Source organism: Aquarana catesbeiana, linkage group LG04 (assembly GCF_042186555.1).
Source record: "Aquarana catesbeiana isolate 2022-GZ linkage group LG04, ASM4218655v1, whole genome shotgun sequence".
Classification (NCBI taxonomy): domain Eukaryota; kingdom Metazoa; phylum Chordata; class Amphibia; order Anura; family Ranidae; genus Aquarana; species Aquarana catesbeiana.
The window spans coordinates 428,227,639-428,296,977 of NC_133327.1; the positions used below are offsets into that span (position 1 = coordinate 428,227,639).

The following is a 69,339-nucleotide window of genomic DNA, read 5'->3' on the forward strand; positions in this document are numbered from 1 at the left end:
CTTATTTTGTTTTCTTTAATAAACGGGCCTTAGACCTGCATAAGTTACTTATGCAGGGGTGGCTTTTGGTGTTAAAAACAAAAACCAAATAATAAAAAAGGTAGTTTATATACAGTAAATGTATGCTTGCACATATATATTTGTTATGATTTAAAGGAGAAGTGGAGGCTTACAAAAAAAACCACACATACTCACATTCCTGCTGCAGCATTGGTCTGATGCTGCAGCTGTCCCCCCCAGCTCTAAACTTGGCAATCACATGATCACTGATGCTGAGCCAGCTGATAATCAGGCATCTAGCTGGATCCCAACATTATAATCAATATCCTTCCAGAATAACCAAGAGCAGAGTTGCGCTTAACATTTAACATGACATACTAATCATAAGAATGTCAATAAAATAATGATGCAATAAAAAGTCCCTATTCCAGGAAAAAGTCATAAAAAAGAAAAAAATATGACGTGCTGAAGTCATCGCGACACACAAGGTAGCGCTGGTGTTCTGATTCTAATACCGGCCGGTATATTACTCTTTTATGGGGATGTTCTCCTTTTTAAAATAAGTGTATTACTCTTCATAAAAAAGCATTGGATCTTATGTGAAGCATCCTCCTTTTTTCTGAGTGGGACATCCGCGCACACCCGCAAGTGAGGACCAGAGAGAAAGTGATTGCTGGATCCTGGTGTGCCGAGCGGATTTGCAGCTTAAAGGCCCTGGCAGGGTTATCAGTCACAGGCATTTTGACCTTTTTACAGGTCGAATTGATCCGGTAAGCAGGCATTTCTCTCTGGGGATGGTCACATGCAGTGCGGATAACATATTGAATATTTGGAAAGCTTCTATGAACTGTGATTGGGAATTCAGGAGTGTGACATCTTTTCACTACCTCAAGCTACCTAACATAAGACTGTGTAATATTGCATATATATATATATATATATATATATTATATTTATTATATATTTTTTTCTTTTTTATGACTTTTTCCTGGAAGAAGGACTTTTTTATTGCATCAATATTTTATTGACATTTTTATGATTAGTATGTCATGTTAAATGTTAAGCGCTACTCTGCTCTTGGTTATACTGATTTTTGTGATATCGCAAGAGTTGCTGCTTTTTCTGAATTTTTCTGAATTATCATTTACAGTGTTCAGAATAAGCGCAGTTGTTCTCCCCTTATACAATATCCTTCCAGAGCCTGGAGCAGTTATGTGATGTCAGCCGACAGTGCAGTGAGCGTCAGATGATTCTGGGTCACAGGACAGCACAAGTAAGTGCACTCCAGTGACCCATATCAGAAGTTTAGCCAAAGCTTTGGCCCTTCTTTTCTTTTAAGTCCTTTTTTATTTGATGTAAATTCAGCTTGCAGGATAGTTCTATATTTTATCATTTATCCCTAATGTATTACTAAAATGTACTTTGCTGCCATTAGTGCAATACAGTGTATGATCTGATGATTTTCTGTGTATTAAGTAGCATGGCTTTGCTTTTAGTCTTCTAGTCTCTTCTCTTTTATCACCAAGATGCATATTGTCAGTACTATGTATCTTTGGATACATGTAATGTCTGTCCCAGGTGTCAGTGGTGAAGTTATTGTATACACTAGGTGTCGGTGGAGTCTGTGATCTAACTTAAGCAGTCCATAGATAATTTGATTTTCTCTCCTTCCACCCATGGAAAATCATTCAACCTCCTTATCAACATAGTCAGCATTGTTGAGGGAATGCCTCCTGCAGTGTGTTCTGCAGCAGGTGGGGTGCAGGAAGCCTTCCTAGCCAGTGGAACACAATGGTTACTGCTAGTGGCTATAGCCACCGGCTGTGATCAGCTTAAGGTTCAATCCGAACACAAGTTCAGATCAAACCTTGGCTGCTTAAGCTTCATATAAACTCCCAAACAATTATCTATTCAGTGGGAGTCAAACACTATTTGTAATACGAATTAAATAAAAGAAGAATACTGCGCATGTGTAAAAACATGTGTAAAAACATAAACATAAATAATGTCATTCATCACCATTACAGTGTAAATTGTCCAACAGCACCACAAAAGTAAGATATAATCACAATAAACAACATGTAGAAAAAAATGATGCGCTTAACATAAATCTCTGGGTTTTTAAATCCAACTGCAGAAAACACAAATCCATAAGTAGTTGAATCCAAAAAAAAAGTTCCACCTCGTGCATGCAACGTCACCGCAGGCAATATAGACTCCTTATTGGAGTGTTTGGGAGAATGGGTAGACTGGCACCTACAGCCTTTAGTACACAGATTGTCTGGCTACATTAGAGATACGAGCACAATCCTATCCCATATTACATCTGTCAAATGGACAGCTACCTATGTGTGGGCTACACTGGTGGATGTGAGGGCACTTTATTCGTTGATCCCCCACAGTGCTGGATTGCAGACCATCCAATATCTTCAATGCTATAGCTCCTATTCTCAGGAGCTACAGGAGTTCATTTTGTTATGCATTGAGCTCTTATTAAAGCTCGTTATATCGATGACCTAGTGATGGTGTGGGATGGTGACACTGAAGGATTGCATGAATTTTGGAAATGCCTTAATGACAATCAGTTAAATTAGCATTTTTCAATTGAGCATGATCCTTTCAGTATCAACTTTTTAGAGATCACCCTAAAGGGCGATCCAACTACAGGTGATGTTTCAACATGCACCTATAGGAAACCATGCTCTGGTAACATTACACTTTTGGCAGCCAGTTGTCATCCATCCCACACCTTCAATGCCATCCCTTATGGGGAGTTTATTCAAGCCAAACTAAACTGTTCAACAAACTCAGTCTTTGAGCTGGAATGCAAGGTCATTCATCAGCGCTTATTGGACCGAGGTTATAACAAATCTGTTATACACCAAGGACTGGAAAGGGTTTTTTTATATAATTGTATTTTCATTAAATTATAAAAGAAAATATACAATCTTGTTGCACATTATACATTACACTAGTAATGACAGTGCAATGTTAACAAACAAATTGAAATAAAAAGAAAGGGAAGGTAATTGCAAACAAATGATGTCCATGAATACAGGGCACAGGGGTGGACTGTATCACTTCTTAACAGTATATAAAACAGGTAACTCGTAGATGTATATTAAAATTCAAAAGCAGTCACGAAAACATAGGACTTCTATGAAGGGTATAGCATGAGCATTAGAGAGACCAATAAGGGATCAGTCGGTATATATAGAGAGAAAGAGAAGGAAGGAGGGTATATAAACAAGAATAGTATGAAATTAATGCGACTTAGGGTGTGTTGCTTGGCAGAGGTGTCCCAAAATCCGATAGATCCCAATGTTCCCAAGTTTTACTAAATTGAAAGATGGAATCGTGCACGGAGGCCGTTAAAAACTCCATCCTTCAAATTTCAGCCACCAGACGTAAGAATCTGGACCACGGAAGAGGAGCGTTGTGTTTGGAAGGGGAAGGCCCAACAAACAATTCAAGGGATCCAATGGGAGGGACACATCTACCACCTTCTGTATCAGTAAACTCACATCACGCCAAAAGGGTTGTATCAGAGAACACTGCCAAAAAATGTGGAATAAAGAACCCGTGTCGGTCCCGCAGCGCCAACAGCATGGCGAGACCGAGGGGTCAAATTTATGAATTACATCTGGAGATCTATACCAGAACATAAGAATCTTAATGGATGTCTCCCTCTGAGTTACACATTTAGAAGACTAAAAAATAGAGGACCAAATCCTATCCCACATTTGTACCGTAATAGGTCGACTCAGTAAGTGGGACCATCTTAGAGGATAAGATAGATGTATGAAGTTAAGTGTAATTGGTGTGGACCCTGGGCACATAGGTATTCAAAAGTGGTAGGTATATCAAGGGTTAAAGTTGAGGATTGACTGGAAAGGGTTTTGATAATGGACAGAGACGAATTACTGTCAGATATGCCTAAAACCAAGAGAGAGTATAAAAACAGAATAAACCTTACAACTCTAGAAATAGAAGAACGGGCAAACCTATTACGTTTGTAACTACATTTTCCCAAGAATATAATCAAATAGTAAGAATAATAAAAAGAGAATCTGCCAATATTGTATACAGATAAAGATTTAAATGGGATATTGCAAGTAGGTTGCCATTTTTCAAGCCGACATGCGCCCACATTAGGGACTGCACTATCACCTAGTCTTTTCTCATCTAAACAATGCCAACTCACCTGGCTCTCCTATCCTGGAAGTTACCCTTGTAATACAAAAACCCGTAGGTACTGTAGTTTGTGTCTTTTGGGCAAAAAGTTTGTTGCCACAGATGAGGAGTTTATTATACAGCAATACATCAACTGTGGCAAACTATATAATTTACATGATCACCTGTATTTCATGCAGCCTTCAATATGTAGGTTGTACCACACGTCCTCTGAGAGCCCGTATAGGGGAACATTACTGTGACACAAACAATCCGAATGCTAGAAATATTTTAAATGCAACACATCACTTTACAGAATGTCATCAGGGCGATCTTTCCTCATTTCACTTCAGAGGAATAGAACGGTTATCTCACTCGCCCAGAGGAGGTAATAGGGAGAGAAGGCTACTGGGGAGAGAAGCATGGTGGATTTTTAAATTAAAAACTAGATTGCCTCAGAAACCTGAGGTGGGAACTGGACTTGCACTTACGTTAAGAATGCCTCTCCCCAGAGCCTCCTCTTTTTTCTTTCTTTTTTCTCTTTCCCTCCTCTGGGGTCTTTTTTCACATACCTGGATTATTATCATTATCCTTTTTTGTTTAATGTTTTTGAATTTTATGGTGTGTTTCCTTATGCATATGTGTATACGTGTATGAATGTATGCACATGTGTGTACGTGTGTGTGCATACTAGTGCATAGTATCACCACAAAGTGTGTAAAAATTGGTGGCATACACATGGATCACCCTATATGTATTGCAGCTGATTCTTTTTTGGATAATTGCCTGCGGTCAATCAAGACAATTAATGGGTGGAGCCTGTGATCTTTAGAGCTCCTATTTATTTCAAAGTTTTATGTCTGTAATGTGGTTATGACTAAGGCCTTATAAGCTGAAACATGTCAACTGACTTAATCTGTGTTTGTTCACTGTGGCTATTTAATAAAATGAAGAAATTTTAAGAGCAACAACCGGAGTGTGGATCATTTTTTTTCAACATAGACTTCTACCAGAGAGCCTGGACCCTTTATTATGAAGGTTCAAACAGGCTTGATGTAACAAACTTTGCAGGGGTCATCAGCTGGGGATGTGTCCTCAGATCAAACAGGGCATAAGCAGGATATTCAAACCAAGCTCCATCCACCCCACGATCAGATTGATCATAAAAGAGACGCCAGATAGTGTAAAATCCCAAAAGGTTTGTTTAATATAAAGTATTGCACTTACATTAGTACAGGTAAAACCAGCATTGCGTACAATATAGGCGGCTGCCTTAAGATATCCAGGCAACTGTGCAAACAAACGCGATAGCAGGAAACCTGACTGGTTTCATCAAAAAAGGACTTTTAATAAGGAGATTTAATAACCTAATATGAGATTTAGGTTTAGCAGCATATATACACTATATGTAATAGGTTATATTAATGGACACTTGGCACAATGATGTGTTTTCGTAACGCAATGTAATGGTATATTTATATAACAGTGGATTCATTATACGCAAAGACATATTTTTGGCTTTTTTGTTTTTACATTGCACGGCACTGTTTTTTTTAAATTATTTGATCTATGTGTAGATGACAGCAGTTATAGTGTCAGCAGCAATGCTTTATACACACTATAGTTCTCTGTATAGTTTTAATATTTGCACTGGAGTAATTTTGTTGATAATTATTCCCCTCTTATATTTGCCATTGCAATTGAGACCTTGGCTATGACTCTTCAAGATGATCTAAGTATTAAAGGGGTGCAGTGTGGACCTCTGGTGCACAAATGTGCTCTATTTGCGGATAATTTATTATTGTGTGTAACTTCTACCTTGATGACTCCGCCTAATATTCTTTGTATATTGCATCGGTTTTGTGAAATTTCTGGCCTTTAGGTGAATGCAAACAACTCCATGGCAATGAATGTTAACCTACCCCCAGCTTTACTCAAGTGTCTAAAAGCACACTTCTCTTTTCAATGGCAAGATACCTCACTTCCATAATTGGGGGTGTCCCTTCCTTCAACTATATCACAGCTCTAGTGACTTAATTACCCACCCTTGTTCAAGCACTTGGAAGCGGATCTTATAAAATGGTTCCTATTTGATCTGTCCTGTTTAGGCTGATTACATACGGTTAAAATGACAATTCTGACTAAGGTATTATATCTCTCTCTTTTCTTCTCTCTCTCTTCCTATAGTGATAAGTCTCTCTTATTTACTTTACTTCTAATTGACTTTAAGTATATCTGGAGACAGTGGGGACATAGATTTGGATCTTTTATGCCTCTTGGTCCTTGGGTGGGCTGGGTACTCCAAACTTATGACTCTATTACCAGGCAGCGCAGTTGGCACAATTATTGGTGGTTTACTCTACACAGGAAAAAACAGACTGGGTGCAGATGGAAAAACAAGCTTTCTGCCCATTAACTATTGACTGTGTGATGTGGCAACACCCTAAAGCCCATTCAGTGGTTATGGCCTCAACATTGTCACATTCTTTAGCATTGTGGGATAAACTATGGACTTGTGACAGTTTAATATCACAGTTTAACTCCTGGCCCACATATTTAATAATCCCATATTCCCTCTAGGTACTTATGCTAGGGCTTTTAAATGATGGCTGGATAAGGACATACATAGGATCAGACACTACTTTACCCCTTCTAGACCCTTCACTTTGGCCTACTGTATATGTAAGTTTGACTTGCCAAGCTCTAAATTTTTCTGGTTCTGACAAATTTTTCACTTTTTAAAATCCGGTCCGGTGGGGCTAGCAACTCCTTCCCTTACCTCATATGAACAATGGTGTAATAAGAATGGGGCAAAGAGGAGGTATCTCACAAATTTATAGTCTGTTGCTTACCCTAGAAAAATGGTCCTACATGGTGGACTGGGATAGGGATCTCTCCAGTGATACGACTTTAGAGGAGTGGCACTCCTGTTTTTGTGCCTCTTTTGAGGTATTGTAAAGTTTTCCCTTGAGGCGAGTTTGAAAGTTCTTACCTGGTGGCATCTTGTCTTGGTCTGCCTTGCTAAGATGTTTGTGGAGGCATTCCCCTTGTGTTTTCCAAAATAATGAAACAAAATTTAGACTGAAATTTGAGTTTGAATAAGTTTGAATAAGTTTTAAATCAAATTCAAATCGCCTTTGATTGTTTTTGAATCAAATTTAATCAAATTTGAATTCCAAAGAGAATAAAATAGAAAAGAATAGCATAGAAGAGAATAGAACATAAAAGAATAGATTATAATAGAGTATAACAGCACTGAATAGAAAAGAAAAAAAAAATAATAGAAAATAAAGGAATAGAAAAGAATATAGTAAATAGAACAGAATAGAAAAGAATATAGTAAATAGAACAAAATAGAATAGAAAATAAAAGAACAGAATAAAGTAGAATAGAAAATAAAGGAATAGAATAAAAAAATAGAATAGCAAAAAGAATAGAATATAATAAAATAGAAAGACTAAAATCATCTTCTGAAATTCAAATTTCAAACAGGAACAAAAATGGTTGAAAAAGGAGGGGGGGGGGGGACCCAATCGGACCTCTCCAATTCGGTCCTACCTCTTTCTAGAATTTCTTAAGACTATTGCGGTACCAAAGGGATATAGACCAATTTAAAAAGTATTTTAGTTTATTAAAGATATTAAAATAATCCGTATAAGGATACACAGATAAATAAACACAAACAAATAATGTTTACAGCAATATTGACTCAAAAAATGGTAGTGCCTATACAGGTGAATAAAGACAGGTTGTTTAGTACTTTCTGGACGTGACCTCAACAGTTTTGCGGTCAAGCTGATTCTTCGGGAGGCGTCTAGTACATATTCTACAAGATGACAAGAGAATCAATCAACAACAATATAGTGAGTTATCTGTAGAATTTGTAAACAGGTGTAAACATCATTGACATTGGAGAAAGTAATTTATGTAATTACACTCACCACCTTTGGCCCACAAGGGGCTGGAACGACACTGAGACGCCCACTAGGGGTGTTCCCCCGGGGGCGGGCAAGGGGGGCACTTAGGTATTACTATTGGGAAAAATAATAATTGGGAATGGATAAGTAATTGTACATAAAAAGCCAAATGGTGAAACAGGGGCCACCCAGGTGTGTGGGGAGAAGGAGAGAAGAAGAAAAACGAGGAAGGGAAGTGGAGGAAAACAAAAGGTGGGGGGAAGGGGGGAAGGGGATGCCAAGGGAAATAGGGGAGGGAGGGGGGAGAAGGGGGGGGGGGAAGGGATAAAGAGAATGAAAAAGGTAACAAGATAACAAGAAGGGAGGCACGAAGAGAGGAAAGAAAAGGGGAATAAAGGGAGGGGGGAAAAACGGGGGGAGGAGAAAGAGGGAAGGACAGGGGGGAGGGGGGGAAGAGAAGGTGAAAAAAAGGGAGGGAGGGGGGAGGGAAAAGAGGGGAGGGGGGGAGATGGAGGGGAGGGGGGAAAAGGAAGGGGGAGGAGGGGAAAGGGGGGAAGGGAGGAAGGGGGAAAAAAGGGGGGGGGAGGTAAAAGGGGGGGGCAGATAAGTGATAGGGCAGGGAAAGAGGAAGGATGGGAAATAGAGGAAAAGACGGAAAGACAACCCCACCACCATGTTGAGGACTATACTATTGTTAGTATAAAGCATACAGGGAGGGTCAAAAAACGATTTACCCACCGTTGCTGTAATGTAAAAATGTGAACCAATTGAGGGCTAACCACATCCAGACTTGGTGGTAGAAAGACAGCGACCGCTTAGTTCAGGTACTTGTGCCGTGACAAAGGGCCTTAAGGGGTAAGTAAGTAATGTAGTGTTAGTATAATACTGCTGAAGATATGCCTTCAGCAGTAGGTGCACACATTCACTCCATAGATAAAAGAGGAGGGAGGAGTTTGCAGGGGATAGGAACCAATATTAAAATGGTGTGGTCCCTTTAGGTAATAAATTGACTTACCGGCTTGTAAAGAGTTTGTTGTGTCTCCTGGATGTGTGCCTGTGAGGCAGACGGAGGCGTCTGCCACCTTTACGTGCCTCCTACCCGGAAGTTCTGCGGCGCTCAACCAATCAGCTGCCGCCGTTTCCGGGTCCGTCTCCCCTTACTGCGCATGCGCGAGGAAGGACCAGCGCAGGCGCGTAGCTCCGTCGTTAGTGACGCTGATGGCGTCACTCAGGAAAAACAAAGGAAGGGCTGATGAGAGCCCCGCCCCTTGCCGGGGAGACGCAAGCCCGCCGTAGGGGGAGAGTGAACTCCTCACGTCATTATAAAAACAAAGGAAGGCGAGTACAAATGCAAGAGTAAACAATAGTGGTATGTACAACTTTGTAGATGACTGACAAAGATGCACACGGGAGTCTGTGTACTCACCGAAAAATTTGTGCAGTCATTATGTCAGACCAAGAGAAAGAAACCATTTAGTCGGCTTAATGGAATTGCCACTTATATGCCAGAATAAATGCTGATGGTATGCCAAGCTATGTGCATAATCACAAGGAGAAATAAGAAACAAATTGACATAATATACAACTTTCATTCACAAATGGTCAGGGGTAGTTGCCCGGCCACTGCAATTTACAAGAAATGGAGGTAAACTATATACAAAGTGATATCCGCATTTCAGCACCAAAAATACAAATAATACAAATACACAGGGGCAATAAAGGAAAGGGAGCTGTGGCAGAGACCGGCGGGAACATCTCAGAGTAATTATTCAAGGAAATATTTGTAGGTGTGTGCCTCATTAATACCCGGTGGGGTCAAGGCATTAAGTCACTCGATCCAAAGCGACTCTCGTTTCAGAATTTGACAGTCCCAGTCACCCCCTCTGGGGTCCTCTGGGACAACTTCTAATACAGAAAATCTAATGTAATCCGGATTAAAGCGATGGTGGATGCCAATATGGCGGCCCACCGTGGTAAGTTTGCCATTAGTAGAGGCATATAAGTGGTCCCCCAGTCTCTGCCGCAGCTCCCTGATAGTTTTACCTACATAGAAAGCGCTGCATGCGCAAGTCATGAGGTAAATAACACCTCGTGTACCGCAATGAGCTGAATGCCTGGGAAAAAACACCTCCCCAATAGGAAGTGTAATTTGTTGTCCTTTTTGAATCCAGGGGCAATGTGGACAATTGCCACATTTAAAGGTTGTTGTTGATTGATTCTCTTGTCATCTTGTAGAATATGTACTAGACGCCTCCCGAAGAAGCGGCTTGACCGCGAAACTGTTGAGGTCACGTCCAGAAAGTACTAAAGAACCTGTCTTTATTCACCTGTATAGGCACTACCATTTTTTGAGTCAACATTGCTGTAAACAATAATTGTTTGTGTTTATTCATCTGTGTATCCTTGTACGGATTATTTTAATATCTTTAATAAACTAAAATACTTTTTAAATTGGTCTATATCCCTTTGGTACCACAATAGTCCTAAGAAATTCTAGAAAGAGGTAGGACCGAATTGGAGAGGTCCTATTGGGTTTTCCCTCCCCCCCCTCCTTTTTCCAACCATTTTTGTTCCATATTGATTAAGGATGATGGTATCTACTAACTATTTAATACCCTAATAATTCTACTGGGTGGCATCCTTTTGCAAATTTCAAACAGAATAAATTTGACTTCAAAAAGAATAGAAAAGAATAAAAAGAATAGAATAGAAAAAAAAAAGAAAATATCAGAATCAAAAAAGAATAGAATAGAATAGAAAAAAAACAATAGAATATAATAGAATAAAAAATAAACAATATAACCTTCTTCCGAAATTTGAATTTAAAAAAAAAATAAATTCAAATTTGAATAGAAAAGAATAAAATAGAAAATAAAAGAATAGAAAATAGTTTTTAAATTATTTCCCAAAATTTGAATAGATACATTTGAATTTGAATAGCATAGAAAAATTGAGATTAGATCAGAATAGAAAATAGAATAAAATAGAATAGAGTGAAAAAGAATATAGTAGAATAGAAAGAAAGAATAGAGTAGAATAGAATGAATATAACCATCTTCCTAAATTCGAATAGAATAGAATATAAAATAAAAGAATAGACTATATAGACAGGAGGATAATTTGGTGGGATTTTATGGGTGCCAGGCAAATAGTTACTCATGCAACAAAATAAATAAAATTATTACAGTTTATTAGACATAGAACAAGTTTAAAAGTTGTATTAGTTACACATTAAGTCACATAGACATCAGTACACATCAAATTAGATGAAAAAAAGGGGTCACTCAGCAATGGTATCCCGACATGTTTCCCCGCTAGGGCTTCCTCAGGGGATGTTTGGTGAGAGACAAGGGTAGATGTGTCACTGCATAAAACAGAATACAATTAAGGACCATATAAAGTCAAAATGCAACTGAAATATGCCATTGGCCAGTGACCGGAAGCAGATGGAGGAGAGAGTCTGTGAGGAGTGAGAGCGTGTGATCACCTCGCTCCATGTACGCTCCATGTATGCGGTGCCCCGGGAGTAATGTACCTTGGTAGGAACGGATTCCTTTATGTTTACTGCCTGCCTCTTCTTCCCTCGCTGCCCCCCCTGAACGTCTGCCGGAGAGAGAGTGTCAAGATATCGGATGCCACCGGAACCACCGAGGGTGTTCGGGTCTGCGTAAACACAGTGTAATCACAGGGTAATCTCGCGAGAACACGAAAGGGAGGAGGGTCGGTTGCTGTAGGAACCAAGCCTAGGTGTCAGCAGTGGAGGCTTTCGTGTGTGTGCTCCGTGCACTGTGAAATCCGAGCAGAGGGACGGAGGTAATCAGAACTATCCTGAGGTGAAGCAGGGGTACACTCCGGACTTTTGAGCGCTGATAAAGGGGAAAAGAACAAATCTGCTTAGACCAACGGAACGGAGGTACTGTTTTCTACATTTTTTTTTTCCTTTACCTTTTTTCTTTACTGTAAATAGAAGCGGATGGGAGCCTGACCAAGGGATTAGAACCCTTTAAAGACTGTGAATTTATGAGGAAACCTGAGAAGTGGTTCCTTTTCAGTGTGAGTGTAATCACTGATGCTACTGACTTGTCACGAATAACAGTGTTAAACGGTGGGTATACTGAATGAGAAGCACTTAATACCTGATGGGCTAAGGAAAGTGGTCAATCGCCCTGTGTTTTTTTTCTGTGTTTTTTTTTTTTTTTGTTTTTTTTCTGCCTCTTAATAAATTTTCCTTGTTACCTCTTTGCTGCATTAACAGTTGATAATAACTGGAAAAGTACTATGTCAGTAAGGAAGAAATGGGATGAGCATGCCAGCCAGGAGTATGTGGGAACCCAATCATTGCGCTCGGCTAAAGACAAGGAGAAAGATAAGGAAAAGGGGGCGCAGTCCGCAGTGGCAGGGGTAACGGCAGCAGCAGTCGCAGCAACCGCCAAGTTGGAGAGAATGGTCCATGCAGCGGACCATACACCAAATAAAGGGAGGCAGCAGGCTCAAATTAAATCAGCAGTGGACAGAAGGAGCCAGGGCCATCAGAATATACCCACAAGTGCCACTGGAACAAAGAACATTACTAGTAAAGGTACAGGAGTGGCCGGAAAAGAACCAGAAGCTTCTGCCAATCTGACACCCTCAGCAGAGGGAGAACCGTCTCTGAAAGATATCCTTTTGGCAATTAACTCATGTAAACAGTCTCTAGGTGAACTGGGTGATCAAATGAAGGATATTAAAGAGGCGCTAATCCTGGTGCGGCACGACCTCAAGAAAACAGCTGAAAGAGTAACAGAAGCAGAAAAGAGAATAAGTCAGATAGAAGACGACTTGCATCCTATGAAACAAGAAGCTAAAGTTTGGAAAGAGAAGATAATCAAGCTTACGGAAAAGTTTGATGAAATGGAAAACAGACTCCGTAGGGACAATGTGAGGGTGCTGGGGCTACCCGAGGGGAGTGAAGGTTCAGATCCGATGTTTTTTTTGGAAAGATGGCTGATTGAAACCTTTGGAAGAGAGACGTTTTCACAGCAGTTCTCAATCGAAAGAGCTCATAGAGTCCCGTTTAGACCCCCCCTCAAGGAAGTTCCCCAAGATCGATGCTACTAAAATTCTTGAATTATAAAGATAAAGTAAGGCTCCTTCAGAGGGCCAGAGATTTGGGGAATATCTCCTATAATGGTGCTAGGATATCACTGTATCCCGATTTACTCTCCTGACCTACAGAAGCGTAGAGCTGAGTTTGTAGGAGTTAAACGCAGCCTTCAGAAATTTAATATTAAGTATGCCCTCCTTCTATCCTGCCAGGCTTCAGATAAACACACTCAGAGGAAGTCAGTTTTTTGACTCTCCTGCTGGTGCGTTAGCATGGATAGAGGAGAAGAGAGATCAACTGCCAATGAAATAACGGGGAATCTGTTGAAGATGATACACAAGCGGTGGGGCACAAATGTAGAATAACAATAATGACATTGATTTTGTGGAGTGGGGTGGGGATTTTACATGGGTAAATGGATTCAGGTTTAGAATGGGGGAGGTTAAAACTAAGTTTATACTTGGACGCAGGGAGGGAGGGGTGGGGAGCGGGGAGGGGAAACAGGGGGAAGGGAGGATTGAGTTTGGTTAAGGTATGGAGGTGTATGACGGTCATTAAAAAAGCCCTTAGGGGTAACCTAGAGTGGTGTGGGGTGGGGGGAGGGAGGTCATTGAGGGTGGGTTTTTGGGTGGATGGGGGTTGGGGTGGGAGGGGGAGGGTAAGGGGTATATATATTGTACACTGGAATACACATTGGGCACTGGTAAAACTAAATACACATAGTACACTGGAAGATAGGATAATATATAGGATAACACATTGGGCACTAAAAAGAAACACAGAATATGAATGTTTACAGCGTGAAAATATGGGTTTGTTTTGCAATCATGGGGAAGGTAATTTTTGACACAGAGGGCAAGAGTAAGAAATATACTATTGGGTTAATATTTATAGAATCCCTATGGCTAAATGGGTATTTCTCCTTGACATTATTAGGTTTGAACTCTTGTTGCTACTTTTTGTTTCTTTTTGAGGGATGTTACCTAAAAAACCAATGGTATTGAATATTGGATCATGGAATGTTTGTGGGTTGGGTACCCCTGCCAAAAGAGCAGCTGTATTTGATATGTTGGATATTTTTAAAATAAGAATTGCCTGTCTGCAGGAGACACACTTGACTCAAGACACTAAATCTCAAGTAAGGAACAAGAGATTTCAGTGCCAATTTCACTCCGTGCACACTACCTATTCTAGGGGGGTGTCAGTGTTAATTGGGAGAGGGGTGGCTTTCACCTGCAGACAGTGCAGAATAGATGTGGAGGGCCGGTATATCTTCTTGCACTGTGTAATAGAAAATCAGGAATATGTACTAGCAAACATTTATATCCCCCCTGCCTTCAAATTGGATGTTATGTACTGCCTATTGGAGTTTATAATAGACAAGACTAGCATACCAATTATTGCAGTCGGGGACTTCAATGTGGTCATAAATAAAAAAATAGATAGGCTCCCTCCAGGTAATCAGGGACAGGGGTTACAGGGAAATCGTATGAGTCCTTTCCTTCAGGAAGCTGGACTATTGGATTTATGGAGAATACGGAACCCGGTGACATTACAATTCTCATGCTACTCGGGCTCTTATTCTACACTTTCAAGAATAGATCTTGTACTGGGAAATGAGCTAGGGTCTCAAATAATTAAAGATATAATTTATCAACCCAGGGGAGTATCCGACCACTCGTTGCTGATGGTCTGGATAAGTATAAATAATAAGTTTCGTAGAGTGTGAAAGATGAACCCAGTATGGTTTGGAATAATAGAGGATCAGAATGGGATAATAGCTAAGCTAAATGAGTTCATAAGCTTTAATGCAGATACCACAACAAGAGGGATAATGTGGGATGCATTGAAGGCTTATCTGAGGGGATTATTAATCCAACAAGTCTCTAGAATTAAAAAATCTTCTTTGAACTGGGAGGATAAGACTAGGAAAGAGTTAATAACAGCAGAAAGGGAGTACGTGAAGGAGCCAACCCCAGAAAAACAAAGTATATGGGAAAATAAGCAACAAATATACAAGGACGTAATGATTAGGAAATCTGAAAATAAGAGACTATTTCAGAACCAAATTGTATATGGGGAGGGTGAAAGAGTCGGGAAGATGCTGGCCCATTTGGTCAGGTCTGGCTCCTCCCCTTCCATGATACCTGCTATTAGGACAAGGAGGGGTGAGATCTCTTCTCAGGTGGGGGAGATTACAGATACATTTAAGAACTTTTATGAAGAACTGTATACATCCCGGGGAACCATGGGAGGAGAGGAGCTAGATAATTTTTTGGGGAACATTGGGATGCCCTCCCTTACAGAGCTTGATAATGAGGAATTGGAGGCCCCGTTAACTCTGGAGGAAATTAAACTAGCGGTAACAGAATTGAAAAATCAGAAATCCCCTGGTCCTGATGGTCTCCCCGCTGAGACTTATAAAAACTATGGGACGGTATTAGTGCCGGAACTTCTTAGAGTGTTTGAGTGGGCAAAGAAAGAGGGGAAGCTTCCCGTATCAATGACCGAAGCCATGATTATAGTTTTACATAAGGAAGGGAAAGATCCTCTAGAGCCTGGGTCTTACAGGCCTATCTCTCTGCTATGCTCGGATGTAAAGATCCTAGCAAAGGTTCTGGCTGCTAGACTAAAGAAAATAATTCATAAATTGGTTCATCCTGACCAAACGGGATTTATACCCCATAGATCAACTAGCAAGAATATTAGAAGGCTGTTTTTGAACCTGCAGATTCCAACTGAAAATGTAGGCTCAAGGGCGGTGATGATGCTAGATGTTGTAAAAGCGCTCCACAGTCTTGAATTGGGGTATATATGGCGTGTACTGAAGGAGTTTGGATTTGGTCCCTCTTATATTAATTGGGTTAAAATTCTCTATAACAACCCCAGTGCAAAGGTCAGGGTTAATAATGTCTCTTCGGAGGGGTTCCGACTTGGAAGAGGCTCAAGGCAGGGGTGTCCCGTGTCACCTTTGATCTTTGCGCTGGCAATGGAACCAGTAGCCATTGCAGTAAGGCAGGATAGAACTATGGAAGGGTTTCGGAGAAGGGATAGAGAATGTTCACATATGTTCACATATAGTTTCATTACATTCACTCTTCACATTTACTTTGCACGTTGTCTGAATATTTTTATCAATATATTTTCTCTTTTTTTAATGAGAAATATTTTTTACACATTTTTTCCTTTCACTTAATAGTAACCCCTTTTTTTGATACTTATCACCTTTCATATATACACGTTATAGAAGTACATTCATTATTATATACACGTTTATTGATAGGATTCACTATATATATATATATATATATACACACATATATATTTTTTGCCTACACATGTACATATACACATCTTTTTTCACATTCTTTGTCATCTATTTACATGTCACGGTTTTGAAAACATTTCTCAATCAGTTAACACACCAAATAGCCAGCAGATGCCGAGACCTCATTAAATTGGCTTCCAGCTGAGACTCAATGACCATCTAATTGGTCAATCATGTGATACCCCATTGAGCTATATAAGAGTTTGTCTTTTTAATATTTGTTAGCTATGAGTAAGCACTCAGTCCTGAGTGTGAAACGCGTCAGCTTACCTGTACTTTCTGCATGACAGTCTTGTTGTTTTGATGATCCCATTTTTTCAATAAAGTGAAGTTTTTTTGACTACATCCAGTGTGCGGCATCCAAATCTTCTCCTCCATTCAAGCCTGCTTTGCCTAGCATTCAGCCAGCACCTGGAGCTCTTCTGCTCTGAAACTTCTACTTACACCTGGGTCAGTGTCAGCCTGAGCGGTGGAAACACTTTCTTTGCTTGTCTGCATCAAGGGATAGAGAAGAGCGGATTGTGCTGTATGCGGATGATGTTCTTATATTTTTAGGAGATACGGAGAGATCACTTAGACAGGGGATAGACATCTTCTCAAGATTCGGAGCACTCTCTGGTCTCACTATAAACTGGGAGAAATCAGCATTGTTGCCATAAGACCCAATTAGGAAGAGCTCCTGTTTGGAAAAAATCCAAATAGAAATTGTAGAGATAACAAAATACTTAGGCATATATATAACTAAAGACCCCAATGACTTTATAAAAAACAATCTAACCCCTCTGCTATCCAAATTTAAGAATAAGATCGATATATGGAGAGGACTCCCTCTATCAGTTGCTGGAAGATGTAAGTTGATTAAAATGCTGTGGTTACCTCAGCTATTATATATAATGTACAACTCGCCAATAAGGATTCATAGGAAATGGTTTAAAAAAATAGATACATTTTTAAGAGCTCTAATATGGAAAGGTAGACAATCTAGGATAAGCTTACAAACCTTACAATTATCAACTTTAGAGGGGGGCCTGGCAGTACCGCACCCGCGGGGTTACTTTTTAGCAGCCCAACTACAACATTTGATATCAGATACTGACCCTGAAGGAGAAAATAATGGGGGACTGATGATTATAGGGGCACCACATAAGACACTAGTGGAGGTTTTGGAGGCGAACTCATTCGTCTACAGACTCCCTACGGTTAAGCTAATAATAAAAATTTGGAAAACCATAAAGGATCTGAGGGGAATGGGGGGTATGGTTAAAGGTGTCCCGTTATGGGACAATAAGAACTTACAAGAGTTAAGGCCAATGGGGAAAATTAAGATATGGGAAACAAAGGGCATAGTTAGCTTGGACCAACTATATAATGGCAGATCCCTTAAAACGTTTGCCTCACTAAAAGAGGAATTTGAGATACCTAACTACTCACATTACAACTATTTACAAATTAGACATGCTTTAAAAGCTCAGTTTGGGGAACAAGGTCTGCTGTGGAATAGTTCTCCCATTTTTGAAAGAATAAATAGTTCTGGAGGATCCAACGGATCCATAGCGGAACTTTATCCATATATATGTAGCAACATCATTATGGGTTCAGGGAAGCTCAAGTGTAGAAGTGGGAAAGGGACCTGGGTAGAATATCGGATGGACAATGGAAGAGGATACTGGCAGGACGGAACCAAGCTACGGTTTCGCCGGCCCAGAAGATGTCATATTTAATGCTCTTACGTAGAACCTACTATACTCCTAAAAAACTGTTTGAATGGGGGCGGAGGGGGGACGCCAAATGCCCTAGATGCCAGAATATCGGGGACCTGATGCATATGATCTGGAAATGTCCAAAATTATTCCGTTATTGGACTGAAATATTAGATACCATAAATAAGATCTTTAAGCTGACTCTTAGAATGGACCCCAAACTATGTATCTTGGGAGTGGGGGAGAGTTTGGGGAATATTAAAACTAAAACAGTGCTAAGGTGCCTTTTCCAGGCGAGAAAATTAATAGCACAGAGATGGCAGGCAGAGAAACCCCCTTCAAAAGTTGACTGGTTTAAAACAGTAACTGAAACAGTATGGAAAGAAAGGGTAGTATATGCAAGGAGAGGAAACTTAAAGGAATTTGAAAAAATCTGGAAGCCTTGGTTAGAGGAACTGGGTTACCTTACGTAAGATGTGTGTAGGAAATAGATAAGGTAATGAAGGTACGGTATTAAGTGTATTTATGAAGGTATATTAGTAAATAGCGATTAAGATAGGGGGGAGGGTGAATATGGGATATAGGGGTGGGTGGGAAGGGTTAAAGGGGGAAAATTAGACAGTAACATTTTTTTTTTTTCTTTTTTTTTTGCTAATAGATATATAAAATGTTTTGTATATGATGTATTTAAGAATTTTTGTAATGAGAATCTATTTTATATGTTCTGGAGATTTGAATAAAGATTATTTAAATTAAAAAAAAAAAAAAAGAAATATGCCATTGGTCATCCATAACCAAAAGTTCATCTGCCACCAAATGAGTGATTACCTGCAATTAGTGTTGAGCTGAACTAGGAAAACAGACACTGCGCTGTATATGGAAAAATTGGCCGAGAGAAGCCCAGGGATGAGCCCATGGGACCAATCTCTGCCCAGTGGAGAAATTAATATAAGTGTAATGACCAAAATTTGGGGATGAATTTTGGTGATCGGGGGGTGAGGGGAGGGAAAAGGAGAAAAGGAGAGGGAAGAAATGGGGGGGAAGGAGGAGAGGGGGTGAGGGAAAAAATGGGGAAAAGGAGGAATGGGTAAGAGTGGGGGGAAGGGAAAAAAGTGATAGGTCATTTACTAGGCTTCAACGGCTAGTAGAGAAAAAAAAGTACGTTTTTTTTGGCATAAAAAATATTTTGAAAAATATTTGGAACACAATATCACACCTTGGGGGTTACGCATCCAAATCTTTCCCAACCTCAAAAAAATTGATGACAATCTAAAACTTTTGTGGGAATCCAACCTACAGACTTGTTCTTCCCGAATGATCTCCATTCTCTGCTCTCAGTATGAACATGAAATCTCTCTGCTTGATTAGTAAATACAGAAATGGGTTACCGAACACACTTTGATAGCCTCATCCCCTGTCTTTGCTCAAAAAGAAAAAGAGGCCAAAGAAACAATTGAAAAATATACTGCTGATATTATCAAAGGCAAAGAATCTAAATTTTTGAGGGATCAATTGGCACATGAGGGAGGTTATGCCTACAAATGGAACTCTAATGTACAATCAAGACACTTCCCTAGGGAAAGAACTTATGCACCTCCCAATGGAGACAATATAATTCCCAATATCTCTTCTACATCTTCAATCTCCTCTAGCCAGTCTACATTCTACCGTGATCTATCCGAGAATAGACTAACCAAAAAGAGAAAAAGCAATCCTGATACCCAATCTTTGGAAACCCTCGAACTTACTTTTGGAACAACACAGAATCGCAGACCTCCTGGCCCTCCAAGGAGTACACAATCACAATCGTCACAGCCTTCCCTATCTAACACTGCGTCCGGCACTTTTGCACCGGTTCTAAATATGGACCCGACTTTAGCTCTATCCGCATGCGCGTCACCAGATACTTACAATAAGGTAGGCACTTTGAACACTATGTTCCCCACTATGAACCCTTCACACTCGGATGCTAAGTTGGCCCCCATTTATTTAGGGAAGGCACAGGAGATGGGCCTTTGCCCATCCCCAGATGCCCTACCTCAACAGATGGAAGAACAACTCAATTTGAAATAATTGACCTGTCTTCACACCGGCTGTCCGAGGTGGAGAGTCAGGTCCTCCAATTGGGGCTGACCTTCTGTCCAGACTCCGATGCGGACAGGTTTACAATCATTAAAGACATTAATTTATTTGCACGTAGACTTATGTTTAAAACTCTTTATGATAGACCTACTCAATTATATGAACGTCTTGGCTCTAGCGGCCCAGACCCGGGCACTTACACCCTACAGGAACTTCGTGCACTCAATGATCTCATGGAGCTATAGGAGGAGGGTTGCAGCGAGGCAGACACCGTATCTGAGGATTCTTCCTCGGATGGTCTGGGGGCTGCAGCCTTCCCCCCTCCCTGCTCTTTCAAGTTAAAGTCATGCAATTTTCCATTATTAAACAATAATCCCAATATTTGGGCTTTTGTACAACAGACCACACAGGAAATTGAAAAGATCCAACGGCATGAAACTAAACCCCACAACCTTTCATTGCAACAAAAACGTGCACTAACCTCTTTTCAAAGTAATTCATCAATAATAATAAAACCAGCCGATAAGGGTGGAAATTTGGTAATAATGGATATCAAGTTTTATGAAGCTATGTGCTTAGAGATTTTGTAAAATAAAGATTGGTATATATACCAATTAACAAAACTGTGATTGACCACTATAATAATGAATATTACAGTATCATCACAAAAGCCCACCGTCGAGGTATTATTGATGTGAACACTTGGAATTTTCTCTATGTTAAAAAAACAAAAATTCTATGCCCTCCGAAAACTCATAAATCTTTAACTTCTCCACCAGGCAGACCCATTGTGTCTGGTTGGGAGTGCCTAACTGAAAATGCCAGCAGCCTTATTGACCAGTATCTCAACCCACATGTTATGTCACTCACTTCATATATCAAGGACACAATGGATCTGCTCAAAAATATTGAAGAGCGACCCTTCCCCGAATACATGGTTGGTGACTATTGATATCAAAAGCTTATACAATACCATCCCGCACAACAAAGGTTTAGCAGTAACTGAAGGTCAATTAAAGGGAAGAGGCAAATTGGCCTATGACTACAACAAATTTGTGGTTGAACTTTTGAGATTCATTCTCACACAGAATGTTTTTGTTTTTGGACTCTCCCACCACCTCCAGGTGCAGGGGGTTGTGATGGGGACACGATGTGCCCCATTGTATGCCAACCTGTACCTGGGGGGTGGGAGAAGGAACTTTTTGCCAGATGCCGCCTGGCATCAATACATTGATGATATATTGATGTTTTGGCCTGGTACTAGGGATGAATTGGATCTGTTTATGACCACTATAGAAAACAACCAATATAATCTCAAGTTCACTATGAACTGTGATCTTATCAAAGTCAACTTCCTAGACCTTGAAATTTTCGTGAACAGCGATGGCTCTCTAGGCACCTCTCTTTTTCGGAAACCGTCAGCAGCAAACACCATCTTGCACGCAGCTAGTTAAAAAGAAGTATACCATACAGCCAATACCTTCATATACGAAGGAATTGCTCTAATAATGAAGATTTCTGTAGGGAATCATGTGATCTATATTCCAGATTGTGTAACAGAGTATATAGTCACAGCTGCTTAAAAAAGCCTTTAATAAAACTCAAAAGCAAAATAGAAACTCTCTAATCTATTCGAACAGAAACAAGGAAGCTAATGAATGTATTAGAATCATCACCCCTTATTGTAAGCAGCATCAACAAATTTGCACAATTTTCAAAAAATTCTGGGCTTTGCTCTCAGCAGATCCTGTGATTAATAAGTACATCAAACCACATCCAGTCATCACCTATAAAAGAGCTAAGTCTATTAAAGATCGTGTAGTACATAGTCATCACAATGTAGCACCCACCACAGCCCCTGACACAACAGGGACTTTTACCTGTGGTGGCTGCAATGTTTGCTGTTTTGTTAGCAATAGCAGCAACATACTTCTCCCAAATGGTCAAATTCATTCTATTAGACACAAGGTGACGTGCCAAACCCCTGGTGTGGTCTACATCATGCAATGCCAGTGTGGATGTTACTACATTGGCAAAACGAAACGCCCCTTCTTTAAGAGAATTCATGAACATGTAGGCCCTATTGCAAAAAGAAAAATGGTAACAGCTGTAAGCACACATGTGGACCTATACCATAATTTTAATTCCCAAATGATCTCTTTCTCTGCCCTTGACCAACTACCTCTTAACGCCAGAGGAGGTAGTGTGGACCATGCCTTATTACAGCTGGAGACCAGATGGATACATGGCCTTAGGGCCATGATATACCCTGGTCTCAATGAAACTGTTAGCTTCAAACCTTTCCTGTAACCTCACTGTTTATGAATTCCTTACAGTTGGATCACCTGACCCTGACCCCCTCTGCCTCATTTTCTTCCCTTTCTTTCTTCCCTACCTTCTTCCCTCTTTCCCCCATCCCCCCATATTTTTTTTTCCCCCTTCCCGGTTACTCCAAAATCCTATCCCTCTTTTTCCGTTTGGTTCCTTATGTATTTTATTTACAAATTATGATTATGTATTGTTTATATGTGAAGGTATAGATTATATGTATTATATGATGTATTCATTATCTTTATCATACTCTGTACTCATGAATTTTGTCTATATACAAGTTTGGACATTTAAGTGTGTACTTTATATACTCTGTGCAAATAATGCCTATTGATTACCTACCGTTGTCCATCTGCCCCCAATCTCAATTCTAGCTCTCAGTTGCTCTGTCTTTTTAATTTTATTATTATTTATTTTAATTTAAATTATTTTTTTTTTCATATTTATCTATATTTATTTTATATTTATTTTTCATTCATTCCTTTATCTTCATATTTATTTTTATTTATTTATATATGTTCATTACATATTCATTTTTCAATTTCCTCTTTCTAACTGGATGTCGAGTGCTACGCTGCACACATCTTCTCTACTTCATCCTTATTTTGTCCCAACTTATCACTCTCCCGGTCGGACAATTGACCTCCAATTCATATTCACCTACACTTTCCAATCACCCTTTTTGTCACCTCCTTCCCCTTTGTTTTGTTGTCCTCCTTGCCCATTTCATCCCATCCCACCTTGCCGCTGCTGCCCTACGAGCGGACATAGAGATTAGATGCGCAACCACTAATTGTGGCATGTCATCTGCTCAAGCACCTCCTCCATGTTCACTCACGGGCCACGGGGCTTTATGGGTAGTGTAGTTTTCTACCCTTGGTTTCACCCAGTTCTATGCGCCGCTCTCCTCCCTGCCTCATTGGATGTGGGCTAACACGTGCACGACACGGGTATACATGTAACATAGTTTGTAAGGTTGAATAAAGATACCAGTCCATCCAGTTCAACCTGAGTGAGTGTGCATGTCTACAATTGTCCCTAACCCTGTGCATCGCACATCAGTCCCTACCCTCAATCCAAGGTCCCCATTCATATACTAGGGCCATTTTTGAACAGAAGCCATTTAACCTACCAGCATGTCTTTGGAGTGTGGGAGGAAACCGGAGCACCTGGAGGAAACCTACGCAGGCACAGAGAGAACATGCAAACTCCAGGCAGGTAGTGTCGTGGTTGGGATTCGAACCAGCAACCCTTTTTACTGCTAGGTGAGAGTGCTAACCACTACACCACTGTGCCGCCCTTTCCCTCCCTTTCTTCCCTCTCCTTTTCTCCTTTTCCCTCCCCTCACTCCCCGATCACCACAATTCATCCCCATGTCTGTGTTCCAATTTTTGGTCATTACACTTATATTCCTTTCTCCACTGGGCAGAGATTGGTCCCATGGCCTCATCCCTGGGCTTCTCTTGGACAATTTTTCCATATACAGCGCAGTGTCCGTTTTCCTAGTTTGGCTCAACACTAATTGCAGGTAATCACTCATTGGGTGGCAGATGAACTTTTTAGTTATGGATGACCAATGGCATATTTCTGTTGCATTTTGTCTTTATAGGGTCCTTAATTGTATTCTGTTTTATGCAGTGACACATCTACCCTTGTCTCTCACCAAACATCCCCTGAGGAAGCTCTAGTGAGAGAAACATGTCGGGATACCATTGCTGATGTGTACTGATGTCTATGTAACTTAATGTGTAGCCAATAAAACTTTTAAACTTGTTCTATGTCTAATAAACTGTGATAATTTTATTTATTTTGTTGTATGAGTAACTCTATTTGCCTGGCACCCATAAAATCCCACCAAATTATCCTCCTGTCAGAGCCATCTTTAAGGCAGGGCAAAAGGGGCAGCTGCCCTGGGCCCTGTCATTGATGTGGGGCCCAAAGCAGCTGTCTCACACTTGCCCAATATCCCAGTTTAAATTCCCTTTTGAGGTTTTAGTCCTGTGCTGTGTCCTGATATCTCAGTATGAAGTTCTGTTTACTATTGCTGTCCAGCTCTGCCCTATTGTTGTGTACAGATGACTAACCTGCAGACCCTATGTTTACATGTAAATACCGGAATTCATATGTAAATAGTGGTGGACCAGCAGCATTGATATAATAAAGGCGGTATTCATATGTATATCATGCCCCCCTAAAGTCAAATCCACCATCACCTATACTGAATGCTGCTCACTGGGGAGATAAAGGGGCATGCTTGAAAGTCCTGCCTACAACTGTGGTCATTCAGCCTACCATCAGCCTGTTCTGCAAAGGTAAGCAAATTAGTGAAATGGAGGGTTGTGTGGGGTATGCAGAGGTAGGCAGAGAAGGAATTACAGTTTGGGGTGCACAGGTGAGCAAGGAGGGTATGTATGGAGGTAAGGAAGGTGGGTGCAAAGATGAACAGAGGAGGTAGGTAGAGTTAAATGGGGGGAGGGGGATTGGAGTGGAGAGGATGGGTGGAGGTTTGGGGTGTAGAGGTTAGCAGGGGTTTTAGGGTGCAAAGGTGTACCGACAGGGTGGATAAAGATGTAGGTCATGTGTAGGGCAGCCCATTCATTTCAATGGGCTGCTCTATGCACTACAAATGCAGAAGAAAGTCCCTAGCGCGTTTTCAAAATCACACAAAAACAATTAATGGCACTGCTGTGTATCTGCTAAAGGGCAGCACATTTCTGTGGTGTCAGGAAAGCGATTTTGCATGTGTTACCAACACACAAATGTGAACGCAGGCTAAATGTCTCAGTTACATTGGTGGTCAGTATCAATTGTCTCATTACATTGGTGCTTGGTGTAGAATCTTTTCATTCACACTAGTGGCCAGTATAAAGGTCCCCCTTCATTGGTGGTCAGTGTAAATCCCTCCTTACATTGGTGGTTACTGTGAATGCTCCTATTACATTAGTAGTCAGTGTAAACCCCTATTACATTAGTGGTCAGTGTAAACCCCTATTACATTAGTGGTCAGTGTAAACCCCTATTACATTAGTGGTCAGTGTAAACCCCTATTACATTGGTGGCCAGTGTTGAAACTCCTCTTTATATTGGTAATCAGTAAAAAAAAAAAAAAAAATCAGCATTGCCATTGATCACACCCTCCCCTCTCCCCAGCGCTGCCACTGATCACAAGAGTTCTAGGATCCCTATGAGTTTTCTGTCTATTAATGAGTCCCCTCACCTCCCCAGTCCATGGTGTGCAGAGTGAGGAGATGTGCTGTAACCTCTAGCAACCAATCAGTAAGCAGAAATCATATGCTGTAACCTCTAGCAACTAATCAGTGAGCCGTGATGTGTGCTGTAACCTCTAGCAACCAGTCAGTGAGCGGTAATGATACACTGTAACCTTTGGCAACCATTCGCTGCCTGATATGATCCAGTAAACTGATTTTTAGTCTAGCTGCTATTTATTTTATGTCTCAGAGCAGGTGAAGAGTGAAACTGCATGGAGGGGGGCCCCAAGAAAATTTTTGCCCAGGGTCCAATCAATATTAAAGATGGCCCTGCCTCCTGTCTATATATACTATTCAGGGATGGTGGTGCCCTCTTGTTGACATGGTCACCTATCCATTTCAACCAGCAAAAGAATAGAATATAAAAGAATAGAATGACATAGAAAAAAACTATAGAATATCATAGAATAGAAAGAACAATAAAACCATTTTCTGAAATTCAAATTTCGAATAGAATAAATTTGAATTTGAATATAAGAGAAAAGAATAGAATATAATAGAAAAGAATAGACTATAAAATAAAAGAATAGAAAAGAATAGAATCGAGTGGAATAGAATGAAATAGAAAGACTATAACCATCTTCCAAAATTCTAATTTTGAATAGAATATATTTGATTTTGAATGGAATTTGAATGGACTCTGATTGGAATTAGAATTGAATTCAAATCGATTTGAATTTGAATAAACAAAACTGGTTCCGGTAACAAATTAAAAAAAGAATAACTAAACAAATTTATGTAAATAACAAATTGAAACAAAACGTTTTTTTTTTTTTATTCTGCACATGTCTAACCAACAGCCTCAGTATGCTTTATTGAATGAGGCTATTCCTGCTTTTTTTGGTAGTGAATGGATTTAGCCTCCTTTATCTTCTTGGTTGCTAAATGCGCTATTGTGGGAGCTTGGAGGAAATCATCTGTGTCCTTTACCCATATCAAACACAAAATCTTGTGGATTATGATACATGAGAAGCTTGCAAATGTACTGAATGATAGGACTAAGCATTTCGAAAAAATATGGTCCCCATGGGCTTTGTGTATACATATGCCACTGGAAGATTAACTGGTGCTTTTTTCTATTCTATAACCATATTGCATAACCAGGGCCGTTGATAGGGCAGCACAGCAAGCCCTTCTGTAGGGGGCCCGAGCTCTGTGACTTCAGAAGAGGGGCCCGGGCACCTGCAGGGCAGGAGAGCTAGCTGTACTGCCTTGTGACACCTGTGGATCACCTTGCAGCACTGGCAGCTTTCTCCCTCCGGCAGCTCTGCAGGGGGATTGATTCTACATACTGGCAAAGTGTCCCGATTTGAATCAGAGGGAGACAGCTGCAGAGTCTCTGCCTGTGCCTTTCTTGGGTCCTGAAACTCCCCCTCTGACACTCGGCAGTGTTATCTCTGGTCAGCGTGATGAATGAGCAGGAAGTTTGCTCCACCTCCTCACTGAGTCCTGACCTCTGATCCACCTCCCTCCAGATCATGCTTTCTCTCACTGTGCTCTGTGTCCACGGTGAACTCCAGTGTTTGAATGGAGCAGTGCTTCTGCTGAAAGTGGTGAGTGGGGGTGGGGGGGTTGTTGCTGGAGTGAGGGGACAGTAATTTCAGGATTTTGGAGAGACGTAAATATGGAGCCAGTCTAGAACTGCAGATAGCTGCCACTACAGTGCTGAGCTAGGAACCAGTGGACACATCTCTCTGTCCAGCTGACAGACATCTCTGCCCAGACATTTCTATATACCACCCCTAAGGCCCCCTTTATACTTCACGTGGGGAATACACATTCCTGCACACGTTTTTTTTTCTTTTTTTGCTTGTTTTTCACATATAGGGGAGCCCATTCACGTGAATGGGCTGCCATATGTGTAACAAACACATCATCGAGGCTCTAGAACAGGGATCCTCAAACTACGGCCCTCCAGCTGTTGCGGAACTACACATCCCATGAGGCATTGTAAAACTCTGACATTCACAGACATGACTAGGCATGATGGAATTGTAGTTCCTGAACAACTGGAGGGCCACTGAAGACCCCTGCTCTAGAACCTTTTAAAGCATGCAGATTTGCCACATGACACAATGCAGGTCTGCTTATTGCATTTGGGGTGCCATCAACAATTAATGGCACCACAAGCGCTATAAGAATTTGCAGTGCATTTCCAAAATGCACTGAAAAATGCCCACTACCTTTGCACTTTGTCCCACATTCAGGAAACATCAAATGTGAATACGACCTTATGCCTAGTATACACTGCTAGTTTTTTTCGTTCAACCCGAAGGCTGAACGAAAAAGCCTGACACCTCAGGTTGGAGCCGCTGTACTACCAATCCGATGTTAGTACAGCAATCTCCCCTGCTGTTCTATTGTGTTCTGACAAAGGGGATGGGCATTGGCTGAGAGCACTGATTGGGTTGACAGACCTTTTTTGGTCATGCCCCTTCAACAGAAGCCAGCTGTCATAGAGTCAGACAGGGCTGTATACATGCCATTGCTTTACTTCAGAGCTGCAGTATTTTTAGAGCAGGCTGCAGAGTTTGACAGGCAGCACCACCTGTCAAACTTCTCATTGAGTTTAATGGGGCTGCTCTGCACCTTGAAGCCAAATAATTCTTTTACAGTTGCAATGTGGTCTCACAATGTAAAATTGCCATTCAGCAATTTAAAAAAGTAAAAAAAAAAAACAGGTGTCATGAGGTGGCAGTAGCGTGGCTCTAATTTCTGCCATGGCTGCAAAGCATTTTCATTTTTGCATTATAGGTATAGAGAACCCTAGGTCTCTTCTTCTTCTCTCCTCTTCATTGGCTCTACCTTTCTTTCATTCTTCTCCTCCTTTGTCTCTTTAAAGTGATTGTCCCTCTTCGGTGCTCCTGACCCCTCCTTCCTGTTCAGTGCCCCACAGTAAGCAGCTTGCTATGCGGGCATCTGAGCCGAGTCACAACTCCCTGTGTCCATTCAGACACAGAGCCCTGACCTGCCCCTGCCCCTCTCGCCCCTGATTGGCTAGCTGACTTTGATTGACAGCAGCGGAAGCCAAAGGTGCTGCTGCTGTGTCTCAGCCAATCAGGAAGGAGAATCTCAGACGACTGAGACACTCGTGGACATCGCTGGACCTCAGATAAGTGTGAGGGGGGCTGCTGCACACAGAAGGCTTTTTATCTTAACGCATAGAATGCATTAAGATAAAAAACCTTCTGCCTTTACAACGCCTTTAATAATACTCCAGTGCCTACCCTTTTGGCACACCTTATCAGTGATGGGAAAGCCCAGATAGCAGATAGCTGTACTGTTTGATTATCTGTAATTTTTAAATCTGTCTGAGCCCACACGATTTTCTCCTTATTTGCTGCAGTTCTAGGCTTCTGTTGGTGTTCTATTTTTTCTATATGAAATTTCATAATAATAATATTTAACTAAAAAATGCTAATACATATCCCCCATGTAAAATCAAATGCACATTGATATAACCCACTAATAAAAATTAAAAAAAACAAAGTGCAAATATAATAGATCAAAATGAAAATAGGGTATAATGTGAACAATGTCCAATGTTTTCCGCGGCATTACACCCAGGGGTGGACTAACAACCCATGGGGCCCCCAGGCAATAGGAGTTCATGCGACCCCTTGTACCCACACTGAAATCACACTCACACAAAGCCCCGTCTATATATTGCACTGCCCACATTATCCACATTACATGCATTCATCACAGAATTTCACTATGTTCAAAATAAATGTTTAATACGTTAGGTTAAGAAAATAAAGAAAAATAAACTTACATTAAAGAAAGTTCAACAATGGTACATTTCAAAAATAAAAGTTTTAATAAATTAACACAATATAACAGATGCAACAAAAGTCTTCTCAGCTAAACACTAACCCCTGCACACTCCATGCATTACCCCCTACACACTCTATGTACTACTCCCTGCACGGCATAGATGCTAAAATGGTTAATGCAATCATAAAACTCCTACATCTTATAGGCAATAGGGCCCTATTTGGGAAAAATAGACAAAATTTTAAGACATTTCTGAGCACTTTGTGGCAGTTTCTGCAAATCTGGTAGTCCCTGCTGTTGTTCAGGCTCTTTGTGCTCTTCATGGTGTCCTCCTCCCCAGTCCCACCCATTATTTGTTGCATTTTTTTACTTTGGGGGAGTGGATGGTGTCAGTAGAGCAGTGGAGGGTGTCAGTACAGCAGTGGATGGTGTCAGTAGTTTTTTATTTGTATTATTTTATTTAGGCCAGTGGGCATTGTCAGTCATTTTTAATTTGTATTATTTTATTTATTATTAAGTTAATTTTTTTATTATCTATTAAATGTTTTTAAAATCTAAACAGACCCTTGGAGTCTCACTTTTGCAAAAAAGAAAGGGACTGAAATATTCCCCAGTCCCTTTCTCTGTAGCTTCATCTGCACTGCAGATGAATGAACAGGAGACAGAGGATCCTGAGAGGAGAAGAGGGAAGTCAGCACCACTGTGAGGAGATAAGGGGGGTGCACACAGGGGGGTCCAGAGAGCAGGGAGAATCTAAAGGCAGTCAGGCGTGATTGGGGAGGGAGGAAATTGCAAACACTGATTTTCCTATATGGCTTTCCATGAAGCAGCTGAAAGCCACAGGAGGGGCATAAAAAAAGCGGCTTTCAACTGCTTAATAGTTACATAGTTAGTAAGGTTGAATAAAGACACCAGTCCATCGAGTTCAACCTAAGTGAGTGTGGGTGCGTGTCTACAATTATCCCTATTTTTAATTGAGGTACCCATATAGCGCTGTGTCAATTTTTACGCAGTGCTCCACACATATATGACACACTCACATCGGTCCCTACCCTCAAGGAGCCCACAATCCAAGGTCCCTAACATTCATATACTAGGGCCATGTTTGGCCAGAAGCCAATTAACCTACCAGCATGTCTTGGGATTGTGGGAGGAAACCGGAGTACCCGGAGGAAACCCACGCAGGCACAGGGAGAACATGCAAACTCCAGGCAGGTAGTGTCATGGTTGGGACTGTGCTGCCCCTAATAGAGAGCCATTTAGGGAGATTGATGCTTGAAAAATCACTTTCCCCTTCCCTCCTGTGCACCAATTACCAGGAGCCTCTCATTGGGGCCCTTCACTGGCCCTGGACCCTCAGGCAGTGCCAGAGTGCCCGAGTGGTCAGTCTGTCCTTGGTTCTGCCTATTCAACAATGCTGTCCCAGAGGTCATTGGAAATAAAATGGGCCACATCCAAGTGAAAACATTATTGGGTATGAAAAAGGCAATTTTATCGTTGCTCCCTTGGTCTCTGGTACTTGCCAACTTGAAGAACATCTTGTCTTAAATCATGCTAGTTGCAAATTGGACACTAAATACAATGTAGGACTTACAGTATTAAAAAGTTTTAGACTTGGTACAGCTACCTTACTGCTGAACTTACATTTGCACAGCTTAAGGATGGTATTATGATTTCTAAATATACATCTTGGTGCAATATAGCTAAACCTCAAGGCACCCTCAGAAAATGATATGTACTTTAACCACTAGCTGCCTGCCCACTGTCATATGACGGTGGGACGAGGCAGCTCTCGTTCTGGGCGGACGTCATATGACGCAATCTCCCTCCTGAGCCACTAGGGGGCGTGCACGCACTGCATCACTGGGGACCTAATGCGTGGGCCTGGCAGCCGCGATGTCCGCTGGGCACCTGCCATTGCCCAGCAACCGAGCAGGACCATGGATCTGTGTATGCAAACACACAGATCCACGTCCTGTCAGAGGAGAAGAGACCGATGGTGTGTCCCTTGTACATAGGGACACCGATCGGTCACCTCCCCCAGTCAGTCCCCTCCCCCCCACAGGAATCACCTCCCTAGGACACACATTAACCCCTCGATCTCCCTCTAGTGTTAACCCCTTCCCTGCAAGTCACACACAGTAATCAATGCATTTTTTATAGCACGGATCGCTGTATAAATGTGAATGGTCCCAAAAATGTGTCAAAAATGTCCGATATGTCCGCTGCAATATCGCAGTCACAATAAAAATCACAGATCGCCGCCATGACTAGTAAAAAAAAAAATAATAATAAAAATGCTATAAATCTATCCCTATTTTGTAGACGCTATAACTTTTTGCGCAAACCAATCAATATACGCTTATTGCGATTTTTTTAAACCAAAAATATGTAGAAGAATATATATCGGCCTAAACTGAGGGAAAATTTTAATCTGAGGGAAAAAAAAACGCAGAGGTGATCAAATACCACCAAAAGAAAGCTCTATTTGTGGGGAAAAAATTATAAAAATTTCATTAGGGTGCAGTGTAGCATGACCGCGCAATTGTTATTCAAAGTGCGACAGCGCAGAAAGCTGAAAAATGGCTTGGGCAGGAAGGGGGTGAAACTGCCCTGTATTGAGGTGGTTAATTGTAGTAACTGTGTTATGTCATTGGGATACACTCCCTAATGTCCTATTAGGAACATACTGTATTTACCTCGCCTTTGTCACGCATGTGAAATTTAATGCAGATCCTTGAGCTGTCATTCTGCCCCAGTTCATATTAACCTTAGTTATGTATAAAGCTGTTACCCCTTTAGCTTGTTCTTATATTTGTTGTTTGACTTGAAAATTATTGTGAAAACTTGGTTTGTTTTGTAGTTCCTTGATTCATAGTATTGAGACCTTTCTACAATATCATGACTATTTCAAATGGCCATGATGTAGTATATGTAAATGTAAGTATATATACCATATGTTCTGTATTACTGCTTAACAAAATAAAAATGTATAGTATATGCTAAAAAAAATAAGCATTTATTTCAGGGATTGCTATTTGGAGGTTTTCATTTATTTGGGGTAAATGTTTTTTTAATATGTTGATAGGGCATTTATTTTAGGTTAAACTGTTTTATTTTGCAGCTGGGCTTCCCCCAAAAGATGGGCTTCTGTTTCAGGGGGTATTATTTGGCACTTTTCATTTTTAGTGGTATATTGGATTTTATTGTATGTTGATAGGAACTTTTTTTAGATCATTTTTTTTATTTTTTTATTTTTTTATTTTTGCTGAAAGGCTTCTATTTACCATTGGCATGTTTTTTGTGGATGGTATTTAGTTTTTTTATTTATTTATTTATTTTTAGCTTTTATTTTGATGTTGATAAGGCGTGGTTTTCTTGAGGTGTGCGATTGCAACATTCACTTGTTGCAGACCATCTGTCCCCCAATCTGTTTTTGTTAACAGCATGCTGCATATTTATTTGATAGAAAAAACACAAGTACAGTGTGCACCTAATCTATCAAATTATATCGGCCACATTTACATCAACCCCCTATCCCATAGTAAACATGAATGTCAGGCACACACTGGTCAGTTCTGTTATTTCTGATTAACATTGTCCTACTACTGGTCAGTTTTACACTGCTGCATCCTCTGCATAATCTTAATGCTTTCAGTAAATCCCCTGCTTGTGCTCTTTGTTGCAAATAAATTTGGGCGCAGCTTTTCTAATTAAAATTGTCATGCTGATGGCCAATTTTACTGCTGTGTCATCTGCAATCCTTTAATTTTTAATGAGTGTAATAAAAATTGGCCAGTAGCAGTACAGTTTTGTATCAACAAGAAGTGGAGCAGGCCTATTACCACATGATGGAAATATAGGTTTCACTGTTAAAATTACCTGAAGGAAACACTTGTACTATTTTGTAACACTATGCAAAGCTTTCAGGCATCCCCCTATAAGCCCTAAAAAATGAGAATGACAAATTTACTAAGGGGATCCACCCCCGCCAATCTCTCATAGACTTCAGGTAGACTGGACTCTAAGTTCAGGTTTACCTCATTTCAAATAAGTCCAATACAGGAAGATTCACTCATACATAATGGGGCGTACACACGGTCGGACTTTTCGTCTACAAAAGTCCAACGTACGCCGACGGACTAAAGCTGGCTGGTAATCCAATCGTGTGTGGGCTTCTTCGGACTTTCAGCGGACTTTTTCAGCCTCAAATCCGACGGACTTTAGATTTGAAACATGCTTCAAATCTTTACGTCGTAACTACGACGGACCCCGAAATCCGCTCGTCTGTATGCTAGTCCGACGGACAAAAAAACGACGCATGCTCATAAGCAAAAACTAAACGGAAGCACTCGGTCTAGTAAAACTAGTGTTTGTATTGTAGGTAGCACATTCCTCACGCTGCAAAATCTGTGATCGTTGAATGCAGCGCATTTAATGTCTTCTTTACGAATGCAATAAAGAACGAAGATATTTTGCTGTTCATATTCAAACAGAGTTCTCCCAAACAGATTTCTGGATTCTTTTTCTCTTTGATCTCATGAATGACATGGTATGCTTTTTCAAAACAATGTTTCCATACTAATAATACTTTTTAAACTTTTTTTTTTTTTGGTGGAGTCATCTTTTCTTGTAATTTTTATCCAGATATTTATTTTATGATTGTTGTGGAACTTTTTTTCTGTTTATCTATAAATTGTTTTGTAAAGTTACCACAGGGAACCCATTTTTATATATATTTTTTTAATTTTTTTTAATGTTTGTAAAGTTACCACAAAGAACCCTTTATAATTTTTGTTTTTATAGTGATTTGTTATTTTTTTTATATAAAGTTAACCCAAAGAACCGTTTTTGGTTATGTATCTTTTTTTTTTTAAATACTTACCACTCGAACATTATTAACATTATTTTAATCTATTTTTGGTGTGTTTTTGCAAAATCAATGAGATTGTTGTCCCTTGTTAATTTAAAACATTGTGTCTAAAATCTATGATTTAAAATAAAAAACCTAAACTCAAAAAAGATCCATTTATTTATGGTCTAAATAAAATAAAGAGGAAGTCAACGCTGGAAAAAGTATGTGTACAAGAAAATGGGGATCTTGAGGAGTCCATATAAGAGGGAGCACAATCTGGTCCAAGAATCCCAGAGATCAACAGCACCAGCAGATGATATAGATGTCCCCAGACTGTGGTACTACAACAGCCTGCGTCTTCTGTCAGACCAGACTGAACCCAAGTCATCACTTTCTTCTCTTCCCTGCAGCCTTTCCTCCACGCTGCCCTGCAGCCTTCCCTGCAGCCTTCCCTGTAGCCTTCTTTCGAGGCTGTGGCTCTGGTGTTTCAGTTGTGGCAGGAGGAGGAGGAGGAGGAGGGGGGGCTGCCTCATGTAGTTGGGTGTTTCGTGTTAGCGTGCCCTGCAGCCCCTTCTGGATTGTTTCCCCAAATAGTCGCTCACAAATGAGGCGCTGCTCCCAATCCATTTGAAGAAGCCTGCTGGCTAAGTAGCAGCCATAGGACTCTTCCGCTTCGGGGGGGCTCTTTAAAAAACGGGTGGCCTCTTGCATGAGGCGCAGGGATGCCTCCTGTGTGACCGTCCCCTTCCTGGCCCTTTTTTTGGGAAGGTGGAGGGGAGGCACTTGGGATTCGGTCAGGCTCCTACTGGGCCCAGCCACCTCACTTGGCCCAGCCACCTCACTTGGCCCAGCCACCTCACTGGGAGCAGCCACCTCCTGCCTGACACTGGGCCCAGCCTCCTCCAGGATGATGGTGAATCCGGCCTCCTCCAGGCTGTCCATGGGCCCGGTCTCCTCCTGCCTGCCACTTTCCCCACATTCCTCCTGGATGGACTCATCCTGTGTATAAAAAAAGGACAATAGTTTTAGTATATTTTTTTGGGTTCATCAATGACACACAGTTTGCTTCTCTTGACTAGCAAATTCAATGTGAATACATCTCTTTAATAAAAGAGTCTAATCAGACACCCTAATTATTTCAAGCAGGTGCCAAAAATATTTAGCCACTACTGTCAATTTATATGTATACACAATTTTGAGGGCAAAATTATTTTAGACAATTATAACATCCAGTTAACATCATTAATATTAGTACAGTAAATATTTGTTAAAATAATTTACCTGACTCCAGATGGTCATATCCGGTTCATCCAGGATGGAAGACCCAGCTTGCTCCTCATCAGCCTCTGCTGGGGTGGAGGGAAGGGTGGAGGGAAGGGTTGAAAGTGATGCCCTGGCTTCAGTCTGGTCATCAAGAAAACGGAGTTGATTGTAGTACCACAGCCTGGGTACATAAACATCATCTGCTGATGCTCCTGATCTCATTGATTCCTGGATCTTCTTATGTTCCCTCTTATACATGTTCCTCAAGACCCCAATTTTCTTGAGCAATGTCTCCATTGTTGCTTCCGGGATGGTCGCCTGGACAAAGGACAGAAGTCTCTCCAGCGTTGACTTCCTCACATGCTTTGCATAATACTGTGGGTGTTTCACCTCCCACAAATTCCTCATCTCTCTATATTTAGAAATAAAAGCAGTAAGGAACTCTGGATCCTTAAATAGGGGATTCATAATGTCTGTATAAAAGATAAAGTCACAAGACAAAAAACATTTTTATTGGGTTTCTGCTAAACCCTCATCATCTTATCCCTATGTAGGCCTCATCAATCTGTCAAGCCATATAGGCCGCTTGCTACAAAGTCTTGACCAAAAGTATAAATTTTAAATTACCTTCGTTTAGTAGCGTCCCGGTCCACTATCACCTACGCACAGAACGTACGTACGACACAATACGTAACAGTGCTTTATACACTGCACATGCGTAATACTACGCCTATTTGGCCCGCCCCTGACGTTCTTTTTGTTTACGCATATAACCCGCCCTTGACTCTACGCACAGAACGTACGTACGACACGTGCACAAGGCCCCTCTTTATACACTACGCATGTGTGAAACTTCGCCTGCGTCGCCCGCCCCTGACGTTCGATTTTAACTCATGTTCTCCGCCCCTTAATTCTACGCACAGAACGTACGTACGACACGTGCACAAGGCCCCTCTTTATACACTACGCATGTGTGAAACTCCGCCTGCGTCGCCCGCCCCTGACGTTCGATTTTAACTCATGTTCTCCGCCCTTTAATTCTACGCACAGAACGTACGTACGACACGTGCGCAAGGCCCCTCTTTATACACTACGCATGTGTGAAACTCCGCCTGCGTCGCCCGCCCCTGACGTTCGATTTTAACTCATGTTCTCCGCCCCTTAATTCTACGCACAGAACGTACGTACGACGCGTGCGCAAGGCCCCTCTTTATACACTACGCATGTGTGAAACTCCGCCTGCGTCGCCCGCCCCTGACGTTCGATTTTAACTCATGTTCTCCGCCCATTTTTAGTTACGGCGCATAGTGGGGTGAATAATGGCGGAGACACATGACATGTTTACTACCTCAGGTAGCGAAAAAAGCCCGGAGGCCGGAACGTCAAGATCTGTGAGGCCTAGATTTAAGGCCTCCAATATGTCCTTTGAAGAGATGGTGGAGATGGTGGCCATTCTTCAAAAAAAGGACTATGATGGGAAGTATGGGCCGTACGCCCCGCCAAATTTGCGCAAGGCCAAAATAATGGCGAAGGTGGTGGACACTTTACAGGCTTATTTTGGGGTACAGCGCTCCAAGGATCAAATTAGAAAAAGATGGTCTGACCTGAAACTCAGGGAGCCGGATCAGTTCAGACGGATCCGTAAAGTGCTGCAAAAAAGTAAGTACCTGTGTTTTCATCTTGTGTTGATTACCTCGTATACCGCTCCATGTGCTTTTCATTCCTATCATTCCTATACGATTGTTTGCATCGTTTGAAACGATCTTTTAATAAACATCGTTACATATCTATATATAATATATACATATATATCTCTCTCTCTATATATATACACATATATATATATATATATATATATATATATATATACACACATAGACATATACATATATATATATATATATATATACACACATATACATATATATACACATATATATATATATATATATATATATATATACACACACACACACACATATATATATATATATATATATATATATATATATATATATATATATGTATGTATGTGTATATATATATATATATATATATACATACATATGTATGTATGTATATATGTATGTATATAGATATATAGGTAGATATATAGATAGATATAGAATTTTTTTCTTTTTTTTAAATTAAATTAATATCTATTTTTAGATTTAGATTTTGTTTGAGATTGAAGATTTATATTTAGTTATAGATATATAGAGAGAGAGAGATCCAAAGATTTTTTGATATATTTTGATATTGATATCTAGATATCGAGATATCTATCCATCTTGATATGTCTTTAGAAATTAAAATCTTGAAGTCTACTAGGAACTCTACACAAACAGACAATTTGTACACCACTTCACTACAAATGTTTGAAGATTAGTATGTACTAAAATATCTGTGTGCCAAGTATATTAATTTTTTGCTTCACATAGGGGAAAAATCACTCAGCCAACAAGAGGAACCCAGTCCCCCCCAGCAAAAGAACATACTTGGGAAATCAGCCCAAGCCCCACTGAGGATGTGGAGGAAGGAGAGGTGGGCGACATGGGCACCCCACCAGGTGAGTGTCTGACACACCAGCTTACGGTAATCTATGCATGGCTGCCTTTTATTTTATGTAATTTTTCTACTCTATTTTAGGTGATCTGGTTGTGCTTGAGTCAAGCAACAGCGCCACCCCCGAGGATGTTCATGAAGTATGCGACATGGGCACCCCACCAGGTCAGTGTCTGAGACACCAGCTTTATGGTAAGGTAAACTATGTGTGCATATTTCTAAACATATTTTTTTTTTCATTCCACTTTAGGTCCAAGTGACTATTTTACCACAGACAGTGCCCAACGGCTAATTGCTCAAATAATGGCCTGGAATGGGCAGATCGATCAAATGCGGAATCGGCTGGATCGTATGCAGCAGGAAATGAAGGACATGATTGATGTTTTGGGTCGAATCTAAATGCCCTTTTTTAAACCCCAAAACATCGATCATGTCCTTCATTTCCTGGTTTGCTGACCCCATTCTGGGCCTTCTCTTTATTATTTTCAGTTAAATTATATGCCTGTTTAACAACGTTTAAAAATGGAGGCCTATTTTTCAAAAAAAACAAAAAAAAAATAAAAAAAAGGATTTGAAAAAAGACAAAAAAAAAAAAAAAAGGACTTTAAAAAACACCAAAAAAAAAAAAGGATTTGAAAAAAGACAAAAAAAAAAAAAAGGATTTTAAAAAAACACCAAAAAAAAAAAAAAAAAAAAAGGATTTGAAAAAAGACAAAAAAAAAAAAAAAAGATTTTAAAAAACACCAAAAAAAAAAAAAAGGATTTGAAAAAAGACCAAAAAAAAAAGGATTTTAAAAAACACCAAAAAAAAAAAAAGGATTTGAAAAAAGACAAAAAAAAAAAAAGGCCTGCTTGCTAAAATCAAAATGCCCAACAAATTTTATTTTTGATTATCTAAAAATATTTAACTCTAATTATATTATTCTAAATTTATTTAATATATCTTTATATTTTTGGCTAGGAACATTTTATACTAAATGCATAACTCAATGGATACCAAAGATTAAAAACATCTGCTTAGAATTAAATAAATGTGTGGTTTGTTATTTCAATGCTCAGTATCAGTTTGTTTATAAATTTCAAAAAAGTGGTTTACAGTGGCAATGGAGCTTATTTAGAAATTTACAAGGAAAATACAGTTGGCACTACAACTGCTCGACCATAACCTAGGAGAAAGCCCAAAAGAAAGGCAAGCAATAAATATAATTCAAGATTTCATCAAGATTGTTTTTATTTTAAATATTTAGATATCCTGGCCCATTGCAATGGCCCCCCTACCCATAAAATAATTAACATATTGCTGTCTAACTTGACGGGCACTTTGGGGGGCCAAGCCAGTATGGACAGTATCCAGGCCCGTAAGATTCTCAACGATAAGTCCGGCCTCAGGCCCAACTGGCACCATATAATTTTGAGAATGTTTGTGCAAAAAGTTGTGCAGGATGCAGCACGATAAAATGATAAAATTAAGTTTGTATTCCGCCAAATTAATGGAGGTTTGAAACAGGCGGAACCGGCTGGCCAGAATCCCAAACGCATTCTCAACCACTCTTCTAGCTCTGGCCAGCCGGAAATTAAAAACCCTCCTCTCCGGGGTGAGGGTTCTTTGGGGGAATGGCCTCATGAGGTGCTTGCTCAGAGCGAAGGCTTCATCGGCAATGAAGACAAAGGGGAGTCCTTCCACGTTATCCGCATCAGGTGGCAATCCCAGGCCACCACTCTGGAGACGCTGGCAGAACTCCATCTGGGCAAATACTCCTCCATCCGACATCCGGCCATTCTTCCCCACGTCCACATATAGAAATTCATAGTGTGCCGACACCACCGCCATTAAAACTATACTGTGGAACCCCTTATAATTAAAATAGTATGACCCCGAATGGGGTGGTGGCACAATGTGGACATGTTTCCCATCTATAGCCCCTCCACAATTGGGAAAGTCCCAACGGGTGGCAAAATGGGATGCCACAGTCTGCCATTCCTGTGGCGTTGAAGGAAACTGGGGAATCAAACAAGAAAACAAAAATCAGTAATTTTGAATCGAACATGGCAAGAAAATTATACAACTAAAAACATTATTCCACAGCATCAGTATAACATTAAATAATGTATATCTTCTGGAAGAAATAATATTGAAAGGCACACTTATCAGATTGCTCACCCCCTCTGATGGAACATTGATTATATTTTAGGGGGTGGTGAAATTACCAAAAAATATTAATTTTAGGACACACAGGGATTTATGGACTAAAAAGGCTACAAGACTGCAGTTGTCCCACTCTGCAAGTGCAGTTGCTCCCCAGCTTAAAGTAAATGAGGTAAGGTAAAAAGGCTTTCATGTTGCAAGGAGTACACAACCACATGCAAGGGCAATTAATGAAAACACTTTGTGGCTTGTATATGATTTGATGATGGAAATCAGCAGAGCTTCTGCTCATTTACTAAAGCACTGGAGCAAATGCACTTGTAGAGTGCACATGCATTTTGCAAAGTGCAACATATATTTGCTTTTTAAAAATCAACACCACAGAAGACTCTAGCAAATTATTAGGGGGGGGGGTTTGAAATCAAGCTAATTATAAGCACACTATTTGGATAGAGTTTAGGGGAAACAAAATACAATGCAGCTGACTACATTCAAACTGAGTAGACTAGGTGAATATGTGACCAGCATTGTATGCTGGAGAGGTTATTGAAGGCAAATATACATGCATGACAACAAAGAACATGAAACAAATCAAGCATGTGTGAGAAGAAAAAGGGGACATTCACACTATATTACAATGATGGTAAGTAGTGTTTGAGCTAAGAAATACATTACATTATCAAAGAATAAATAAAAGAACATGTGATGCTAATAAAAGAAAAAATTCTTACCTTAATATAGTCCTTCTGCAGGACCTGGATGATGGCAGAACAGGTCTCTGGGATAATGATCCCCAGAGCCTGGGGGGAGATGCCTGTCGAGAACTTGAGGTCCTGCAGGCTTCTCCCCGTCGCCAAGTACCGCAACGTGGCAACTAGCCTCTGCTCCGGAGTGATGGCTTGCCTCATGCAGGTATCCTGCCTGCTGATATAGGGGGTCAGCAAAGCCACCAAACGGTCAAAAACGGGGTCCGTCATCCGGAGAAAGTTCCTGAAATCCTCAGGATTATTCTCACGGATCTCACGGAGCAATGGCATGTGACAGAACTGGTCACGCTGGAGCAACCAATTCTTGGTCCATGAACTCCTCCTCGCCCTGTTCATGGACTGGTCTTGGTCTGAAGAATAAACTACAGCACCAAACACATACAATGCACGAGCTCGATGACGAGTACGTACAGGTAACATGGCTATAAAACGGTCGGCTGGTCAGAACGCACTTAACAGAACGCACTGAAGAACAGCAAGGCCTGTGAAGAACAACCTGAAAATCAGGAACGAGCGGCCAATAAAACAAAGATTTCTCAATGCCAACTGACATAACGCACTGAAAAGCAGGTACAAACCTCACAAGCACAGACTGAACAACAGTTAAAACGAACTGAAAAATACGAGTCTCACAAGCGCGAATCGTCTCTCACCAAACTTCTACTAACACGAGATAAACACGAGATTAGCAGAAGGAGCCCAAAGGGTGTCGTACGGGCTATTGAACTTCCGTTTTATAGTCTCGCCGGACTTGATGTACGTCACCGCGTACTAGGCTGTCAAACTTTTGTGTGGTCGTGTGTAGGCAAGTCCGTTCGTTAGAAAGTCTGCCGCAAGTCCGCCGAAAGTCCGCAGGAAGTCTGTCGGACCGGCTGTCGGACTTTTGTAGATGAAAAGTCCGACCGTGTGTACGCGGCATAACAGTTGACAGTACAGACACAGATTTCTACAAGTGGTATCTTATTAACAACTATTACATTTATACTATACCCCATTGGGCTAAACTTCTCTACATATTGCATACTGCTTAGTATCTGAAATATAAAAACAGTATCTTCAATTAGCTCTTAAAGAATGTACAATAAATTATAACTTTTGTTAAACTGAAAGGTCTATTTCACTGTAATGTTATGCATTTTCGATAACCTAGAGATCTGTCAGAGGGCGATGGACAAATCACCATACTTTGGTGTACGGTTCCGTGTACATTGATTTGGTGCCAGGTTTTACCTCCTGTCTGAGCTGCTCGGGTTCCTGCCAATCCACCCTGAACCTCGGTATTTTTAAGCATTTGCACCTGTGAGTTAGTGTTTGAGCAATATATCTCAACGCTGAAGCTGGACCTCCCTGTCCCCTTTGGCATTTGCTGTTCCTTCAGTAGAGTTGTATTCTGTGTGAAGTTTGGTCTTGTCGCTGTTCTCAGTGATTTCTTTCTTGCTGCGCACATATTCCCTTAGGTGTCTGTCTGTGTATCCCTTCATTTTCTGTTGTTGTAGGTGCTCTCCACAGAATTGTTAATTCATTTTGCCTCCTTCCCCTCATTCCTGCTTGCTGTGTCCATCTCTCTGTGCTTTTGCCCAGCTTCCCCTGCTCTCATGCGCTTCATGTTTATTCCCTGCTTCCTCCCCCTAGTATCTCTTCTTAGCTTGCTGCCATAGTCTTTCCTTGGTACCTTTTATCTAGTGTGTACCCTGAGTCTTTCCAGTGTGCTATTTGCTAGCACTGTGTCTGCACGGGTGTGTTGGAGAACTGCAACCTGGGGGATGCCTCGCAGCACAACATCCACAACTCCATTGGATCTGGTGAATAACAGACAGCTCCTTAGATCCTGCAACTCTGACACACCTCTGTTTGTGTGTCACACTGCTTCTGCAACTTCTAGAACCAGTGCCCTGGCACACACCTTAAGTCATTCCTACCGCCCCACTAGACACAAAGTTTTACAGTCTCAGGTGTTCCAATCCTTAGATTGTGACACATACAAACTTGACAGTGATTCCCTGTGACTTCTGAAGTTACTGTAGGCAATTTATATAAAATGTTCCACTCTTGCTGCTAAAGAAAAGACTGACCAGAAGTTGATAAATCCTTTTTGGCTCTGAAGCAACACCTCAATCACATTGAATACATTATGGTTTACCAAGAAAATTATTGCACAGGGAGATGCCTCACATGTGAGTGTGGGAGTAGTGCTTTTTCAAGCACGAATTAATGAAGCATACCCAGTATTGTAGTAGGAAATTCAATAATCATTCGCTGAGAAAGTAGGTATTGCCAATACATGGTAAATGAGCAATGGCCTCTAAGATATTATCTTTTTAAATTTATCACAGATCATGCTGCTCTGTAATGGATGAGAACGCAGAGCAAATAAAAGGAGCATTTGATACTTAAACACACAAGATTACAGATTTATGATGATGTGTAGGTAAGGTGCCCAATGAATTGAAAAGTAGTTGATAGAATATCCACACTGGATAACAGTCTACTTATAAGGTTTGAGATTTAGGAATGCTTCACTAGGAATTTCTTGAACAGTGTATGCTCCTACTAATAATCATACTAATAATATTAAAGTCCAATTGAAGTTTACATTAAAATGTTATTTTGAAAATTGAGGTTGCAAGCAAAATGATAATAATGTCTTACAATTTCTTTTTTTGTAAAGCACCCTAAGCTCTGGCATAAAATCGAGTGCTTTGCTGTAGGCTGTAGAAAAGAATTACTGCTCTCTGTGTGTAAACAGCAGTCCTTTGCCAGTGGTCTGACTCACCCTCTGCTTAGTCAGACCTGAAGCTCTGAAAACATCAGGGGGGGTTATAATTACAGTATTAAAACAGATAATTTATTCATGTAAAAAATGAAAACATATTTGATAGTATTTATAGGTTATTTTTATCTATTTGTCAGTCTATGGTAAAAAACAACAACTGCAAAAAAAAAAAAAAAACACATAAAAATTTTGTTTTTTTTTTAGGAAAGCAAAAAGGTCACGTCAATGTCATTTGGTCATGAAAGGGTTAACCTGCACTTATTTTTTAAACTCACCTATTATTCATCACGTTTTCAAACAAAGCAAAAAGCAATGTGCAAGGTTTTGTAGGCCTAAACTACCAATCAGAACTTGTTTTTCTTTGAGCTGGCTTCAGCACAAAGAAACCTATTTGTTTTTTATTTGCACCTTGCACTTCACTTTTGTATTTTAATATTCATTAACAGACAATAAAATATTATTTTTAGAGGAATCATTTTGCAGTGTAAGAAAATGTATCAGCTAAATAAAATAGAAGGTTTCTTTTTAAGAGTTGTTAGCAATCTCCAACAAATAATTTTATGTAAACTGAGAAAAGTTAATAGCATGCCCTAGCCTGGAACCCACTGGTTGATAAGGAGGAGATGTGATGATTATTGAAGCTAAAGAAGTACATAATTAGATGGCTGGCAATTAAAGCCGGTCTTTGTATTTTAAAAGCTTCCCCTACGGCACCAATAGTTACTTTATAAGACAGTTAAAAAGTTATTCTCTTCAGCTTACTGCACCACGTCCCTATATACCTCTCTAATTTAACTAAACAGACAATTGTTTTCTATGTGAAAAAAAATAAAGAATAAAAAACATTGTATATTATACTGTATGTTGCTTGTTATAGTAACAGCTTAGTTGTATACAAATCTGAGTTATACATATATGCTAAATAACAATAAATGTAACATTAGAGTAAAAACATTTATCATATAAATATGCAGCTATCCTTACTTTATAATGTATATAAATAATTATGAATACTTTATTTTTTCATCTGTGTTATCGCTGTCTATACTCAGCATAAACCACAGGCATTTCAGTTACATATTAATGTCCATACATACTTTGTCAGATTGTGTTTCCATGGTAACTATTAAGCTGAATATATGAATGGCTATGTGAATGTGTAAAAAGTTACAAATCACTTTATTGTGATGGATATCATTGGCATATAGCAATGTTTCCCTAGGGACACAAGTAGGATATGTTTTCAAACTAAGTTAGACACTTAAAAATTAGCCTTGCTCTAATTTCGATTAAACTAATTATATGTAAATGTCTTCATGAATATGCATTTGAAGAAAATAGCTTCATTGATCTAAAACTGTGCCACCTGCAATAAGAATGACTAGAAGAAAACAAACACTCCAGAACTTTTCGATGACAGTACAGCTCAAAAATCAACTTGGTAATTGCTCAATGCATATTAGCTCATTATGCCTTTGTCTTACAATTTTGTTTTTTGGGGGTTTACAGCCACATTAAATGCATTCATTCTATATACACCATATGACTCCTCCAAAAATTATCTTGTTTTATGAAAATATTTTTTTAAACCTGCATTGCTGCACTGCAAATATATCATTTATTCAGTGCCAAATTTTAAAAACATATTTAAAAAATGTCCAAGCCAAAATGACTTCTCAACCCAGTATTTTGAACCATTTACTCACACCTTCAACTCAATACCATTTTGTTCCTGGAACAATTAGGACTCAAGATAAGCATAACTGTGCTCAATATATTCCTATTTTCATTTTAAATGCATCCAATGTATTCCCCAAAAAAGGGCTGAGGCACAACATCTAAAGAGCTGCTCTGTATTCACCAGTGCACCCTGCAAGGGGTAAAGAACTCGGCTGTAGAATAGCTTCCAGGTTGCTGTCCACAAATACACCTGAACTGACAACAGCTAATAGCTTGTAGAAATGGAAAAAAAGTACAGAAGTGGGAGGTAAGATTGTGGCAGACAGAGGACAGAAATCATAGTTACAGTAATCTGAGTAAAAATAACCTGGAACTGGTACTCAGGACAGGAGCAAGCACAGCTGCACTTTGCAACATAAACCAGCAGAGGATGCATGGGAGTGTCTAAGCATGAGAAAGACAGGTGGAACTGTCCAAACTATGGCCCTCCAGTTGTTCAGGATCTACAATTCCCATCATGCCTAGTAATGTCTGTGAATTTCAGAGTTTTACAATGCTTCATGGGAAGTGTAGTTCTGCAACAGCTGGAGGGCCGTAGTTTGGACACCCCTGTGCTAAACTGAAAGAAGTTAAATTTTTTCATGTGAGATAGAAATCCTATGGAAAGGGTAAGAAACAACAATAGGCATTGATGATAAACAGGTTGGTTATGGAGAAGTACAACTTTAACAGGGATAGCTGCAGAAACCAGCACAGGTTAGGTCCAAAGAAACTGACCTGTATTAGAAAGAGAGAAAGGAGTAGGTAAAGGGGCAAAAAATAGGCCAACATCCCACAACAGTGTCAAGAGCAAAAAATAAGATGAAAAACCCTAACAGGACTTTTGAGGCCCAATGAACAAATTGTACCATAGTTATTATGAATATAAACATGGTATTGAACAAAATATGTAAAATCACAAATGTAAACTTTATTGAAACATAAACATAAAACATGGCTGGTGTAATGGTTATTACATTTACAACATACAAAGCAACATACATATGACCAATGTTCTACATGATCCTGGTGGTTGTCATGATACATATCCCAAGACCAAACATGAACAGAATCACCCGACGTGTTTCAGAAAAATATTCTTTCTTTCTTCAGAGGTATATATTGGTAGAACAGAGTCACTTCTACAAATAAGCAAATAAAAGGTATAAATGCACTATTGCTATAGCAGATAAACATCACAGTTTAGTTAGCTAACTAGTATTCATTACACTCACATGTTGTTTAAAATGCACTCTTTTTGCAGCAGCCGATAAGTTAAAAACAAACAGTGGTGTCCATTCCTGACTCTCAAGGAGATCAAACAAGGACCACCAAGGAGACATGCCAGAGATGGGATACCCAAGTTACTCCATAAGAGAAAATCTAGGGCAAAAAATATATATAATGAATTCCAATAATATATACATTTCACAAAAAATAGCTAAATATAAGCATTAGTATAATTAGCCATAAGGGAATGAATGTAGAGTTTAAAGCTGTCCTGGTTGCTAACGACATTGAAACTCCTCGTCAGGCATCAATAATCCAATAATTGTCATTATGTATGTATATATATATATATATATATATATATATATATATATATATATATATATATATATATATATATATATATATATATATATAAAAATATATGCATATCTACTAATGACAAAATCTTCAAGATTTATCCATAAGTGTTTCTCATTCCTGTAACATTTGTTGTTTGAAAACTGCCGCATGCAAATTCCTGATTAAGCTAATCATTGTGCTAAAGACAATAGGACATTTTCTTATTCTAGGAGTGATTTTACATAGAATTGCAGAAATAAAAACACAGTTTAAACATTTATTCTCTAGAGGATGTGCACTGAGAGACCTGCTCCACAACTAGTGCAAATTCTCATGAGAAACAAATAGGTCAACATTTTTCTTGCCTGTTAAGGTCTACCGAGTGGAAAAAAAATCACATAGTCTGACAGGACTTCGGGAATTAAATTTCGTAAGTAAAAAACTCTTGTATGATGCTGATTTTAGTGTGTGGTAGATTTTTTTTGTGTTTGTATCCAGTTGAACTATGTTTTTTATTATATATTTCATTGATGGCTACAACAAGAGGAGAGGATACATGTTAGAAAATATAAAGTAGCTATTTATCCAAGCAGCAAAGTAGACACAAATTTTACCATCCCAGTATGATGGCCATTCCTTTTTATGTCATGAAGTGAAAGTCTGGAAAAATGTCAGTCCTTCATCTGTATGTCAGTATTTTATTCTGGTTCAGCAGAAAGCCTAATGTCGTGTACACACGATCTGACTTTCCGCCAACAAAACCGTGGATTTTTGTTCGAAGGTTGTTGGCTCAAACTTGCCTTGCATACACAAGGTCACACAAATGTTGGCCAACAAGTTCGAACGTGAGAACGCGGTGACGTACAACACGTACGACGAGCATATAAAAAGGAAGTTCAATAGCCAGTGCTCCACCCTTTGGGCTCCTTCTGCTAATCTCGTTTATCTCGTGTTAGTAGAAGTTTGGTGAGAGACAATTTGGGCTTTTCAGCCTCGTACTTTTCAGTTTGTTTCTGCTTTTCAGTTTGTGTTTGTGGATTCGTATCTGTTCTTCAGTCCGTGTTGTCAGTTCGTTCCTGTTTTTCAGTGCGTTCTATTTATAGTTCGCTTCTGTTTTTCAGTGAGTTCTTGTCTGCTCATTTCTGATTTTCAGCTCGTTCTTCTCAGGTCCTTTCTGATTTTCAGTGCGTTCTGTCAATTTGTTCTGAGCAGCCGACCCTGTTTTCTAGCCATGTTGCAGTTACGTTCTCATCAGAGAGCTTGTGTCATTGTTGGACTTGGTGTTTGAGTTCTTGCTTTGACCCAAGTCCAGTCCATGAACAGGGGGAGGAGGAGTTCATGGACCAAGAATTGGTTACTTAATCGTGACAAATTCTCTCACATGTCTTCTTTGCTGCGCGAGCTCCAGGAGAATAATCCTGACAATTTCAGAAATTATCTCTGAATGACGGACCCCGTTTTTCACAGTCTTTTGGCTTTGCTTATATTACCAAGCAGGACACCTGCATACGGCAAGCCATCACTCCTGAGCAAAGGCTGGTCTCCACTAGGGATGGGCTATCTGTTTGAGTCGAACATGAGTTCGACTCGAACATTGGCTGGATTGGCAGGATTCCCATTGCATCAGAGGGGGGTGGGGTCACCCATACATATCACTGGGAAACCCCGGCATTTTCACTTGTCAGAGGGGGATGGGGGCACGTGACGGGTGGCCCCACCCTCAGCTACATAGTAGCTGTCAAGCTGTCGCCGTGTCTTTGGCTGGGTGCCTCCGGTGGAGACAAGATCCTGTGCGTGTTCCTCGCTGGAGATCATCCATCGCTGCAGATCGAGAATTGGATTACATCGCTGGAGTAGGAGCATGGATTTATTGGATTACATCACTGGAATCTCTTTTTTATTTTGTATTTTTTTATTTTTAATAAAGGACTTGTCCCAAGCCATCTCCTGTGGTTTTTTAACATGTTGACACTTTCTTTTAGTGAAATGGTAGGGGTACAATGTACCCCTTACCAATTCACATAGGGGGTCGGGATCTGGGTGTCCCCTTTGTTAAAGGGGGCTTCCAGATTCTGATAAGCCCCCTGCCCACTGACCCCCACAACCACCGGGCAAGGGTTGTGGGGATGAGGCGCTTGTCCCCATCAACATGGGGACATCCTCCCCATGTTGAGGGCATGTGGCCTGGTATGGTTCAGGAGGGGGGTGCTCTCTCGTCCCCCCTCTTTTCCTGTGGCCTGATAGGTTGCGTACTCGGATAAGGGTCTGGTGTGGATTTTTGGGGGAACCCCACGCCATTTTTTAAAAATTTTTGGCGTGGAATTCCCCTTAAAATTAAGTGTGGTATGGATTTTTGGGGGGAACCCCACGCCATTTTTTTAAAATTTTGGCGTGGACGTCCCCTTAATATCCATACCAGACCTGAAGGGCCTGGTAATGGAATTTTGGGGGACCCCTACGCATTTTTTTTTTCAATGATTTTCAATGACTTATGTGTATTGTCAGGACCAACAATTCATTAATAGCCGGCACTAGCGCTAGTACTTTTTTTCCTTTAGAAATGTCATTTTGCTCTCGGACTGTTATAAACACAGGAAACATGCACTACTTTACAGGCATACTATAGACACCCCCCCAGGTACAAAACTTAAAGGAATATTTCATTTTTATTGTTTCACTTCAAGCATTATTAAAATCACTGCCTCCGAAAAAAAGGCCGTTTTAAAAACTTTTTTTTGCGTTGATACATGTACCCTGGGGCAAGACCCAGGTCCCCAAACACTTTTTATGACAATAACTTGCATATTAACCTTTAAAATTAGCATTTTTGATTTTTCATGTTCGTGTCCCATAGACTTTAACAGTGTTTGCGTGTTCGAATGAATTTTTTGCCGGTTCGCATGTTCTGGATGTGAACCAAACAGGGGAGTGTTTGGCCCATCCCTTGTCGTCAGACTCGCCACCTTGCAGTACTTGGCGATGGGGAGAAGTCTCCAGGATATTAAGTTTACGACTGGGATCTCCCCCCAGGCTCTGGGAATCATTTTTCCAGAGACCTGTTCTGCCATTATTCAGGTCCTGCAGAAGGACTATATTATGGTAAGTTTTATCCTTTAACATCACATTCTATGTATTTAATGTTTGCTAATGTACTGTATTTTTTTCAACATTTCATAATTACCATGATTGTAATATGCTGTGAATTTCCTCTTTGTCCTCATGCATGCTCTAAGCTTTTAATGCTCTTTTTTGCTCTTCATGCATATTTGCCATCACTAACCTCCCCAGCATGCTATCCTGGGCCCATACACACCTAGCCTAGTCACTTAACAATGTATTTTGTCAGCTCCATTGTAGTGCTTACCCTAAACACCCCCTAAAATGTGTCCAAATGTTATTGTTGTCCTTAAATTCAGGCATAGTGCAAGAAGCTTTTTTTTTGGGCCAAAACTCATTTGGAACCCTCCTTCCACCCCAACCGCTAAGTCAACTGATACCAATAATCTATCTGCTGACTTTGCCCAACCCATACACACTATACCTACCTCTTTTGTGTTCATATTTATGGATGAATTCACCAAAGCATGTAGTGCAAGTAATAAACTATATATCCTAATATATAAACTCGCTCTGAATGGTGAAAAAAGTGTAAAAAAGAAAACTAAAGCAGCTGCCACACACAAAGTGCTACTCACTAGTGATGTAAATATATAAAAGATGCGGCACTCACAAAACATGCAAAACTAAGTGTAAATGGGTACAGATATAAATAAGCAAAGCAAGATTCCATATACAATAAAAAGTGTTCTATTCCACAAAGGAGAAAAATACTTTAGAAGTGAAGTGAACCACAGATGCTCCAGGACTTTTCAGGTGTAAATCAATACCCCCACATGTGTCCCCACTCACCAAATGGCGATGACCCCCAGCTTTGCAGTCTGGGGGTCACTTCAGATATAAATGATGGTGTCCAGAGAGGTTCAGGGGTAGTGATATGCACTTCAGATCAGCAGATTCTTATTGGAATTTTTCAGCAGAATTGCCAGGCACCAAAAGAAATAAGAAATGGAACTGATAGTGAAAGTACTGTTTAAAAGGAATTTATTCCACATACAGGTGGGTACTTACAAAATAGCTGATAAAAACAGGCACATAAAGGGATTAAAGATGCATCTGGACACCGCTCATGGCCCTAAACAGGAAGTGCATTCCACAGAGCAGGAAATGATGTCAGCACCACCGGAAATGCGTCAACATGTTTCGCTCACCCACTGGGCGTTATCAAAGACCTGGTCTTTGATAACGCCCAGTGGATGGGCAAAACATGTTGACGCATTTCCATCACACTTATTGTATATGGAATCTTGCTTTGCTTATTTATATCTGCACCTATTTACACTTAGTTGTGCATGTTTTGTGAGTGCCGCATCTTTTATATATTTATGTAGTGCAAGTGCCTGAATACTTTCAAATGTTACTGTTTAAAGTTTTGTTCTCTTATTATCTTTATAGGTAATTGCAGAATGTAAAAATGTGCTTCAATTTGGACAGTGTGTATTCCTATTTTTGGATTATGACACTTCTTACCTGTCCAGTGGGCTGCCAATAGTGTAAGTAAGGAGGGGCTGGCCAAAGTAACACACATTATCTAATTTCAATGAGGAGGAGAGGGTTACTTGTCCAAAACATCCCCCCCACCCTAAAATTTTTACAATGGTCCATCAGAGGGGGTGAGGAATCTGATAAGTGGACAGGTATACTTTTGACTTTAAATACTCATTTAAATAAATGATATACTTATGTTGGCCAAGAATGTTTGTTTCTAATCTGCTTGCAATGTTATGTGCAAAAGTACTATATTTTTTTCTCCAATTCTCCCAACAGTGGGACTTTCCCAACTGCAGTGGTGCCATAGATGGAAAACATGTCCAGATCCTCCCACACCCCAACTCAGGGTCGTACTACTATAACTACAAGGGGTACAGTAGTATCGTGTTGTCGGCGGTGGTGTCAGCGACTTATGAGTTTTTGTATCTGGATGTAGGGAAGAATGGCCTATGTCGGATGGAGGCCCGCCACTTGCATTGCACTTGTAGGGCAAAGTGGTTTGGCTTTTTTGAAATAAGCCACAGTGTGTCAATACGTGCTAGATCCCATCATGGGGGATCAATGGACGTGTTTCAGGAGTGCAATACCTTCCTCTCACCTACTTTAGTTGCGAGGAAGGGGTTGCACCCACAAAATGCGTACATTGATATCCCACGATGGCAGATAGTACATGTTGACACTGTGTGCATCTTCAAAATTTGGCTTTGCAATTACTTTAAAACTTTTAAAACACGAAAAACAATAAACGACAACATTTACATTTTTTGTTGGTTTTAGATTTTGGCTAAAACATCAATGATGTTGGTCAGTCTTTTTTGAACATCAGTGATGTTTTGCTTCTCTACATCCCGATTGCACACCATGATCTCACTGATGAGTACTTGTGCACTTGCATTTGACTTGGTTATTTGATGATAGGCAACTCCTATTCTCATATTGATTAGTGGTTCCAAATTAATAATAACTACTGCAGTAGGAAACAGACACAAAAGATACACTCTACATCTTTCTAAATAACTGTTCTGCTTTATTATGATGCAATTGAAGGTTTTTTTACACATGATTATGTAGGTATCACATTAATATTACAATTGTACGTTAATTGTAACAAGGGGCATTACATAGGCAGGCTAATTCTAATCAGGACTCAAAATAATGTAAACATGTACTGAAAACATTATTAGTGCCATGTGCACAGTGAGGGCAGTGTGCAATACATACAAAATAGAATACAATTATATACAGAACTTACAAATTTCCATTACACACTGTTGAAGTGAGTTTCTTTTTTCACAACATTCACATCACCTAAAAATAAAAAAACACACCATGTATTATAAATATGCAGGCATACATCTATTAACTGAAGCGGTGCTCTCAGACACTGACCTGTTGTGGTGACCATTTCAACCACTTCCTGAACCTCGGAATCCACATCCTCAGATTGTGTGCTGAGTTGTTCCCCTTCTTCAGGAGGTGTGGGGTTCCTGGTGTCCTCAGATGTCCCATTTCTTTTCTCCCCTATGTGAATACAAAAAAAGGTATACTTATCAGACAGATATTTGAGGCGAGAAATAGGAATATGAAACATTGCTTGGATGTGTCGTCAAATTGTCTGTTTTGGCAGAGTTCCAGGCTGAAGACATGATTTTTTCCCTTTCAAAAGCTGGAATACTTACCTGTTTTGTGCAAGTTTCACACATGGAGAGACCCCTAGCATCCACTGGAGCACCTGCGTGGGACACCATAAAAAAGTTTATAGTGTCCCACACTAGTGCTCCTGCATCCAGATGCGTAAACAGCTGCTGAGTGTCCTCTCCTTACACTGAATCAAGTTTGCATTTCATTATAGTTACGAACACATCTAGACAGCAATGTAATAAACTTCTTTTAATACAAATAGGCATGAACAAACGTAGTTAACCTGCATCTGCCAAAAACGTTGTATTAGTGGTCGAATGAACGATGTTTACTACGAACGATTACAGTGCCCATGAACCTCAAACTTGGTATTTTAAACTGTACAACAGTAAAGAAAAGCACATGTACCAGCACAAAAGTAATAATAATAATAATAATAATAGGAACACAGGACAAATACTTACTTTTTAGAAGCACTTTTCTGATCCTTCTATACTAATCGTGCTCCCTCAATTTCAGGTCTGACCAGCGTTTCTTTAATTGCTCCTTGGATCATCATACCCCAAAATTCCTGTGCAGGCTTCTCACAACTTATACATTAAAGGGAAATTGGGACTTTTTATTTAACATCATCACGTTTCAGTTCTTTGCCGTGTTTACTTACTTTTTTTGTCAGCCACTTCTCAGACATTAGGTCAGCTCACCTCACACATATCATACTCATTCACTTAATACATTTTTCCCTGACTCATCACTATACATGCACACACTTTGGGTATATTTATATATTACCTTAAATTCATCACTGATTTTCACATACACCTTTACTCATTTGTTCCCAGATACCCCTGTCTGTTGACTCACACACCAGCACTCTGGCTTATGGAGACCATCCCAGGCACTATAACTTCATCCCAGGCTGTTTATGTACAACACGCCGCCTCAGCTCCCGTGGTGTGGTCCATGCCTTTGGTTCACCATGTATTGCTCGCCCCATATCGCACTCACGACTGGGTTGGTGAGTGTGCTTGATTAAATATCATCTTTATTCCCCTCTATTAGAGTGTGGCTCACCCTGTTTTTATAAAATCTCCACATCTGCTCCTGATGAGTGGAGATACATCCACAAAACGCGTAGAGCTATCTGATGCTACAGAGACACATATTACACCTTGATGTCATTATCATTAACCTAGTACTTTTAGAATTGTACCATGCGAACATAGGTGCCGGGCATGCTGTCTTTGACATTTTTAGGCTATATTGCTGTTGTACATATTATCAATTGATTATGATTACAATCCTATTTATTGTTTATATATACCTTGTACCATTATGTTTATACCTTGTGCTTATATGTATATATATGAAATTACTCTATTTTGATACAAATAAAACTATTTCCTATCACCACCTCCGCATTTCAACCGCTTCATTTTAAAGTCCCAATTTCCCTTTAATGTATTCGATATAGAGATGGAGGCTCCCACCCAGGCCTCATATAAAGTCCCAAACCTTCCTTTTTTCCATAGTTTGTGACTTCTCACAACTTTAGTCATGATCTTGGCCTTTCTCACATTAGGGTTTGTGTAAGGTCCATACTTCCCATCATAGTCTGCTCTCTTCAAGATGTCCACCATCTCTACAAAGGACATATTTGAAGCCTTATATCTTGTCCTGGATCCGGAACTGGCTTGCTCCGGCTTTCCTCCTCGTTGCTGCTCTCTGCATGCACCTGCTGTGTCTTCGCCATGTGCTCTCCCACTGCCCCGAAAAGAGAAGGGGCGGGGAATACACTAGAAAGAAGGTCAGTGGCGGAGTTTCATGCTTGTGCAGTGTATATAAAGCATAACACGCGTGCGTCGTACGTACGGTCTGTGAGTGGAGGACGGAGAATCGTAAGCGCAGATCGTGCAAACGAAGGTACAATTTTAACTGTGGTTAGTGGCCTATACTGCTTATAGATTGAGGCCTATATTGGGACAAGATTAGGAGAGTTTAGCCTGACATTAGGGTTTGTCTTGTGTTGTGTCTTGCAGATAAAATGGTTGATACATTTACTGACCTGGACTTCCTGCCAAAATTCCTGGACATGTACATGGAGCTGCCATATCTGTGACATGCAGAGAATACTCCAACAAGCAAAAGAAGAAGGCAGCGCTGGAGAAAATGTTGGAATTGGTGAAGCCAGTGTATCCCATGGCAGACATCAATTATTTGAAGGCCAAAATTGGTAGCCTGAGGAGCACATAAATAGGGAGCGCAAAAAGGTCCAGGATTCCATGAGATCAGAAGCAGCAGCAGATGATGTATATGTACCCAGGCTGTACTACGACAGACTGCGTTTTTTGTCAGACCAGAGTGAACCCAGGTCATCACTATCTACACTTCCTTCTACACTTCCTTCAACATCAGATTAAGCTTCTGAAGTCCAACCTGGGCCTTCTACCCAGGAAGATGTGGAGAAGCCCAGCTTGAGCCAGGTATAGCATTGTTCAACATATTTCTTGTCAAAAATTGAATGATGTTAACTAGATGCTATTATTGATCACTAATTTCTGATTTAACAAAGTGGTTTACATATCAATAGACAATAGTAGCCAAAAATGTTTGGGACAAGAATGAAAAGGCTGGGGTCAGAATGATAGTCTTTTCTATTTGTTAACATTCAATTTGCAACAGTCATGCGCTCAAAATTATGTGTGATTGATGACCAAAAAACTAAAACTATATACCATTTTCATACACAGGAAAGTCTCAGCCAAGAGGTGGCCATGGAAAGTAGCCTGACGGAATCCCAGGTTCCTCCCCTCCGCCCTCCAGCCAAAAGGACCAGGAAGGCGAGGAACCTGGAGGAGTCAGCGACTGCTTTAATTCGCCAGGCTTCTGCGGTACTTACAATGACCCCTGGTGTCCATGAGTCATTTGGCTGTGTGACAGCCAGTAAACTGGAACTCATGGAGGAGGGCAAACGCCTCATCTGTGAGGAGATCATTCTTATGGCCCTAAACAAGGGGGTGAAGGGCCAACTCACAAATAAAAGCCACCGGTGTGAGTTGGACCATACTACTCTTCCACCACTTCCAGCAGCACCACAGCCACCCAATCCACCAGAACAGCATGGAAGGAAGCGGGGAAGGAAGTGTTGGGAGTGATGGCCTGGGTTTGGTGTGGTCTGGCAAAAGACGCAGGCTGTTGTAAGATCACAGCCTCTGGAAAAATATGTCATCTGCTGCTGCTCCTGATCTCTCAGAGTGCTGGACCGTATTGTGCTCCCTATTATATGGACTCCTCAGGTAACCAATTTTGCCTTTCAAATAATTAATGTCTGCCCTGGGGTACAAAGGCTTCACCAATTCCAACTGTTTCTCCGGCGTTGCCTTCCTCTTTATTTTGTTATTACCCCTATTAAATTTCTCATTTTTGATTTGACGAATACTTGGCTATGTGTTTTACTTCAAAAAAGGACAATTTGTTTGTGAGTAGGCAGGTACATTTAAAAAATACAATGTCAAATTAACAAGGGACACCAACATAGTTGTATCTTTTTGAGGTTAAAAAATACAAGATAATAATGGTGTTGTGGTAACTTGACACACAAAACGACAAAAAATATTATGGAGATCACTAGAAAAAAATAAAAAATAAAAAAAAGAATTCTGGAGATCACGAGAAAAAAACAACAAAAACAAAGATTATTCAGATCACGAGAAATAATAAAAAATCCGTTTGTCAGAACTCTGTGTGAATATCAGCAGCAAAGCAACTTCATTATTCTAGCATTATAAAGAAGAAGAGAATGCCCTGCATTGAGAGATTTCAAAATTTGCCACGTGACAAATGTGCTATCTCCATTATGAAAGCTAGTTTTACAAGACCGTGCGCTTCCGTCTCGTACTTGATTCCGAGCATGCATGAACTTTTGTGCGCGGACTTGTGTACACACGATCGGACTTTCCGACAACAAAGTTTTGTTGGCGGAAAATTTGAGAACCTGCTAGCAAACATTTGTTGGCGGAAAGTCCGACAGCAAATGTTCAATGGAGCATACACACAGTCGGACTTTCCGACAACAAGCTCACATCCAACATTTCCCATCAGAAAATCCGACTGTGTGTACGCGGCATAATGCTGTTTTAGCATATTATGCTCGTTCTGTTATTTTTTTTGGATACTAGTCAGTGGTGGCCACTCCATTAGGATGTTTTGCCAGTCAGTTGTATTTCAATTTGTTTTTTTTGTTTTTTTTTAAGCACATGATTAGAGCCTGAGGCTCTAATTGATTTGAAAAACACATTTTTTTTAAATCAATTAGAGCCTCAGGCTCTAATCATGTGCTTAAAAACAAAAGAAAACAAAAAAACCACATTGAAATCCATACATCCGGCACTCTGCATGTAAATTAGGGGCCGGGCACATGGATTAGGGGGGCGGTGCCCCTGCGCCCCTAATGGAGCGACCGCCATTGCACCTTGAGTCACCCCAGTTGCGTGACAATAGAAAATTAATATTCCCTATTGGGCGAGAGGAGAAGTGACCATATTGGCCACCGAGGAGGAGACGCAGGGAGAAGCCACCAGGCAGGAGACGTCAGGCAGGAGACACCAAGGAGGAGATGCCAAGGAGGAGACACCAAGGAGGAGACACAGGCCCGCAACCTAGATGGAGTAAGTGTGGGGTTTGCAGATCGACTGAGCATAAGGGGGGATTTTGACTGACGGACCGACCGACCAAACGGGGGACTTTATTCTTTATAAAGCTGACTATATATATTACAATCTGATTGTACAATATCCTTTAGATTTACTAACAACTATGTAGGGCGAGGGCCTTTTAACAAGATTTAAGCTGACCACATTCTTTAGGTAGGCTCCCGCAGTGCGTGTTTTTAAATAATCTAAAGGAAATTCCAAAGAGATTGTACAATCAGACTGTTACATCTATGAGTATTAAGTTACATGGGTATGTGTCTGATATGGGGTTGAATTACTAAAGGTAAATAGACTGTTACTTTGCAAGGGAAGTTACTGTATACTTTGCAAGAGAATTTGTCCCAGAGCTTAGTGAATATAGTAAAGTTCACTTTGCAAAAAATGCTGAATCACATGCAAGCAAAATGGAATAAAAACAACCCCGGGGAATATTCCCTTGCACAGTGCAACTTCTCTTGCAAAGTGAACAGTCTGTTTGCCTTTACTAAATGAACCCCCATATATCAACGGCCACAACAAACAATATATTACCTAAAAAAGTCAGCACTGAAGCAATAATAAAATGGTCAAAATCATAAAGATTTATTAAAAGCATGCCAACCGTGTCACGCAGATGTACTGAGGCACAATGGCTCTCCTGGGTGAAATCCCCTATGGGTACGTCCTACCCATTTTCGGCCACCAGAGGAGTGCTGTTGGAGGAGAGGAGCCATATTGTTTCTTCCTACAAAGTAGGAAAAAACTATATGGCTGCTCTCCTAGTCACTGACATCCCCACACAGTTTGAACATGCTGAGGGAACACACATTTAACCCCTTGATCGCCCCCTAGTGTTAATCCCTTTCCTGCCAGTGACATTTACATAGTAATCAGTGCATTTTTATAGCACTGATCACTGTGTAAATGCCAATGGTCCCAAAAAAAGTGTCAAAAGTCTCCGATCTGTCCGTCACAATGTCGCAGTACCACTAAAAATCGCAGATCACAGTTATTACTAGTAAAAAGTATATAAAAATGCCATAAAAATGCCTTTCCCATAGCAGAAGCTATAACTTTTGCGCAAACCAATCAATATACGCTTATTGTGATTTTTTTTACCAAAAATATGTAAGAATATATATTGGCCTAAAATGATGAAGAAATTTGTTTTTTACAAAAAACTTTTGGGAATATTTATTATAGCAAAAAGTAAAAAATATTGTTTTTTTTTTCAAATGTGTCGCTATTTTTTTATTTATAGCACAAAAAATAAAAACCGCAAAGGTGATCAAATACCACCAAAAGAAATCTCTATCTGTGGGAAAAAAAAGACTCAAATTTTGTTTGGTACAGCGCAATTGTCATTTAATGCGACGCAGTGCCAAATTGTAAAAAGTGCTCTGGTCAGGAAGGGGGTAAAATCTTCTGGGGCTGAAGCAGTTAAAAACACCTAACATACATACTGTATATACCATACCCCACATGCATACAGCATGTACAATATCCAAATACTGTATACAACTGTTGTTCTGAGTCACAGACTGCAATACCTCTGTAAGACGTGTTATGGGAATTTCATAACCACACCAAGGTAACACCCAAGTAAACATTACAATAATGCAGCAAAGGACAGTATGTCAAGTATATTGTGCATTATGTGATGGGTCACAGTGAAGTCAACAAATATAATGTCTGGTGGATCCAAAAGCAAAGCTTATCTTGGCAAAACATATTAAGGGGTTGTAAACCCTCATGCTTTTTCACCTTAATGCATCCTATGCATTAAGGTGAAAAAACACCTGGCAGTCACGGGCCCCCCAGCCCCCCGTTTTATTTACCTGAGCCCTGGAATTTCACCTGGTGGAGACGTGATCTTCCTTTGCCCAGGGTTCTTAGCTCTTGATTGGATAGACTGATAGCAGCGCAGCCATTGGCTCACACTGCTGTCAATCAAATCCAATGACGCGGGTGCCAGGGGGCAGGCCAGAGTCTGGCATTCATGTCTATGGATGCAAATGCTGGACTTGGGAGCGCATCCGCAAGGTAACCCCCCAGGAGAGCGCTTCTCCTAGGGGGTTACCTGATAAGAGGAGGAGCTGCGAGAGCCGCCGAGGGACCCCAGAAGAGGATGTTCAGGGCCACTTTGCAAAACAAGCTGCACAGTGGAGGTAAGTATGACATGTTTGTTATTTAAAAAAACACAAACCTTTACAATCACTTTAAGACATTAATTTCAGATGTAAAATAAACCTTTATCTCAGCAAGATTTATTGCAGCAGTAATGGTCCTGATCCACTTAGAGCCCCCTGTAGTGGTTAATCTGAAAATGTATATTTTAACAACTTCAATACAGGGCACTTTTACCCCCTTCCTGCTGAGATCAATTTTGAGTTTTCAGTGCACTAAAACTTTAAATGACAATTACTCAGTCATGCTACACTGTACCCAAACAACATGTTTGTATTTTTTTTCACACAAATAGAGCTTTCTTTTGGTGGTATTTAATCACCACTGGGTTTTTTATTTTTTGCGATATAAGTAAAAAAAGAGAGAATTAAAAAAAATTAAAATAAACACTTTTTTAGTTTCTATTATAAAATTTTGCAAATTAGTAAATTTTTGTTCATAAATTTGGGCTGAAATTTATACTGCTACATATCTTTGGTAAAAATAACCCAAATTAGTGTATATTATTTGGTCTGTGCAAAAGTAATAGAGTCTACAAGCTATGGTGCAAATCATTAAAAATTTATCACAATTGAGGCCCTGAAATGTTAGGACAGTACAAATACCCCACAAATGACCCCTTTTTGGAAAGTAGACAGTCCAAGGTATTTATTAAGAGGCATAGTTATTTTTTTGAAGTTGTAATTCTTTCCCACAATTCTTGGGAAAATGAAGAAATTATTGATTTTTTTTTTTTTACACAAAATTGTCATAAAAACAATACTTGATGTGATTTTAGCCGTATTAGTGCAATTGTGACAGAAAATTTTACTTTTTTTATTTGCACTAACATACAATTTTTCAGGACAAGCTGAAGAAGGGGACATACCCCCGAAAGCTTGTCCTGAAAAATTGTATGTTAGTGCAAATAAAAAAAGTATCACGGACAGTACTCAATTTTCTCATAAAAACAAGTTATTTCTCCCACACAGCATAAGCATACAGTACTTCCAATTACACCCTAAAATACATTATTCTACTCCTGAGTATGGCGATACCACATATGTGAGACTTTTTCACAGCCTGGCCACATACAGAGGCCCAACATGCAGGGAACATCATCAGGTGTTCTAGGAGCATAAATTACATATATCATTTCATGATGACCTATCCCACTTTTGAAGGCCCTGGAGCACCAGCATAGTGGAATTACCCACAGAATTACCCCATTTTGGAAAGTAAATGCCCCAAAATATAATCTATGAGGCATCATAAGCCTTTTGAACATGTCATTTTTTTTCCACAAGTTTCTGTAAAATGTAAAAAGAAAATGAAAACATATATTTTTTCTTACACAGAGTTGTCAATTTATAAGATTTTTCTAACACATAGCATGTACATATCAAAATGTGGAAAATTTCAAGGGGAATGAATACTTTTTAAAGTCACTGTATATCATCTTTTAGTCTCTTGGCTTCCAATCACTGGGCCTTGCATTTATATGGGCTATTCAGGCCGTGGGCATTCAGTGAGATAAAGGGTACAAGGTCAATGTTCACAGAGTGTTTGGAGTAAGACAGTGGTAGGTAGTTTTTCCAAAGATGAGGCAAAGTGAAGAGTGAAAAAGGCATTATTGTCCATTGCGCAATCATGGATTCAGCGAGAGGGTTCCAAAGGCATTCTGGTGTAAGATAAGGCAAAAAAGAACAAACACAAAATGTCAAAAGGACAGAAAACGGCCCCATCTTCTAGCTAGTTTGAAGACCTTATCCATGGAAGAGGCTGTGAAGGATTTTTTAAATTTCATGATGATTAATTTTGCTGGAAAGTCTCATCTGTATACAATCTGGTGATTTTGCAACAAATTTTACAATGGATTGCAACTTCTTGCGCTCCATAATAATGTGTTGCAGGAGATCCGTATACAGTTGGAGATGGGCATAGGGTTCTGGTAGGGGGTAGTTGCATCTTGCAAACTACATGAGCTAATTTTTAACATGATAAAAGTGGATCCCAACAATGATGTCGCGAGGCACATTATCAGGTAGAAGATTAGGCTTGGGAAGCCTGTGGGCTTGATCCACAATTACCTCTCAGTCAAGTAATTGTGGATTGGGCCCACAGGCTGGCGGACCTTGAAGATCAGTCGACAGGACTGTTTCCGACACTCCTCTAAACTTTACATTATTTTTGCCCGACTGATCTTCGAGGTCCGCCAGCTTGGCCTTGAGTGCATCAATTTCCTCCTCTTTCTCATTATGGGCTAGTTCATTGTGCAACTAGTGCATTTTCACAAACTCCTCCATCTTGTACACTATATGATCTACGTGGACCCCCAGATCAGACAAATCTGTTTGAATCTGGGCCATAAATGAGACCATGGGGGTAATTTATGAAAGGCAAATACACTTTGCACTACAAGTGCAAACTACAAGTTCAAAGTGCACTTGAAATTGCACTGAAAGTGCACTTGGAAGTGCAGTCGCTGTAGATCCAAGGGACATGCAAGGAAAATAAAAAACAGCATTTTAGCTTGCACATGATCGGATAATAAAATCAGCAGAGCTTCCCCTCATTTCAGATCTACCCCTCAGATTTACAGCGACTGCACTTCCAAGTGCACTTTCAGTGCAATTTCAAGTACACTATGCACTTGTAGTTTGCACTTGTAGTGCAAAGTGGATTTGCCTTTCATAAATAACCCCCCATGTCTTTGTGTAGGCAGCCTTTTGGTGATAATAACATATCTTTCAATGTTGTTTCGCTAATGGGCTGACTTGTGTAGGGAATTCCTCCAGGATCTCCACTAAATCCCTTGTGTCATCACTAAAGATACTGTTCTCCCTCTTTTGCTCACTTTGTAGCCATGGGAATGCTTAATTTTGGCCTTCTGGGGACTGCAGAAGGGTGTGCTGTTACTTGAGGACTTTGTGGAGCCTGCATGAGTCCATAGGGCTGACTGTCTTTCCTTCTGTCTTTTCTTGACGGGCCGCTGCACTAGTCTGAGGCAGAGGGGCTGCCAGAGCCATCTTGGAGTGAGGAGGTGCCGGCCGCATGGAAAAATTTGGTCAGCTTCCATGGCCCAAATTGGATTTTCTTTTCCTCATGTTTTGCCCACTGGGTATGCAGGTCTTTTGGGTGGTATGGCAGCAGTCTCAGATGCCTCCCGTCACTTTGGTGATCTCCCTGAGAGTCAACATCCATGGAACTCGGCTTTTCCATGTTCATCTTCCTTGGCAGCTGGCTCCACCCCTGATGGGTTCTGTTTAAAGCACTCAATTAAAATTTTAGAAAGAAGAAGTCAGTTGTAAGAAGTAGCTCACCATAGACCTAAATGTAGATCACTTGAAATGATTAACTTCCAAACTAGTTACATGTGCATTTTTTTAATATTGGTATTCTTTTCTATGCTTCCCTAACCTGGAAGAGCGGCCCTCTTTTAACTCTATAAAAAGTTTTTTTTCTCATCACAGTTAAAGTGATAGTAAAATATCACCTTGTAAAACAACCTATTCAGTTTAAAATAGAAATGAAAGGCAAACCATTTGTGTATAGATATATCAAAAACATTATAAATACCTTTTTTTTTCCTTTTTATAAGTGATCACATAAACTCTGTTCCCTCTGTTCTCACCTGCATGAGAGATGGGGGGAGGAGAAACTATAAGCTGAAAGGCTGTGCAGGGGAGGCGTGTCAGGACAAGTTTGATCATTGGAGAAGAGCAGGCTGAGTTTCTAGCATAGGTAGAGAACTGACCACGGTGTGTTCTCCTGCTTAGTGTGGTCAGTTATTAATAGGAATGTAGAGAGTTTTGCAGGAACACAAAGAGAACAGGAAACTTTCTCATACAAGTACATGGTACATCAGGCACATATCAGGAATATGAAAAGCTGGGTAACAAACACTTTAAGTGTGTTTTACTAATAAATAAGTTAAAAAAAAAAAAAACACTGGTTAGGTGTAATTACCTCTTGAACTGTTTATGCATGTTGAGTGTCAATACTAGATACTTGAGCAATAGGAAAACACAGGGGAGGTAAAATGAGTAAGTGACACAAGACATGATGATACCTAAATATGAATAAATAAATTAAATCTATTTCAGTTTCATAAGACAAACTGTAACTTTGGAAAAAAAATACACATATCATGCAATCAGTGCTAGAATTAACACAGTAGTTTGTATTTTTCTCAGTGCTCCATAACATTTACATTACCTTTTGATCTTGTCAATAGATCTAGTTCCGGAAATAGGATGACACGGTAATAAGGTGACAAAGCTGTTCATGCAGTGAAATCACACAGTAGCATTATCACTTGATATACAGTAAAGGTAACCTTACCCAGATATATTGTTTTTTATGGACTTTAGGTAAAGGACAAGTTAGCTAAAGCCCAGCAGCAGCTTACTTGTTCAGCCAATACAGACTTTTGATTCTTAAGGAAAAAGGTTTACACCATATGAATAAAACAATCACTGTAAACACCCCACCTATGTAATATGGCTTGACCCAACCTTGCAACATCCACTGTTTCTGGACAGTTTGGCCTGTTACAAGTAATGGTAAAATAATGGATCTGCTGGCAATATCAACAGGTAACAACATTTTTAAATGGGGAACTCGTAAAAACAACATAAAACTGCAATGATGATGCTAGTAACAGGTTGCACCCTATAAGTAATTATTGATTTTGCCCATAATTACTGTATACTTTAAAACCAGCACAACATAAATATTGTTAGGCATGAGCAACACAAAATAAACTAAATATATCAAGTGAGTTCATGTACTGCATCAGAGTTTGTTTTCTTTTGCAAAGTAGTTTAAATATTGGATTATATGAAAGTTATCCATGCACTGAATTATGATAATATATTGCATGGTATATCAATTCCTAGTGGAACAAATCAAATTACTTAAGGAAATTGAATGTAATAAATGTCTTTCTTGCTTTAATGATGAACAACATGAGAGAATAATATTATTTGCATTGATGCATATACTTTGAGTGAAGTATTGCAATTCACTTTATTTATAATAATAATTTGCAATTTACAATTTAGTAATTTATCTGCTAAGCAATTAATACTTTCCTTTCCTTTAGGAAGTTAAGTAGACACTAAGTTTTTTCATTCCTTAGTGGAAACTTTTATCGGGTATTACACACATATTTGATCATGTAGCACAATAAATGTTCTGAAAAGTATTCAATTAAATCAGTGCATGCATAATTATAGCTGATTAACTAATTTTCCTTACATAAAATAGTGAGAGAGTTAGAATACCTTTGATTACCATATTTTTTCTCCAGTTATGATTTTATCATGTTCACTGACTGGCAGCCTGAGATTGCTTAGTATAAAATTTAAGCTGACTATAGGGCATCTTCTGTATACCTCATTTTAACAAGGATATAAATATACAGTGCCTTGCAAAAGTATTCACCCCCTTGGCTTTTTACCTATTTTGTTACAATACAGCCTTTAGTTCAACGTTTTTTTATCTGAATTATATGTGATGGATCAGAACACAATAGTCTAAGTTGAAGTAAAATTAGAAAAATACATAAAACTATTTTTCAGAAATAATAAACTGATAATTGGCATGTGCGTATGTATTCACCCCCTTTGTTATGAAGCCCATAAAAAGCTCTGGGGCAACCAATTACCTTCAGAGGTCACATAATTAGTGAAATGATGTCCACCTGTGTGCAATCTAAGTGTCACATGATATGTCATTACATATACACACCTTTTTGAAAGGCCCCAGAGGCTGCAACACCTAAGCAAGAGGCACCACTAATCAAACACTGTCATGAAGACCAAGGAACTCTCCAAACAAGTAAGGGAGAATGTTGAGAAGTACAAGTTAGGGTTAGGTTATAAAAAAAATCCAAATCTTTGATGATCCCTAGGAACACCATCAAATCTATCATAACCAAATGAAAAGAACATGGCACAGCAGCAAACCTGCCAAGAGACGGTCGCACACCAAAACTCATGGACCGGACAAGGAGGGCATTAATCAGAGAGGCAGCACAGAGACCTAAGGTAACCCTGGAGGAGCTGCAAAGTTCCACAGCAGAGACTAGAGTATCTGTACATAGGACAACAATAAGCCATACTCTCAATAGAGTTGGGCTTTATGGCAGAGTGGCCAGAAGAAAGCCATTACTTTCAGCAAAAAACAAAATGGCACATTTTGTGTTTGCGAAAAGGCACGTGGGAGACTCCCAAAATGTATCGAGGAAGGTGCTCTGGTCTGATGAGACTAAAATTGAACTTTTTGGCCATCAAAGAAAACGCTATGTCTGGCGCAAACCCAACACATCACATCACCCAAAGAACACCATCCCCACAGGGAAACATGGTGGTGGCAGCATCATGCTGTGGAGATGTTTTTCAGCAGTCGGGACTGGGAAACTGGTCAGAGTTGAGGGAAAGATGGATGGTGCTAAATACAGGGATATTCTTGAGCAAAACCTGTACCACTCTGTGTGTGATTTGAGGCTAGGATGGAGGTTCACCTTCCAGCAGGACAATGACACCAAACACACTGCTAAAGCAACACTTGAGTGGTTTAATGCAAATGTGTTGGAATGGCCTAGTCAAAGCTCAGACCTCAATCCAATAGAAAATCTGAAGTCAGACTTAAAGATTGCTGTTCACAAGTGCAAACCATCCAACTTGAAGTAGCTGGAGCAGTTTTGCAAGGAGGAATGGGCAAAAATTCCAGTGGTAAGATGTGGCAAACTCATAGAGACTTATCCAAAGTGACTTGGAGCTGTGATAGCTGCAAAAGGTGGCTCTACAAAGTATTGACTTTAGGGGGGTGAATAGTTATGCACATTGACTTTTTCTGTTATTTTGTCCTATTTGTTGTTTGCTTCACAATAAAAATAACAAAAAAAATCTTCAAAGTTGTGGGCATGTTCTGTAAATTAAATGATACAAATCCTCAAAAAATCCATGTTAATTCCAGGTTGTGAGGCAACAAAACACGAAAAATGCCAAGAGGGTGAATACTTTTGCAAGGCACTGTACATAATACAAAAAATGACAAAGAATGATGTTAGGCCACCTATACTAAAGCTGCCCACGCATAGGCTAATTATATAACATGATTGTTTTAAACCAAGGTGGTCTAACTAAAATATAGTGTAAACATAGAAAACAATACATTTTTGTAAACAAAAGAATCCAGAAATGATCAGAGTTTTAACACGGTAAAGATAGAGAAATAGAGTTTGATGACTTTATACCAGGAAAAATCCCATTCAAACAGTCTCCAAATTTAAGGTATATTAGGGCAACTTCGCATATTTGAGCACTGTTCCTATAAAGTATAGGTTTAGTGCCTTACTTGAATTGAATATATACAGTGCCTTGAAAAAGTATTCATACCGCTTGAAATTTTCCACATTTTGTCATGTTACAACCAAAAATGTAAATGTATTTTATTGGGATTTTATGTGATAGACCAACACAAAGTTGCACATAATTGTGAAATGGAAGGAAAATGATAAATGATTTTCAAAATATTTTACAACTAAATATCTAAAAAGTGTGGCATGCATTTATATTCAGCCCCTCTGAGTCAATACTTTGTAGAACCACCTTTTGCTGCAATTACAGCTGCAAGTCTTTTTGGGTACGTCTCTACCAGCTTGCACATCTAGAGAGTGACATTTTTTTCCCATTTTTCTTTGCAAAATAGCTCAAGATCTGTCAGATTGGATTGAGAGCATCTGTGAACAGCAATTTTAAAGTCTGGCCACAGATTTTTAATTGGATTTTGACTGGGTCATTCTAATACGTGAATATGCTTTGATCTAAACCATTCCATTGTAGCTCTGGCTGCATGTTTAGGGCAGTTGTCCTGCTGGAGGGTTAACCTCCACACTAGTCTCAAGTCTTTTGCAGACTGTAACAGGTTTTCTTTTAAGAGTGCCCTGTATTTGGCTCCATCCATCTTCCCATCAACTCTGGCCAGCTTCCTTGTCCCTGCTGAAGAAAAGCATCCCCACAAGATGATGCTGCCACCACCATGTTTCATGGTGGGAATGGTATGTTCAGGGTGATGTGCAGTGTTATTTTTCCACCACACATAGGGTTTTGCTTTAGGCCAACAAGTTCAATTTTGGTCCCATCTAACCAGAGCACCTGCTTTCTGTGTCCCCCACATGGCTTCTTACAAACTGCAAATGGGATTTCTTATGGCTTTCTTTTAACAATGGTTTTCTTCTTGCCACTCTTCCGTAAAGATTTGTGGAATGCACAAATAGTTGTACTCTGGACAGATTCTCCCACCTGTGCTGTGGATCTCTGCAGCTCCTCCAGAGTTACCATGGGCCTCTTGGCTGCTTCTCTGATTAATGCTCTCCTTGCCTGGCCTGTCAGTTTAGGTGGATGGCCATGTCTTGGTAGGTTTGCAGCTGTGCCATACTCTTTCCATTTTCAGAAGATAAATTAAACAGTGCTCCGTGAGATGTTCAAAGCTTGGGATATTTTTTATAACCTAACCCTGCTTTAACTGCTTCCCGACCAGCCACCGCAGTTATACTGTGGCAGGTTGGCTCCCCTGGGTGAGCTGTCGTAGCTGTACATCGGCCGCTTAAAGACCACTAGGGGGCACAACACGATGACTGAGCTGATTCCCGTGCCGCTACAATGTCGCAGTCCCAATAAAAATCACAGATCACTACCATTACTAGTAAAAAAAAAAAAATATAATAAAAATGCCATAAATCTATCCCCTATTTTGTAGACACTATAGCTTTTGCGCAAACCAATCAATATACGCTTATTGTGATTTTTTTTTACCAAAAACATGTAGAATAATAAACATCAGCCTAAACCGATGAAGAATTTTTTTGGGGGGATATTTATTATAGCTAAAAGTAAAAAATAG

At 40.0% G+C, this 69,339-nt stretch overlaps 1 protein-coding gene across 1 annotated transcript; it reads right to left on the minus strand.

Annotated features, from left to right (window-relative positions):
• Nucleotides 1-33,619: 33,619 nt before the first annotated feature.
• LOC141141540 (uncharacterized) lies at nucleotides 33,620-36,101 on the minus strand. The gene is made up of 2 exons (XM_073629139.1): nucleotides 35,797-36,101; nucleotides 33,620-35,514 (listed from the first exon to the last, which is right to left on the minus strand). Exons 1-2 carry the CDS (start codon nucleotides 36,073-36,075, stop codon nucleotides 34,903-34,905), a joined length of 891 nt encoding a protein of 296 aa, XP_073485240.1. The 5' UTR covers nucleotides 36,076-36,101; the 3' UTR covers nucleotides 33,620-34,902.
• Nucleotides 36,102-69,339: the final 33,238 nt, after the last annotated feature.

What these genes read in the sequence shown, in the direction of transcription:
- LOC141141540 (XM_073629139.1), bottom strand. Translation starts at nt 36,075, where the DNA reads ATGGAGACATTGCTCAAGAAAATTGGGGTCTTGAGGAACATGTATAAG. An exon ending in ATATGACCATCTGGAGTCAG is followed by an intron (nt 35,515 to 35,796) that starts GTAAATTATTTT and finishes TTTTATACACAG; the next exon opens with GATGAGTCCATCCAGGAGGA.